Source organism: Lactuca serriola, chromosome 3 (assembly GCF_051521515.1).
Source record: "Lactuca serriola cultivar US96UC23 chromosome 3, Lser_US96UC23_V15, whole genome shotgun sequence".
NCBI lineage: Eukaryota > Viridiplantae > Streptophyta > Magnoliopsida > Asterales > Asteraceae > Lactuca > Lactuca serriola.
This window is the reverse complement of record NC_136410.1, coordinates 1,812,403-1,884,491: the sequence shown is the minus strand read 5'-3', so window position 1 is coordinate 1,884,491 and position 72,089 is coordinate 1,812,403. Positions and strand designations below refer to the sequence as shown.

General features: G+C 35.3%; 4 protein-coding genes and 2 long non-coding RNA genes across 9 annotated transcripts; 4 read left to right on the top strand and 2 right to left on the bottom strand.

The window, feature by feature from the left end:
* Positions 1–5,657: 5,657 nt before the first annotated feature.
* Positions 5,658–8,538, top strand: LOC145091322 (scarecrow-like protein 6). Its single transcript, XM_079029020.1, has 2 exons — positions 5,658–5,905; positions 6,649–8,538. The coding sequence occupies exon 2, from the start codon at positions 6,658–6,660 to the stop codon at positions 8,416–8,418; it is 1,761 nt and encodes a 586-aa protein (XP_078885146.1). The 5' UTR covers positions 5,658–5,905; positions 6,649–6,657; the 3' UTR covers positions 8,419–8,538.
* Positions 8,539–43,884: 35,346 nt separating this feature from the next.
* On the bottom strand, positions 43,885–48,368 carry EMB976 (Tetratricopeptide repeat (TPR)-like superfamily protein). Its single transcript, XM_079029019.1, has 9 exons — positions 48,186–48,368; positions 47,382–48,024; positions 45,905–47,315; positions 45,530–45,820; positions 45,335–45,439; positions 45,170–45,257; positions 44,962–45,083; positions 44,810–44,874; positions 43,885–44,724 (listed from the first exon to the last, which is right to left on the bottom strand). The coding sequence occupies exons 2-9, from the start codon at positions 47,907–47,909 to the stop codon at positions 44,134–44,136; spliced, it is 3,201 nt and encodes a 1,066-aa protein (XP_078885145.1). The 5' UTR covers positions 47,910–48,024; positions 48,186–48,368; the 3' UTR covers positions 43,885–44,133.
* Positions 48,369–51,250: 2,882 nt separating this feature from the next.
* LOC145094232 (uncharacterized) lies at positions 51,251–51,841 on the bottom strand. Its single transcript, XR_013703230.1, has 3 exons — positions 51,767–51,841; positions 51,492–51,682; positions 51,251–51,393 (listed from the first exon to the last, which is right to left on the bottom strand). It is a non-coding gene; the product is annotated as an uncharacterized LOC145094232 (long non-coding RNA).
* Positions 51,842–56,094: 4,253 nt separating this feature from the next.
* Positions 56,095–62,717, top strand: LOC145091320 (uncharacterized). Of its 4 annotated transcripts, none has more exons than XM_079029016.1 (17): positions 56,095–56,395; positions 56,542–56,593; positions 59,585–59,729; positions 59,821–60,004; positions 60,097–60,144; positions 60,220–60,266; positions 60,508–60,570; positions 60,665–60,780; positions 60,873–60,938; positions 61,026–61,159; positions 61,311–61,398; positions 61,486–61,529; positions 61,698–61,802; positions 61,955–62,030; positions 62,121–62,233; positions 62,324–62,383; positions 62,465–62,717. In XM_079029016.1, exons 3-17 carry the CDS (start codon positions 59,642–59,644, stop codon positions 62,577–62,579), a joined length of 1,347 nt encoding a protein of 448 aa, XP_078885142.1. In that variant the 5' UTR covers positions 56,095–56,395; positions 56,542–56,593; positions 59,585–59,641; the 3' UTR covers positions 62,580–62,717. The 4 variants fall into 4 exon arrangements, with proteins under 4 accessions (XP_078885142.1, XP_078885143.1, XP_078885141.1 ...); XM_079029017.1 differs by having other exon boundaries at positions 60,097–60,148; positions 60,220–60,274; positions 62,440–62,575; XM_079029015.1 differs by having other exon boundaries at positions 56,096–56,395; positions 60,097–60,142; positions 60,220–60,274.
* A 1,494-nt stretch (positions 62,718–64,211) lies between these two features.
* LOC145094231 (uncharacterized) lies at positions 64,212–65,214 on the top strand. Its single transcript, XR_013703229.1, has 4 exons — positions 64,212–64,262; positions 64,435–64,495; positions 64,577–65,076; positions 65,194–65,214. It is a non-coding gene; the product is annotated as an uncharacterized LOC145094231 (long non-coding RNA).
* Positions 65,215–68,618: 3,404 nt separating this feature from the next.
* LOC145091318 (leukocyte receptor cluster-like protein) lies at positions 68,619–69,955 on the top strand. The gene is made up of 2 exons (XM_079029013.1): positions 68,619–68,748; positions 69,038–69,955. Exon 2 carries the CDS (start codon positions 69,039–69,041, stop codon positions 69,726–69,728), a length of 690 nt encoding a protein of 229 aa, XP_078885139.1. The 5' UTR covers positions 68,619–68,748; position 69,038; the 3' UTR covers positions 69,729–69,955.
* Positions 69,956–72,089: the final 2,134 nt, after the last annotated feature.

Here is a 72,089-nt window from a genome sequence, read left to right as displayed (position 1 = left end):
TGGCTCCCAAGGAATCACCAACTGACTCCCACCAGTCTTTAGCTTTGTCTCTCAAACATCCCACCGCAAAGCGGACCTTTGACCCCTACGGGCAGAAGCTCGTCAGCTGCGCAGACTCGATGTCTGCAATCCATCTCCTAGCAGCAATGGGTTTCTTCACCCCATGAAAATCCGGCGCACCACTCCCTTTGAAGTCCTTGAAGTACAATGTACGCATACTCGCCTGGCCAGACGCCAAATCACTCCTGAAAGCTCGGAGGCGATCCTCCATCAGCTCAATGATCCCCTCCTTGATCGACCCGAAAATGACCGGGGTCGCCTCAAGGATGCCTCTCGTAATCTCAGACGCGATGAACTCGCGTAACCCGTCATCCGCATGCTCGGACCCTACACCCGAGCCCAATCTTGACCCAGATCCTGAACCTCCTGCTCCATGCCGCGTGGTCACCATACTGGAATAAACACATAAATGTCCGGATCAAAACATACCCCGAGAGGTCTCACACACTATCCAAGCTTCCTGGTTCCATATCGGCCCTCCTTGACTTGAGTACGGATCCTCTGCTTCCAGTAGTACGGGCCCATACTACCTTCCACTTCTATCCGTACTTTCCTCAAGGGTTGCTTCAACTTCACCAAGTCCCTTTCACTACTACTAACGCTACTCCCAGCACTACTCTCATCCTAGGCTTGCCCTAGGGTAACCTCCAACCCACAACCAGTCCTCAGCTACCGAAGGCCTCCTTGTAATGCCAATTAGCCATTACCTGAATACCATCACATGTGATAAGGCTCAGATAATCCTTCGAGTAACAGACTCGTCCCTACAACGGTTAGACTTAGACGAGAGCTGCGCAATAGGGCCAAATCCAACACTCTCAGATTATTCCACCATGATCACGTGTGACTTGGAGTTTTCACTTAATGGCTAACTCTCATCACTCAGAGTCCCACAAAGCACAAAGCAGGTAGCATTTAGACAAAAGGGAAATCTAACCAGAACATAATCAATCAATTCTATCCACACAACAAGAGTCTGTACTAGCATGCGATGCTAAGCTCATATAACCAGGCATAACCTAAACAGGCTATCCTATTACTATCTACTTAATACTAGCATGCAATCCTCATAAGCTGAAGCACATAAATCAGGCACATAAGGCATCATTCCTAGATCCTTAGTCATATTCTAACATGTTGTTCTACTGAAACTGATAACATAATAATAACTTGTATGGGTATCCTGGGGTAAACTTACTCGAGCTCGGCTGATTGCACGCATCACACACTTTGTTCTTCTCAAAGTCCTTTTCTCTTTTTCAGATTCTTTTCAAACTAATTTAAAAAATGGTTTTCCTCTTGAAAACTTTCATACCAAGCCCTTAGTTGAGTTCAGACACACCTAAGGGTATGTCCGAATCCCTCAAACCAAGGCTCTGATACCAACTTGTAACATACCAAAATTCAAGGCTAAAAATTTCATTTTTAAATAAGTTATTACATAAAACCATCCGTATAAAAACATTCATTATAATATCTCATGACAAACCAAAGTGCCGGTACTCAAAACATATTATCATAAAAGCATATCAGAGTGTAATCCCAAAGATCTCATCTGTGGAAAACATAGTGTGATGCGCTGCGATCAAGCCGACTCCTTCCCTTGAAAACAAAATACCTGAAACCAAAACTGAAAACTGTAAGCACGGAGCTTAGTGAGTTCCCCAGATACCACATACCATACAAACCAATTGATCCATACATGCCATACATAGCCAAGAGCCATACATAACCAACATATCCATAATCAAGTAAGGTGCTATGTGCCAAACATAGTCTTGCCAAGGTGCTATGTGCCAAACATAGTCTTGTGGTTATGCCACGGGCCGCACGTGGTCTTACTGGTCAAGCCTGGGGCCACTCCCTGGGTCTTACACACAAGTGCCAAGGGCCACCCCCGGTCTTTCATGCAAGTATCATAGAGACAACTATACATATTACTCTACTAGGCTACTCTGCATATAGTGTGCCAGGAGCCACCTCCTGGTCTTCCATACACAATAGCATATAGTGCGCCAGGAGCCACCTCCTGGTCTTCCTATCATATTGCCTAGGGCTAACCCCCAGGTCTTCCTTATCATACATTATAACATACTGTGTGCCAGGAGCCGCCTCCGGGTCTTTCATGCATAATGCCTAGGGCTAACCCCCGGGTCTTCCTATCATGCAAAACTACATGGGCCGACATTATGGTCGTAGACCCATACAACCAGTGAGGAGACTCACCTCGCACTGTTGAACTTTGCTGATAAACCTCTGGCTGCTGACTAACAACTCTCTAAACCGCTGCCCCACTAGCTCCTCAAGCTACTAATATCAATGTAACACTTAGTTTCAAACTGAACTCTAGAAGTCAAAATAAGTCAACTCTGGTCAAAGTCAAAGTCCTGGTCAAGGTCAACCTTCCAGGTCAACCCTACTCGCCGAGTCTACCTACTGACTCGCCGAGTTCATACGCTCAGAATCCTTTTCTTCGCGACTCGACTCGCCGAGTCAGCCCCTGACTCGCCGAGTCTACCGATTTTCGAGTCCTGTCCTGTCCAACTCACTGAGTCCCCACTCAACTCACTGATCCGAGTCTTAACTCGAAGGGTTTGGGGTTTCGCGACTTGACTCGCCGAGTCCAAGGCAATCTTCAACAGAGTCACCGAGTTGTTCATCCAACTCGTCGAGTTCAACCCCATCTTCATACTACTCGCCGAGTCCACTCGAAGGACTCGCCGAGTCGCTTCAGTTCTTAATCCGTATAGTGGCTTTTCGAGCCATGCTGGGGCTCCAAACCTTAGATCCACTCTTCCCAAGCCTATTCCTCATGTAAAGTTGCAAACTTTATGTGGAACCAAAGAGATATGGGCTTACAACACTCTAGGGCTAGGGCTTGGGGCAAAGTTGCTTTACCAACACACCAAAAACTGATACTTTATGGGTCTTTAGGCCAAGACACACCTAGAGATGAAGGGATCCATCTTGAGGACGTCCAAATCCCGAAATGCATCATACTTGATCCAAAATCTCATAAAGAGGGGCATGAAGAGATCTAACAAATAACAAGACAAGGAGGAAACTTGGTTACCAAAATGAGCAGCAAAAGAGATGAATCTTCTGGATCCACAACCTTCCTCTTGAACCCTCAACTCCTTCTTCCCCTTTTAGGCTTCAAGAACACTCAAAATCCTTCAATATTGGCTCACACACTCAAAGAGAGCACTAGGGTTTCATGGGATAACTTCTGGACAATGGGGCTACAAATGAGGCTGATAGAAGAGGAATGAGATGCTTAAATAGGGTACAAGTCCTGGAACTAGGGTTTTCCCAACTCAGACCAGACTCGCCGAGTCGGTCACTTAAGCCGGGACACGGATCACGCTCCGACTCGTCGAGTTCCTCCTTGGACTCGACGAGTTAACCCCTTGACTTAGGGTTTTCCTTCCTTTCTTGGTCTTTCTGATTATGGGTGTTACAATGGCCAAAGGCTCCATACCAGTGCCCAAGTGATGCTTATGTCATATACTTCGTGGTCAAAGGAATAGCTCCTTATCATAATAACATGGGAAAGCACATTGAACATATAACACATAACATACAATTGTCCATATATTGAACTCATCGTGAAATAACCGAAGGAATAAATAATAATTTGGGCAACACTTCGGCTCTAAATATGACTTTCTGTGATGAAACTGGGGATTTTAGTTAAAAATCGGCCTTACTCGGGCAGAGTTTCGACTTGAAAATATAATTTCCTCGGGAACTTCGGGGCTTCGGGACTTGCTTCCGGCGTCGGGTATGATACCGGGACTTCGGGGGTGTTAGAGGGGCTTGAGAGAGGCTAGAAAGTGACAGAGAGTGAGAATTTGTAACCTAAAACACGACAGCCTCGCATCCCTTTTATAGTTGGCCGAAGCCTCAAAGTACACTGAGCGTACGCGGCATGGCAGCTGCTCGGTTCCCGGGTCTCGGACGTGTCACCTTGTGTGATATATGGCATTACGCGAAGGAAGGGTCGACGTGGCTGGCTCCGGGTCACATACGTGCGAAGTACGATGGGCGGACCCTTCGGATAAGGCTTCGAATTTTCATTTATTTTTATTTAAAAACTTCAAATATTCATATATTTTGCATACGAACTTCGTTTTTGACGTTCTTTATATCCACGCATAGGTGAGATGATACTCTACAACTTTCGTTTAGACTCTATCGGCTAACTTTGACTTTATTTTTAAAGTTATATTTTTAACGGGTTGGGACAGGAAAAGTCCGTTAAAAATTCATAACTTCTTCATCCGAAGTCCGTTTTCGTCTGTCTTTTTACCGTGGTACTACTATTGACAAGACCTTTGATTATCGTTTAGGTTGTGTCGGCTAAAAATCACTCGATCTTTATTTTGAGTTTTTAGATGTCTACTGCTATTCCGAAACTTAGAAAAATCATAACTTCTTCATACGAAGTCAGATTTGGACGTTCTTTTAATGAAAATTATCGGTTTAACGAATACTACGACTTTCATATAAATCATAAGGGCTAAAAAGTCGTTTATCGGAAACTTACTTTTTATGTCATACGACGTCGTGCCGGTTCTGTCGCGAAACTTCAATTAGTCATAACTTCTTCGTTATAACTCGGATTTCGATGAGGTTTTCACCTAAATGTTTCTAACGAGATTATTTAAAACTTTCAATAATAAAATCTTAATTATTTCAAATTTTATATTTTCGTTAAATTTCAATATTTGACATTAGATTGGAATCTTATAAGACTTCCAATATTTTCCGAGTGATTCTAAACATAGTTTTACTTCAATTCTAATAAAAACTATCTGTTAGAACTCAACACTCAAAATTACATAATATTTCATAATATTATTCTCTTTTAAATTTTACATAACATGATAACTAGACGTGTATGTTATACAAGGGCTGCAATCTCTTCTCAATTTCTCTTTTTCCGGTAAACCTAACCCCACCACTACCATCCCTCAATTCCGACAAACACAACAATCACTTATAAGTAAACCACTAACACCATCACTTCCATCCCTTTTGTTCTTCCTCCCTATTGACATCCAACCCTAACTCTCGATTTTCTTGTTGGGTTTCATGACAATGATTTTGTGGTCTATATAACACCATCACTACCATCGTAGGCATATATAAGAAATGATTGATTTTCTAGAAACAGAACAATTATTAAGCTTCCTCAAGCAAAGGAAGAGAAATGTCATCAACAAAAACGAGTTGGGGTCAGAGAAGAAGGTCGAGTTAAGGGGGGAAAGAGGTGGGGTCATAGTACGTAGGGGAGATAGATAGATAGAGATAGATAGAGAGAGAGAGGTTGGGCATATTTTTTGTCTTTTAAAAGAAAATAAAAGAAATCGAAAAAATATCCATAATAGTATTATAGTCTTTTTATGTATAATAGGGACGAAAATGCAACAAAATTAAGCTATAGGGACTATCCGAATGTAAAACAAAAGTTAGGCGCCAAACATATAATTTTGACAAACTATAAGGAGTATTTTATTAATTTGTTGTATTTAAAAAACAAAGAGATAATAAGACGGAGAATTACAGGATACATAATTGGTAGGGAGCATTCGATATTTACTATGAAAGCGAAGGAGTGAGAGAGACCGGAGAGTGAAAGAAGGGCAAGCAACGAGCAAGGAAAGAACTTTATATTTCGCTTTTTATTTATTTATTTATTTATGATGTACGCATCCATCCATGGCTCAACACTGAAACCCCACCACATTCACGGCTCACCCCCAAAATCAAATAAACATTCCCATGGAGATGGAGGTCAAATGACAAATGCTGATGTATAATAATAGATCAACATAAAAAGGTTTGCTTTGTCTCCTCTTATTTCTTCATCGATTCAAATTATTGTGCTCATTTAATTTCCGCTTCAAATCTCAACTTATGAACAAGATTTCTTCATGCTTAATTTTCTTTCTCATATGGTTTTACTTTTCTGTTTTTTCCACAAATTCCAAGTTTTCTTGAATATCTGTTCTTGTTATGTTGTTAATTTTCCTTTTTTTTTTGGTTTGTTTTTATGTTTAATCATCTGAATACTTAATAACTTGAAGAACCCACTAAAAATGTTCATTTCTGGATTAGCAAAACCCAAGATGTCTTGAAACTGGTTCTTCTAATTTTGTTATTATTATTATTTTTTTTAATTAACCCGTACTTTAGATCTTAAAGAACCCACACAAAATGTTCATATCTGGATAAAAGAAAACACTAAAAATGTTCATATCTGGGTAATTAACTCGTTTTTATTTACTTGATTTTTTGTGGTGATTAACTTGCTTTTCTGTTTTAATCGATCATTAATTTTTTAATCCACCAAATAATTTTGAACTTTGTGGAGCAAAAAAGACCCAATATTTCTTGAAGACTTGGTATTATTATGATTTTTTTTTTTGTTTTTAGTGCTTCAAAAAACAAATAATTTTTTGACAAAAAAGACCAAGATTTGTTGATATATTTTTAGTTTTTTTTTTTTTTTTTTTTTTTTTTTTTTTTTTTTTTTTTTTTTTCAGTTTTGGTGGTTGATAAAATATAAATGATAATTGATAGGTGAGAGGAATGGTAGATGAAGAAGTTGCACTTGTTATACAATCAAGCAATTTGAATTCGAATTCGAAAGAAGGCAGCAATAATAGTAATGGAGGACCAATCTCTGTTCTTGACACACGCCGGAGCTCTAGCCCTTCCACCTCTACCTCCTCTTTCACCACCAACGTAAACAACATACACCAAAAATGGCCGGAGGAAATGGGTTTTCGTATTTCTGAGTCTGTGGCAAATCTTGCCGGCTGGTCGGCGCTACAGCCCATTGCACCGGAATTCTGCCTACAGCACAAAAGATTTGGGGTTGGAGTTGAATTAGACGACATGTTATCCGGTGGTTCTCATGAGCAAGACCACGATCTTCTCCGGTGGATCTCCGGTGACGTTGATGTTACCCTGTTGCAAATTGACGAAAATGCCCCTCCCAGCCCCTTAAATCTCCCCCCTCAAAACCCACATAAAAATTACAATTCACAACATCCGGGTCATCGAAAACCTCCTGCTTTCGATCAGAGTCATGAGTTTCTACTTAAGAAACAGAATCAGCAACTATCACTCCACCAACAGAAATCAATGATAGCAGCAATGGCAGTGGCAAAGCAAGAACCACCATCGCCACCGCAGAAACAGCTTATCTGTGACCAGCTATTTGCTGCAGCTGAGCTAATGCTATCTGGAAATTTCTCTCATGCGCAAGGGATATTGGCGCGGCTCAATCACCAGCTACCTTCAGCAATGTCATCATGTAATTATAACCCCATTCAGAGGTCGGGTTTTTATTTCAAACAAGCTCTGCAAACGCAAATGGCGTTTCTAACACCAATTCCAATTCCAAATCCAAATCCAAATCCGACACTCTCCAATGGCATGTTCAAGATGTGTGCTTATAAACTTCTTTCTGAGGTCTCTCCAATCATACAGTTTATCAACTTTACTTCAAATCAAACACTTCTTGAAGTCCTTGGTGATTCCGATTACATTCACATCATTGATTTCGATATTGGAATCGGTGCTCAATGGGCTTCCTTCATACAAGAGCTTCCTAGGAAAAACAACAATGGTTGTTACTTGAAGATTACTGCATTTGCCTCACCATCAACACACCACCCGGTGGAACTCGGCCTCATGCACGAAAATCTATCACAATTCGCTCACCAAATCGGGATTTCATTCCAACTTGAAGTTGTAAACTTCGATTCTTTCGATCCTAATTCGATTTCAGTTTCCGGGAACTATGCAATTGCTGTGAATTTCCCAATCTGGTCAACTTCCACCCGTTTACCCGCCATTCCCTCCCTTTTACACTTCATAAAACAGGTTTCACCAAGGATAGTGGTGGCCCTCGATCGTGGGAATGAAAGGACAGATCTACCCTTTCCACAGTATCTCCTCCAGGGTCTCCAGTACTATGAAGTTCTATTGGACTCCATTGATGCCGCCAACGTGCCGCCATACACCGCCAACAAGATCGAAATGTTTCTATTGGAGCCACAAATCAATAGCATGGTGACCGGAAAACTTCAGTCGCCGGAGCCAATGCCACATTGGAAGACGCTCTTCACAGCCGGTGGTTATTTTCCGGTGACTATGAGTAGTTTTGCAGAAGCTCAGGCGGATTGTGTGGTGAAGAGGAGTCAAGCTCAAGGGTCGGGGTTTCATGTAGAGAGGAGGCACTCCTCACTAGTGCTTTGCTGGCAAAACCACCAGCTCATGGCGGTTTCAGCGTGGAGGTGTGATGAAATTCCGAAAGTAACCTTGACAACTGTTTTTAATTAATTTATTACCAATTTCATATTAAATATTTGAATTGTCGTAAAATCTAATTGCTTGGAACTTGTTTATTGTCTTATTGTTTTCTATCTATTCTGGAGTTATATATAGGGTTATTTTCTAAAAGACCTTATATTTGATTTTTTTTCTTTTCCGAAAAAATACCTAATTTTTACCTGTTACTTCTTATTTTAGACCCTAGCAAGTCATCAATAGCTAAATTAAGTATTTTTGTTTCATCAAAGACCCTATATTTTGTAGTTTTTTCCATTTCAGACCCAAAATATATTTTTTTAATTCAATTTTAAAATTGGTTATAGTCTTTAAGACCAAATATATAAGGTACTTTTTGACTACACCGAAAAAGAAAATATACATATATAAATTAAAAAATTGATGGGATGTCAAGTCCACCAAACAAATTACGCCATTTGATTGCTAAATAAACGTAATATAATGGTAAAAAGGGGTATCGATCCTCGGGGAAATGATTGTATTTAATTACCAATGCAATTCAATAGAACTAGTGAAATTAATCTAACTAACTACAACTAAACTAAAAAGGGGGGGTGTTTGATTACTTGAAAACTAAAATGATTGAATAACTAAAAACCTTGCAATTAAGCAAGTTGATGAGATGCTCAAAGGTTGGAAATAATTGGTTAACTAAGGCAATTCAACACAATGAACATTTGTGTGTTTATCATTAGGATCTAATACAAAGCTTATCCTTCATCCCAAATTGGTTATAGCAATCATGAAGCATGATATGCCAAGATTCCTCATAGGTAGTATGGAGGTTGGGGAAGCCCACAACACACCTTCTTAATTAAGATCAAGGGTCAATTGAAGCAATTAATCCCAAGAAATCAATTAGCCTTAAGAATGAAGGAATCCCCAATTCCTAGAGGATGTAAAATGCTTACACATCCATAAAGGAGATATGATTCATAAGCTAGAGATGATTTCTACCATCATAAAGCCTTTGTTCTAGATAAATTCAATGATCCAATACAAAATCAATGAAATAAATCAACCATTTCTCAATCAAATACTAAGCTCATGATCAAAGCATCAAATAAGCATAAGAATTGCAAACTAGAATCATAAACATGGAATAAATTGATAATCAACATAAATCCTTCAAAACCCACAAACATTCATTGGTTTTCAGCCAAAGTCAACCAAATAAGAGTATTAGCCAATCATGGCAACAAAGTAACAAGAACAATAATCTAATTGCATAAAGAAACTACCTAAGATTTGGAAAGATGAAAGGAAATGATTTCTAGCTCCCAAAATCGCCTCTTGCAGGTCTCCAATGGTGGAAAATCGTGAATGAGCCTCTAGATTTGATCCCCAAAGGTTATGGCAAGCCAAATGACCAAAATGCCCAAACTGGGCAGTTGCGCGGGTACCTGCGCGACGAAAATTCTACTCGCACAAATGTTGCTGTAATACTATTGGTCCACCAAGCCACTCCACCCTTCCACTACCAAAGATTCCTTTGGTCCCCCTCCTTGTCCATGTAATTTGAAATACATCAATCATCATTTAGCCACCAAATGGATGCTCCAAGCCCAAAATTTGAATTTTATGATCCATCTTCACAAGCCCAAATGATTCAAGCCAATAACTTTCAAAGCCCAATTCTTCCTCTTTGATTCCGCCAAGCCCAATAATGCCTCGGAAGCCCACTAAGCCCGTCTCCAATCAATCCGCAACCGCAACAAGCACCGAAAAACCTACAAAATATCTCATGCAACATAACAAGCACCCGGTATGATCCATACTAAAGAAAAATAAATAAATTACAATGCATTAATGATAAAAAGATCTAAAAATCTAAAAATAAACTAATAAAATAAGGAAATAAAATAAGCTATCAAAAATGTTATCTAATCTATTATCTTTTGAACAAATATAACCTAGAAGAACTGCAAAATTTTATTTTTGTCTAAAATATATAATTGTACTTTATCTTGGATATATATTATATCATTAAACTTGATATATTGTTTATAAAAAATGTTATTATTACCGCTAATAAAAAGTTTGATGTTATTTGATATTTTTTGGTAATAAAATAAACTTTTTTAGTTTGTCTATTATACTTATTTCGTGAGTTTGGACATATTTCCCTCTCACTTTTCTATATTATTTTTTTGGTCGAATTTTTTAGGGAAAATGACACTTAACACATTAAAGTTTCGTCATTTGTCCGATTTGGTCACTAAAGTTATTTTCTGCGCAATAAACCATTAAACTCATATTTAACCTATCAATTAAGTCATTTTAAGAAAAATTAACAGGTTATCCGGTAACAAAATCTGACGTGACATTAGTAATTAATTTTTCTTTATTGTTTGGTACTGTGACGTGTGTGATGTGTATGCGAAGCTTCCAGCTCATCTCCATCTCTATCATCTTGCCTGAAGATGTTACCCGTATCCCTCTGTTATCTTTTTCTCTTCCCAAGAGAACTGTTCCTTTTTCTTCTTTCTTCCGACTGTGTTCATCGGAAATTCTCCCCACCAAAGAACCGCCACCGATCTCTTACTATCTAACTTCCAAAATCCAAGTCTGCTACAGTAACTATTTACTCATAACTCCTCTCAATTTCTTTTCAGATTTAACTAAATCCTAATCATTTATGTGTTCCAAGCCTCCCACATTGAAGCAGTCTTCATGTTTTGAATCATCTTGTTCGAATGAACCTAGCTACACAACCCCAATCGGAATCTATGAGAATATTTGAACTTTTCACATCACAATGAGTAGAGGTTTGATTTAAGTATGGAGAAATGCAAGAGCTTTTACAACTTCCATCGCGATTTTTAACCGAAGCGGTCAGTTCAACGGTCTGAAGCCACCTGAAGATGGTCGTTTGGTGTCTTTGAGCTTTGAAAGTCGAAAAACTTGAGCGAGAACTGTACATGGTGTGACGAAGACCTACAATGGCATGATATCGGTGCGTTGGTTTCTTTCTCTCCTGAAAATTTCTTCTTTTGTTTACCCTTTTGGGGAGGAAATAGAGAAGTATATATAAGTGGATTAAAATTAACTAGAATCCAAAAATGGATGAACCGATTATGATTATCAATTTCCCGTAACTGATGTAACTGGTGATCTTAATGTTGTTGAGGCTTCAGGTTACAAATTTCCCAACAAGAACTATTTTGACGAAGAGAACATGAAGTGCAGACTCTATCGTTGTTTTGAGTACATGAACTCGAGGTGAACAAGCCATTTGAGTAGTTGAATCCACATGGAGAGCAAATAATTAAACTGTTAAATCTAGTTCATGAAGAAGACTCGTGTTGAAAGTGAAGTTCTTTGGGCCACAAGATCCGGGAGTGCATAAATTTGGACTCATAACTATAATGGATTATTGATGTTAGATGGAGAAGAAGCATTTGCAACCAACAATACATACAGAACAATATCATCTTCTCGAATCCCAGACATTATTGAATCAGATGAGGAGTTTACATCCCCCCCCCCCAAAAAAAAAAACTCAATCGCATGATTATCGTTTTTGATTCCTCAAAATTTTTCAACACTGATTGATAATGAGACGAATGTGGATTGAGTTACCGACGATGGAGATGGGAAGGGCTTGAGGCTTAGCAAATATATAAGTTTATTAGAAAGGGTAGAGATAAGGTGGAATATTTTTCTCTCTAAAATAAATATTAAATGACATGTAATTGAAATGACCGGTAAACCATTTAAAATCGGGAAAAATAGCTTAATTTATAGGTCAAATACAAGTTTAATGGTTTATTGCGCAAAAAAATAACTTTAGTGACCAAATCGGACAAATGACGAAACTTTAATGTGCTACAATGTCATTTTTCCAATTTTTTAATCAATTTTTTTAGAACAGTTAATAAACGCATTCACTATCATACCCCTAAACCAAAGCCATAAAATATTTTATAGCATTAGCCCATTATTGAATAATATGTCACAATTATATAAAATACATACACAATATTAATCCTAAACATTCGTAATAGTTTTGTTTAGATATATTAGATTTAAGTTTAAGACATTCTTAAAAATATTAACATCACATATAAATACATAAAACTATATTATGGGAATGAAACATTTAAACATACGTTGAAAATCCAAATAACAAAAATGATACTGCACACTTAAATATCCAAATAAAAGGTGTTTGTATATCGCGGTTATTGATTCTTAAGTATAATCATAATACTTACCAAAATAAAATTTAGGATTTCATTTTAATTTAAAAAAGCTTGAAGGAGTTTGGTACTCAATTGGTTATTGAATTTATGATCTTAAGATTATATAAAATCTCTTTTGTGCTGTTAGGAAATTTGATATTCAACTCCTAGCTTTTGGTGATTATTTTATGTAACTGGAATTGAAAAACTAATTAAACCAATAATATAAAATAAAGGTTTTGGAGCTAGAAACTGTAAATTTTCCCAAATGTGGACAAACCATTTTGTTATTATTTATATTACACTCGTGAAAAAAAATACTATACAATTTTATTGTGAGTGTAATGGTTTAAAAACAATGTTTCATGCGTAAATCAATACGATGCCAAAAGATGTGAAAGTTAAATCGTTGTCTATTATTTAAACTAAAAGAATATAAGTATGTTGTTTATGCCTTGGCGAAATTAAGCTACATGAACTTGGTGTAGTGAAAAAATAACTTTTAAAACTACTTTTTTTATTATTATTTATAAATATACATGGACAAAGAATTGTCCAATCATAAATAAATGTAAGCATAATAATTACATGGTTTAAATAGATGTCTATGTTTAAACTAAAAGAATATAATCATGTTTTTTATACAACTAGTCTTGAAATAAAAAACATTTTAGGTATAAACTGGAAAAAAGTACTAAATGTAGGGTCTTTTATGAAATAAAAATACTTAATTTCCCTTTTGCGACCTGTTAGAGTCTAAAATAACAAGTAATAGGTAAAAATTGAGTTTTTTTCGGAAAAGAAAAAATTTTTAGGTCTAAAAAGAAAAAAAGTCAAAATATAAGGTCCTTTATGAAAATAACCTAATATTAAAACAAATTTATGTCTACCTTAATAATAAGTGATTAAATACTTATACTTACATGTGATTAAATATATGAGAAATATTATTGAAACGAAAAATCAAAAATGAATATTGTTCATGTAAATCATATGTGATTAGATACATATAAGCACATGTGATTATATGTATCTAATCACATATGATTAAAGTTGACAAAAAATAATATATTAAATCGGGAACACAGTAATAACATATGTTATTAAATATATCTAATCACATTTGATTAAATATATCTAATCACATGTGATTATATGTATCTAACCACATGATTTATATGGACAAAAAAGAATATTATCCATATAAATCATATGTGATTTAATACAAATAATCACATGTGATTATATACACATAATCACAGGTAGTGGTGATGGGTGGTGGTGGTGTGTAGTGATGTTTGGTGGTGGTAGATGGTAGGTTGTGGTAGGTGATAGGTGGTGGTGGTGGTGAAGGGTAGTAGGGGTGACATGTAGGGTGGTGATTATAGTGGGTGGCAGGTGACGGTGGCAAGTAGTGGTGATGGGTGGTGGAGACGGGTGAAAGTGATAGGTGGTGGTGGTGGGTGGGTGGCGGTTGGTGGTAAGGGTGGTGATGGTGTATGGTGGTTTTGGTGGGTGGTGGGTGGGGTGGTGGTGATGGGTGGTGAAGGTGGGTGGTAAGTGGAGGTGATGGTGGTGGGTGGTGGTGATAGGTGGTGGTTGTGGGGGTGGTGGAGGTGGGTGGTGGGTGGTGTTTGGTGGTAATGGTGGTCGGTGGTGATGGGTGGTGGTGGTGGGAGGTGAGTGGTGGTGATGGGTGGTAGAAACGAGTGGTGGTGATAGGTGATGGTGGTCGGTGGTGATGGGTTGTGGTGGTATGTGGTCGTGAAGGTAGGTGGTGGTGATTGATGGTGGAGGCGGGTGGTGGTGATAGGTGATAATGGCAGGTGGTGGTCATAATGGTGGGTAGTGGGTGGTGGTTTTGATGGGTAGTGGGTGAGGGTGATGAGGGCAAGTGGTGGTGGCGGGTAATGGTGATGGGTGGTGGTGGTCGGTGGTGATGGATGGTGGTGGTGGGTGGTGGTGATAGGTGGTGGGTGGTAATGGTGGTGGCGGGTGTTGGTTTTGGTGGGTGGTGGTTAGAGGTGGTGGTAACGAACGATGGTGATGGGTGGTGGTGGTGGGTGGTGATAGGTGGTGATGTTGGTAGGTGGTAGGTGGTTGTGGATGGTGGTGGTTGATGGTAATGGGTGATTAAGGTGGGTGGGGATAGTGGTGATAGGTGGTGGAGGTAGGTAGTAAAGGTGGTAGCAGGTGGTGGTTTTTGTGGGTGATGGGTAGGGGTGGTGGTGGTGGTGGGTGGTGGTGATGAGTGATGGTGGTCGGTAGTGATGAGTGGTGGTAGGTGGGTGGAAATGGGTGTGGTGGTGGTGGCGGTGGTGGAGGTGGTGGTGGGTGGTAGGTATTGGTGGTGGTGGTAGGTGTTAATGGTGGTGATGGTGGTGGGTGTTGGTTGTGGTGAGTGGTTGTTTTGGTAGGTGGTGGGTGGTGGCGGATAGTGGTGATGGGTGGTGGTAGTGGTAGGTGGTGGGTGTTGATAGGTGGTGGTGGTTGTGGTTGGTGGTGGTGGCGGGTGGTGATGATGGGTGGTGGAGGTAGGTGGTGATGGTGGTGGCGGGTGGTGGTTTTGGTGGGTGATTGGTGGGGGTGGTGTTAGCGGGTGGTGATGGTGGTGGGTGGTGATGGTGGTGGGTGGTGATGGTGGTGGTGGGTGCTAGTCGTGGCGGGTGGTGGTTTTGGTGGGTGGTGATAGGTGTTGTTGGTGGTGGGTAGTGATAGGTGGTGTTGGTGGTGGTGATGGGTGATTGAGGTGGATGGGGGTGGTGGAGGTAGGTGGTGATGTTTGTGTCAGGTGGTGGTTTTAGTGGGTGATGGGTGGGGTGGTGGTGGAAGTAGTTGGTTGTGATGAGTGGTGGTAGTTGGTAGTGATGAGTGGTGGTGGGTGGTGGTGGTGGAGGTGGTGGGTGGTGATGGCGGGTGGTGGTGGGTGGTAGGTAGTGGTGATGGGTAGTGTTGGTTGGGTGGTGAGTGGTTTTGGTTAGTGGGTTTTTTAATTGTTTGTAACAATTGATTGATTTTTATGAATATTATTTTATAGTTTTAGTTCAAAAAAAAAATAAGTGGTCCAAATTTGTTCTCAAATATTCTCACAATAAAAAATGTTCTCGATTCAACACTCCCCTATATATATTCATGCCACGTATCTTTTTATGGGTCCATCCCCAGCTTATTTTCCCCCAATTTTATCAAAGTGGTTTTATGAAATTGTCATTCTTCTATTTTTTACACCTTGGTCATTTAATATGTCATCTATATTCCTTATTTTTTGCAATCTAACATTACAAAATTTAAATTCTTCCCATTAAATAAAGAGAATATAATGTGGGTTATTTAAAATTTAAGAAGATATTTGAACTTTAATAGATTATTTACCTCTATATATCGCGCCTATTAATTATTATTAATTTTGCTCCTTATTTTTATCATTTTACATTACAAACAATCCAATTATCTCCACTAAATCCGAAAGTAACACAATCGCAATTATATCATCTTATATTCCTCCTATAATAAGAGATTACCATTCAATTGCTTGAAAATCGGTAATCTTTATTATTTGCAGCAACATCTTTCAATAAAAATCTCTTAAAATAATAACCTGCAACATGAAATATCATATATCCTATTTTTAATAAACTTTGAAACATAATATCTCCTATTTTCAACATTGCATTCACACGTTTGATCTCTCATAAATCGTCTACATAAATTGAAGGAAAAAACATCAACTCAAATCCGTGTATGTTCTTTTTAGTGTTTGCCTTTTACTTTGTTTGTATGTGTATATACCAATAATTCTTTATCATGATTAGTATGATTGTTATTACACTATTCTAACTCTTTTGTTTCCTACCATTTTCTACGATGACATCAAAGTCTGTCTCCAAAATTGAAGGATCAATTTTCATGCGTTACACTTATTGCAAAGGAGTTAGAAGAGTGTATTATTATTATTATTATTATTATTATTATTATTATTATTATTAAACACCGTTTCGACTTAGCAACAAAACAAGTTTCAAGTCGGCTCCAATATCAGCTATTTGCAGCGAATATGCTTCTATGTTCATTGATTGGTTTTGTATGACTCTGCTATTTGCAGCGAATATGCTTCTATCAATTTTACTTTGAGTACAAACACCAACTAACTAGTAGATATAACATTTTCTTCATAAGATTTTTTATGGAAAGGCTCCATCTATATCTTATTAAATGTTTTATGGATTTAAAGTATATGTTGGGCTAAAGCTTTTAAACCCAAAATCTAATAAATACATATTTGTATAATACTCTAAATATGGCTTAGATTATTATATACAAACCCACCAAGAATAAGTTCTCTTATTCCTCTGATAGCTGAGTTAGCAGAAAGCAAGCTTCTAATGACAAAGAAAGTGGGAGGTACATGGAACTTGAAGCAGCTCGAGAACCATTACCTAATAGGGTAATAAATGGCACTAGTTTTAACAAGGGATTGTTAGAATTGAATAATATCTATTCACAAACACAAATTGTACGCTTTAGTGGTAGAACTCATTTATGACTTTAGAAATGTGAAATCTCTCATTGATGAGCTATCATTGATGGTTTCTAGCAAATCTATCAAATACCAAGATGTTATGTCAGATCTCGAATCTAATTAATGATTTATAGTCATAAACTTGATATGTAATTCATGTATGATAATCAAGTATGGTCTTGATTGAGCTTTCTCTCTATATCAAGGCTAGAAGGAGAAAGTGATTCTTCTAGAATTTATACATTACATGGTTAACGATACACATTTAAAGCAAGACTTGTTATACAAGGATTTTCTCATACTCACGTCATCGACTATGGTCTTTATCATACTCATGACATTGACTATGATCAAACCTTTTTCACAAGTAGTGTAACGTCCCAAAAATCCGTACCAAAAAATTTTCTTTAAATCATTACTAAAACCATATTTATAAAAATATATCATAAAGCATAACATAATTCAGAGTATTAATTCCAAAACATAATTTCATTATCAGAGTAAAACATCCCAGGTTGACTAATCAATGGTGTGTGCCATGCGTTCACCCCAAGCTCTTCCCTCCACTACCGGAAGTACCTGAAACCAAAACTGAAAACCGTAAGCACGAAGCTTAGTGAGTTCCCCAACCTACCACATACCCTGCATAAACACATACAGCACATACTGGGCCACGCCCGCTATTTAGGGCCTCACCCCTACCTCGGCCCCCACCCGCTACAACGGCCTCGCCGCTCCAGGCCCCGCCTGGCTTCGAGCCCCGCTCGGAATACAGATCTGTTTCACTTCTGGGCCTCGCCCGCTAACATATACTAACACATAAACATATCTCAACACATAAGCTAAACATATACTAATGAATCTTGTCTTAAGGCCTCGCCTATCTTGGGCCTCACCCTTGTCCTGTTACTGATGAGTCATGAAACCTCGTCCACGCTCCTACTGATAGTGAGATACGGGCCCAGCCCACACTCACTCCTTCCCTAGCTTGGGCATCGCCCCTGTTCTACTACTAATGAGATGTGGAACACCGTCCACACTCTGCTATTAGTGAGATACGGGACCTCGCTCACACTCACCTCCCTACCAGGCACATACAAGTATCACACAGACAACAAGTATACTCTATCATGCAAACCATTCCTTGGGCACTCGCCACTATCAATGGACCTTGGTCCTAAATATCATACTGGCATACAGTGCCTAGGGCTAACCCCTGGGTCTTCCTACTCATATCTATATGGGCCGACATTGTGGCCTTAGACGCATTCACACAAAGGGAAACTCACCTGCACTGCTGAACTTGCTAATAACTCTCTTGCTGCTGACCGACAAATTCTCCGAACCGCTGCTCCACTAGCTCCCCAAGCTACCAATATCAATATACATATCACTTAGATCCAAACTGAACTCTAGAAACCAAACTAAGTCAACTTTGGTCAAAGTCAATCTTTCTGGCTGACTCTACTCGCCGAGTCAGTCCTTTGACTCGGTGAGTACATATACTCAGAAATCTCATAATGCGACCCAACTCGCCGAGTCACCCCAAGACTCGTCGAGTTCAACGATCTCTGAATCCCATCCTGTCCAACTCACTAGGTCACCATTCAACTCACTGATCTGAACCTTAACCAGAAAAGGTTGAGGTTCTGCGATCCGACTCGTCGAGTCCAAGAACAGACTCGTCAAGTCCATGGCAATATTCAACAGACTCACCGAGTTGTTCTTCCAACTCGTTGAGTTCCTTCCTATTTTCATCCAACTCTCCGAGTCCACCCATGTGACTCGCCGAGTAGCTTCAGTTCTTAATCCATACAGTGGCTTTTCGAGCCATGCAGGGGTTCCAACTCATAGATCCACCCTTCCGAAGTCTATTCCTCACGTAAAGTTGCATACTTTACGTGAAACCAAAGAGATATGGGCTTAAAACACTCTAGGGCTAGGTTTTGTGACCAAGGGGCTTCACCCAACTTATTGGCATAGACTTTATGGCTTTCTGGCTCCTTAATAGCCTAGATCTAAGGTAGCAACCTCAGATCTACTCCAAACTCGAAATAAACCTCCTCCATACCCAAAAACGCCCAAATCTCAACCGTAAGATAGATCTAGATGCAATAAGGTCAGCTGATTACCTCAAGGGATCTAAAAGGTCACACCAACTCTAGATCTAAAGCCAATCCTTGAATCACCAAAGGCTCCCTTCCTCCTTCTTCCTTCAAATCACCCAAAATGGCAAAAAAGCTTGAATGTGCTAAAATGGAGGCTTAGGGTTTCGTGTTTTGGATAAGAGAGGCTATAGAGAACCCTAAGGGAGAGAATGAGATGTTTATATAGTGCACAAAGTCCCGGATTTAGGGTTTTCCTCTTCAGACCGGACTCGCCGAGTCCTCTTGTCGACTCGTCGAGTCGGTTACTTACTCTTCGACCCGGATCCCGCTCGGACTCGTCGAGTTCTACCCTGGACTCGACGAGTTGACCCCCTTGACTTAGGTTTTTCCTTTCCTTTCTTGGTCTTTCTGATTATGGGTGTTACAACTTTCCCCCACTTAAACTAAACTTCGTCCTCGAAGTTTCTCTACGGCCAATTGCCCTGCAATCTGCTTCCAACACTCTGCTTGGTAGACATAACACTCGCTGACCACCTTCGCTGGCCTGCCGCCCAGTCATTCTGACTAACATTAATCCTTACGGATAATATTCTCGGGTTTACCCTAACCCTGACCATCCTGGAAACACAACTTACTCAACTGCCAATCCTTCTGGCACTCCCCGAGGCAACGTTCCATAACCAACTACCTCCTTTGTCACTGTGAAGGTCCTATCCTTCACCAAATCCATTACTCCCACTACTTCTAGTACGGGTCATTACTGCCAGTATACACTGGACACTTCTCACCACTATAACTTAGTGTTGAGCACCCTTCTCAGCAAATGGTGCGGATAATCCTTCGAGTAAAAGATTCATCCATGCAACGATTAGACTCAGACGAGAGTTGCGCAACAGGGTCAAACCCTTCCCTCTGAGACTATCCAACCTGTTGTGATGTGCATAGCACCCTTCGATCAACTAACTGTATTCCACCATGGTCCGCTTACCATCACTGCCACTGCCTGAAAATTTATGTTGTCCCTTATCCGCCTTCCGGATGAACTGAGACCACCCTGGCCCCTACTGATCTATAAATATCTGGATTACCAGCTCTCACCGGTCGCTAGCCCCAACACAAACTTCTAGTCTCTTCCAGCGACTTCCGAGGAAACTTAGGCTACCTAATACTACCCCCTCTACTCTCTCCACTCTGGCGCTACAAGTCCTGGGATCCTCGATTCCCCCTAACTAGACCTTAAGGTCCTTACCAGGTCCTATTTGTGCTACTAAAACTCATGGGCGTCGCCCACGGGTCTCACCGACCATACTATTGAGCAACCCTGCTCTCAGGTCTCACCTATACTGCTACTCACATACGGGCCTCTCCCATGGGTCTCACCCGGCTATGCAAGCTAGCTCCATACTATTCTCATCTGCTACCCATTCCTGATCCCCACCTTGATCACTTAGGAGATAAGGGCCTCGCCCAAAATCCGCTAACTAGGAGATACGGGCCTCCTCCCACACTCCGCTAACTAAGCTGCTAGGGAATGCTACGGCTTATCCGTAGTCTTACAACACTTTCCATACTTACCGACTCCTGACGAAACATGTTGCGGCCCTCCCGCCGCTCTACCATGATCTACCTATTGTCTCTGCCACTGACTACTAACACAAAAGCATCCCATGCTAACCATTATCAAAATCCTCCTTCCACTTTCTCGAGTCCTACAAGCGACCCTCCAACCCGAATTCCCAACCAGCTACTAACCATCTCGGTTACTTGAACTAACTTTTGGGAAGTTTCTCAAACTCCCAACGCTGAACTCCTCAATCCATCAATCGTTGTGCTACTTCTTTTCCTTCTCAGAGGTCGTGTACTCCTCCTGGGTTCGCGTGCTCGTACCCTTGTACACTCGGAGGGTTCTCCCCCACTTTGATCTTGCTTATACCTCACTGCTCAATGCCTGAGAAGAATTCCCCATCTTCTCTGCTATACCGCAATCAATCTGCTGAAGAACCAAGCTTGCCATAGCAAGGGATCTAACCGATCCATTACCCAATAACACCTTTTTGAATCCAGCGGGTCACTACTGAGTTCCACACAAGCATGCTATAGTTACTGCATCCTAAGTAACCTGCTTCCATAAGGCATGACCCCTAAATACCATTTTGATATCCAAGGTATGCAGATGGCATATAGCTAAATCACAAGCAAGTCGCTCAATTCTAAAATACTTATACCACCAACGATGCAGAACCATAACAATATAACCATGAATGAAGTAAACAGAAGGCGACAGTCGCGTACCTGCTACGTCCGGCGTTGCTCGCGCCTCCAAGGTAGTCATTTGAAAAGCCCTGTCTCCTACCACGGGTGCCTCCGCTTGGCCCTGACGGCCATCTGTGATCCTCAGAGTTGCAGGGGCAGGTGCTATCATCCGTCCTGCCGAAAACAAACTGGGGCACTGGGCCTTCTTGTGGCCCCGCTGACTGCAGTGGAAACATATTAGGTATGATCCCTGTGTGGTGGTAGCAGTACAATACCTGCTAAGATGACCAATCTAGCCGCACTTGAAGCAGCCTTAATCTCCACCACTACCACTCCTACACACACCCTCGTGCGTCCTGCCGCACCTCCCGCATCGGCCGCGGCTCTAGTACTCCCTCGATCTCAAATCTGACCCCTTGGGCCTTTTGCCCGAACCTGTGGCTACCTGAACCTCATCCAACTTCCTCTTCCGGATCTGTTCCAAATCAATCTCCCTTTCTCTAGCCCGAGAAATCATATCTTCCAGAGTCTTACAGCCGGACCTGCTCACGAACTCCCTTATGTCAGCCCTCAACATCTCATGATATCGGGCCTGTTGGGTTTTGAGCATTCTAACACTCCTAAGTGTACATGCAACCCTAAATACCTTGGATCTATGTTTTCTCTATTATACATGCAAATATGAACATCCAAGTGCATGATGCCATGCAACCCAAATGGACCATGCCGGGTCGGGTCAAGTCTTACCAATTATAGTTATGGACTTAGACATTAATCCAACAGTCTCCCACTTGGATAAGTCTAAAACTATTATTACGTATGACTTCAGGAACTAACTGGCAATCGTAGCTCTCAAAAGCTTCTGTCGAACTCTGACCTTGTAGATGAACTCTGACCTTTGTCAGTGACTTGTCCATTAGATAAGGGATCATATATTCCTCCATTCTAGATATCATATGGACTGAGACATGGATTATAATCATTCTCTCTGTCCATTTGTTGTTTCCCGATTTCCAATTTATGACGACTGACTAATTGAACAAATCAAATCAGTCCTGGCCCGGCCGAGCACTTCCATTTGTCATCATCAAATCATCGAGGGGCCCACAGATATCGCCTTTATCCCGAAGGTAAAAGGAATGGATAAACTTCGACTCATATGGCTTGTTCTACTACTTGTTGAATCATACACAAAGGCACGTTTTATAGCACCGAGTTACCAAATGCATTTTCGTGCAATCAATGTACAACCAACTCATAGTAACAACTCATATCTCTAGGTTTGAAGAATATAAGATATTATCGTCTCATGATCACTCGTGATAAAATCCATGAAGTGATTCCAATGAGCGCGGGTTTAATCCAATACTCAGAACTTATGAGCACTCATGAGTGTTGTAGCCCTTTGTCCAACACCTTAGACCTCTACAAGCCAACCCATGACAGTCTTAATTCATATCTACTTCCAACATATGACCGGCTGTGGATGGTTTGAATAACTTAGTCATTCCAGAAGAATAACCTAGTTTATTCTGGAAGTCAAAACATGCAAAATGAAACACAAGAATAATTGAATCCAATATGGTATCAAAACCTATGAACATAAATAAAACACCTTTTATTTATCACCATATGATTACACATTATTCATTGTATACTGTTTTAGCTATCAACTTTATTCTTGAATTTAAAACAATAGTTGTCCCATGCTCTAAGCATGTACACTATGTTTTCTAAACACTAGTCATGCCATACACCAAGTATGCATACTATGTTTGTCTATGATCTTTACTTTGTGAACTAGATCCATTGAACATAACTTTAATGATTCTCTTTTCACACTCCCAAATCCTTACTGCAAATACAAGAATTCCAAATTCATGTCATTTACTGAAATCTGTTGGATTCTAAACTTATATGCATTGATCCTCTTGTAATGATTATGCACAAAGTCAGAAAGACTTGACAACAATCATTACAGAGTATTCCAAAGGAGAGCAGCTCCTTGGAAACATCCTTCTTGCATTAAGTTTCCTAATCTTAAACAGATTGAAGATTCTAACTTTGAAACATTTCCAGATTCCATTTTGACTATCACTTCTGAACAAGAGTTGCCTCCTTCCATATTATGTCAATATGGTCCTTCCAGAATTATCACTATACTTCCAACTGTCCTTGAGCAACCAATCTTTGGTAAACCTTAGATTGTCCTCGACAGTTGTTTAATCCTTTTAGTCATATCCAATTCTAAACCTTTTCCCTTCTTAATGCCCCAGACATCTGGAAAATTTTAGAATGGATGAATATAGCACATGTAATCGATCCTATATCCGAAGCATATGGGACACAATTCATGATGTTTCAAATAAAGACTAAACCAGTCTTTTGCTATAATATTCCCATTTCTATTTGCCAAGTTCTCATATTTCAGATTATGAAAAGGGATGTCGTAATCATAATCGAATTTTAGAACGCAAATAATGGAATCATATACAAAATTTCCTTATGTTGAGCCATTCCAACATGAAATCCATATATATCCTTGACTAAATGATTAAAACCTCACGATCTAAGCTTATAGATTTGAGATGAAGTGTAATTTCCTCTCCCTTAATTATAGCAAAACAACTCTTTCCCAATTGAAAATTTTGTTTTCTATAATTAACATTGCTAGCTTGCAATACTTATCATAATTATCATGCTCCCACTAACATGATGATTATTAGCATAACACTTATGCTCCCACTAGCTTTGACATGTACTCAGAAAACAGCTGACTTTCTTACCAAAGTTCAGATTTCTGATACTAGATTGTTTTGATAAGACTTTATCAAAATCATACACCTTCCCTTAGATAGCACACTTGTGTGTCTAAACAATTATGAAGAGGGATGCCGAAATCATAATGGTTAGACCTTTTTGCCACTTCTCACAAGTCCAGTTTAGTGTGCCGGTAAACCACACACGCTCCACTAACGACTTTGAGAATGCAAATATCACAATTGCTATCTAGCTAAAATCTACTTAGTGAAAGTGTTTCCTCACCATCATTTTCATGAATCGGAGAGAAACCTTATGACACTTAGAATTTTATGGTGTATGTGTTCTTATCCATGTGAATTGTTAAAACCATAGTCACAAGACAAGGATAATGACAAATCCAAACTCATATGGATTGAACTCAATCTTAATTTCTTGCCACCTGGCAGCTCAAGGGCCTGCCATTGCTTCCAAGTTGTTGTGCAACAAATTGAGAACTCTAAGAACTCATATGCAAAGCCAACTTTAACTGGAATGGGCACAGAATATGTCAACACGATAGGCTATAAACCTCAAGTCGTGTGCTAGTGAAGAACTTCAGGTTTTATTCTTGATTAGTTCTTGAGACTTTCAAGACCTTTAAGACTCCCACTGTCCTCTTGACCTATAAGACTCCCTTGTCAAACATCCAAGAGATAGTGTGGATTCTAACTAAGACAAACACTTCACACAATTGGCCTAAGTTGGTCTTTGTTTTATCCAAAACATCACAACTTACCAATTTCAAATGTACATGAGTAGAAAACTTTTACTCTTACATTTGACAAGTGTTTTAAACCTTCTTTAAGACATCTCACTCAAGTTACAATCTTGGAGTATGACTCTAAGACTTGTATTGGAACGAAGTATGACTCATCTTCTTGATTTAACCATTTCAACAATTCAAGTTCCTCTTCTTAGTCATAAGAATACACTAAGATTTCCTTAGAGAACTAACTTTGATATGGTTTCTTAATCGTTAAGATGATCACAAAAACTGATACTAAAGTACTCTCCCATCTTTTCAGATTTGAGAAACTTTTATCCTTCTGCCTAAGTTGATTCTTCTTATTCGCTCTACCTTACATTGAAACTTTTCTAATGTCTCAGAATTATACTTTAGCCTGTAAGTATAACCATATTTACTAAGCTTTAGTAAATTATGACGAATAATCTTATCGATCTTTTGTGGTGGACTTAATCAGTGCACAAGAATGTGTACTCGATCCCTTAGTCCGTTACTTGACTCACACATCCATGTGAACAAGTAGTTAGTCTTAATTTTCCAATACTTGAAAGTTCTCATTCATTATGCTATACAACTTGCATGATTCCAAGTTCCGGTCCAATTGAAACTTGGGTGATGAGAATCTTTCCTTATTTGGTAAATTTAGACATTACCACAAATGAAAGAATCAATTTCATATTTCCACTCTTGCTATTAATGGAATCATATAAGCAACAATTTTTTCCTCAAATGCCATTGTAAGGATATTTTAAAATAAATAAAATCAAAAAATTTTCTTTTATTTTAAAACTTTGCGGAAAAACTTATCCTTACAATCCATATGAAAACTTGTTGTTATCTATTCCTAAGCAATATCTCATAACTCCTAAGAAGTAGCTCAAGAATCCGATATTCAAACTACGCGATAGAAATCCATCTATGCGATTAGATTCAACATATTCTTTCTTTAAGTTTCTTCACTTTTCTTTGATTCTTAAAACATCACCATGTGACCCAGTCACATCATGTATCAAGAATCTCATAATAGAAACTTAACAGCTTTAGATAGTGGACTTTACCTGAAGTAGAGTCAAACTTATTGACTTTAACATCCTTAGGTAAATTTGGCAGCTTCGCAACCAATGCCCCTTTCTTTGGAAATATAAACATATGGACCCTTTGATAATGGTACACGGGACTATCACAGACTTAGCTTTTCTCTTTACCATTTGGTCAACCGAGTTGACTATGGCCGATCCCTTTCCATTGGGAAGAGAATGCTTTTCTGGATTTCCTGTGTAACTATTGTCAATGTCCATCAAGTTTTAAGGAATTTGATCTTAACAAATAGATAAGATCATTAAGGGTCTTGTCATAGTATGTTTCATAGGTGTCCTAAAGGAACTCACTATGTGACTTAGAAAGTGATTGAACCACCAACTTTCTCAAGACTTTGACACCCAACTCTCCCGGCTTGTCAATATGTGACTACATCTCCAAGATGTGATCACACCTAGACCTTGCCTTGCCAATAGGGCTTGAGTGACTTTGAACTTGTGGGTTAGGGAGAATAATTAGAGGAGGTGAAAGAAGTATGATTTCCATGGGACATCATCTTCATTTAGGAAAGCTTGTTTCAAGAGATTTGGGAAGATCATCAATGTCTAAACCAAACATCTTTTGGGAGATATTCAAGATAGTTGATCTTAAGTCCTTAATGTGACACCCAATATGAAATATTAAGGCTAGGACCCAACAAACTATTTTATAACTTAGAAGAGGTATGATGTAATCCAAGCTATAAAATATTTGAAGGTAGGTGAATGACGATTCACCAATTTCCACCAAGATAAACGAAATGTATTATTAGGTTTTAATTGGTTTTGAAACTCCTAGATCTTTGAGATTCATTGAACTGTTTAATGGCATGTTTCAATCTCGAGTGTGCCCTTCAGGTTTTGTGATTGGGATGCCGAGGATCACAAAACAAGGTGTGAAGTAACCATGCAAATTACTTGGTACCCTTAAGTGTTTACCCCTCAATTGATGTGTCGGTTAACCACACACGCTCCATCGATACTATGATAAACATTAAGTTACCCTTTGCCTACCTTGTTAAATACGAGTTAGTGTGCCGGTTAACCACACACGCTCCACTAACCGACTTAAACAAAGTGCAAAGTTTAATTTCATGAATTAGCACCTTATTCACATTTTCCTAAGTAACTAAGATTGGGCATTATTAAGAGTTTAGTTACTTAGTATTTATCATTAATACTTTTAATGAAGGGAGAATTATAGTCCTGTCAAACCCGTTCGGCTAACGACCCTCCACCAGTCAAGCAAGCGGCTGGTGAGAGTGGACACCCATTAAGTTGCCATTTTATAGCCAACAACCTTATACACACCTTATAGACCGGCTTCGTGAATCAGGCGTACTAGCGGTAAGACTGACTTTACTCTTATACATATATATATTATTAACTTATAATATTATAAAGTATAAGGGTTGAATTTTAACTCTTTAAAATTCTAAGGGCTAACTTGGAATTAAAGTATTCATAAGTGAAAACTTTTCAAATTCCAAAACTTGAGGGCAAGTTTTGAAACTATTCATAACTAATTAATTCCATAACTTATGTGTTTAAAGTAGTTTTAATCCAAAAACTCTTCAAGTTCCATAACTTGAGGACAAGTTATGGAAGACTTTAAACTAATAAAAGAATTAACTTTTCTTTATTTTATAACTTATGGAATTAATTAAGGTTACACTTTTTTTTTAATTTATTATTTAATGAAGAGACTCTTGGTCCTCCATAACTTGAGGACAAATTATGGAGTCATAACACCATTTAATTAGAACTAGACTCTTCATTTTGTAACCTTTGCCAACTTTTATGAGTTTTATGAAACTTAAATGTGACTTTTCATACAACTTGAGGACAAGTTACAAAAACACATTTTAGAATCAACTCTTAGATTAATTTGGATTGAAAACACCTATTTCACTCAACTTTTCTATTAATCTAAGCAACTCATAAGAACAAGATAATTCAAATCAAACTTTTTCATGTAATTAGTCTAAACCTTAAACTAATACAAAACATGAATCTATTGACAATTATCTTTGAAATTGGATTAGCATGAACATTACCACATCAAAAACAGGTTTATAAGCTCAAAAACATCTTAGGATAATGTTCCTAGTCCAATTCCAGCCAAAAACGTCGAATTTATGCTGTCTGGGGGTCCAACTCGTCGATTGCACGAACCAACTCGGCGAGTTGGATGCTTTTTGCCTTGGACTCGGCGAGTCTGCTGGGCAGACAGCATCAAAACTCGATTTTCCAGCTTCTTTTGCAAGTATAACAAGAAAACAAGCCTAGGCTCTGATACCACTATTGGGTTTTGAGCATTCTAACACTCCTAAGTGTACATGCAACCCTAAATACCTTGGATCTATGTTTTCTCTATTATACATGCAAATATGAACATCCAAGGTATTATCCTAATCTAGCATACAAAACAATGGATATAACAAGATAGAATACATACCTTTTTCATGTAGAAAGTTTTCATGAAGCTTGAGTGCCTAGTGCCCCAAGTGTGACACCTCAAATGGTTCACACAACACCAAATACACTTGGAATAACTTGAGAGAATTCTCCACTTCATGAAATCGGCTAGCCCTCTCTAGAATCATACTAGTGGCCGATTTTGTCAAGAATAAGATCTTTATATAGTGTTACAATTAGGGTAAACCCTAATTGTCATGACTTTCCATTTCCTTGGATCCATGGGTTCAAATACACCATGGAGCATCCATGGACCATCCTATGGGTTTTAGCCCAACTTGATTATCCATGGAGCATTAGCCCACTATACAAGTATGGATGATTTACACAATCAACTCATATATTTAATTAGTCTTCTTTTGATCACTTAATTAATCCTAGATTAATTCTTGATCAATACTAATTAAATAATCTTATTATTATTATTATTAATATACTAGAACTTATAATATATTAATAACCATAAGTGTCTTATTTCTCTCATTATAGTATATCCAAGTGCATGATGCCATGCAACCCAAATGGACCATGCCGGGTCGGGTCAAGTCTTACCAATTATAGTTATGGACTTAGACATTAATCCAACAGGGCCTTCTTCATCTCCTCGTCCGTGACATACTGCGGAACAAGAAGGGCCCTCTCCCTGAACTTGGCGGTGATCTCCGCCACAGTCTCAGTAGTCTGCGTCAAATCCAAAAACTCCCGTGCCAGCTGCTGCACCTCAATAATCGGAGAAAACTCAGCCCTGAACTTGGCTGAGAAATCGCTCCAGGTCATTGCGTCCAATGCGGCATCATCACCAATGGCGTGACCAACCTCCTCCCATCAATCCCTCGCTCTGTCCTTCAGAAGACAGGAGGCGAGTCTGACCTTGTCCCCCTCGGGACATCGACTCGTACAGAATGCGTTGGCAACATCAGCCAACCACCTGCTGCTAGCGATGGGGTCCCTATCCCTGTGATAATCTGGTGCTCCGCAAGCTCTAAACTCTCGGAATGTCATAGTATGCGCTCCCATCAAAACCATTATATCGGTACGAAAGGCTCCCAGCCTCTCATCCAAGATCTCCAGTATACCTTCCTTGACCGTGCCAAAGATCACAGGAGTCTGATCTAAGATACTACACGTAACCTCAGCTGATATCAACTCCCTCATCCACTCCTCAAGCTGCTCGGCCCCTGAACCCGAGCCTGATCCCTCTCCAGTGCCTGATCCGCCTACTGGTCTCTCTCGCAACGCCACCATGCTGAAAAGCATAACACATAACTATCGGGATACTCATCACTGCTGAGGGATCATACATATACACTACAACTTTCCCGGTTTCATCTCGGCCTTTCTTGAATCGAGCACGGATCCTCTGCTTTCAGTAGTACGGGCCCATACTACCTTCCACATCTATTCGTACTTTCCTCAAGAACTGCTTCGACTCCACCAGGTCCCTTTTTCTACTACTACAGCTCTCATCACTATCCCCTCCTAGGCTTACCCTAGGGAAACCTCTGACTCAACTCAAACCAATCCTCAACTGCTTAAGGCCTCCTTGTGATGCCAAGTGGCCATCACCTGAATACCATCACATGTGACGAGGCTCAGATAATCCTTCGATTAAAAGACTCGTCCCTACAACGGTTAGACTCAAACGAGAGCTGCGCAATAGGGCCAAATCCAACACTTTGAGATTATTCAACCCTAACCACATGTGACGTGACATATTCACCTAGTGACTAACTCCCATCACTCAGAATCCCACAATGCACAAAGAAAGCAACATTCAGACAAGGCAAAATCTAACCATAACGTACTCAATCAATCATAATCTCATATCAAGAATCTGTTCTAGCATGCGACATAAGCTCATAAACTCAGGCATAACCTAAACAGGCTATCCTACTACTGTCTAACCAGCACTATCATGCAGCTCAAAGCACATATAACAGGCACATAAGGCATCCTCCCTAGATCCTTAGACCTAATCTAGCATGCTGTTCTACTAACTGATAATCATAACATAAACTTGTATGGGTATTTTGGGGCACTTACTTGAGCTTAGCTGATTGCATGCACCACACCCTTTTTTCTTATCAAAATTCTTTTCTTTCTGAATTCTTTTTTTTTGCTTTACTAAAACTATTTTCTTTCTCAAAACTCTTTTTACAAAACTGTCTTTTCCTTTTGAAAACCTTTATACCAATCCCTTAGTTTAAGTTCAGACACGCCCGAGGGTATGTCCGAATCCCTCAAACCAAGGCTCTGATACCAACTTGTAACGTCCCAAAAATCCATACCAAAAATTTTTCTTTAAATCATTACTAAAACCATATTTATAAAAACATATCATAAGCATAACATAATTCAAAGTATTAATTCCAAAACATAATTTCATTATCAGAGTAAAACATCCCAGGCTAACTAATCAATGGTGTGTGCCATGCGATCACCCCGAGCTCTTCCCTCAACAAGGATACTGTTTACTATAAATTCATATTCTTAAGATGAAATATATCAAATAGATTTCAAGAAAGATCGTTTTTCTAAATAGACATCTACTAGAAGATATCTATATAGATTAGCCTGAAGGTTTTCTTAATCCATGTTATCCTAACAAAATGTGTAGAGCTTGAGATCCACTTGTAGATATAAAGCAAACATCTCGATGTTGCAATCATCATTTTAATGTAAAACCACAACGTATGCTTTTATATCAAAATGAATAGAACATGTGTGTTTACTAAGAACTACTGGGAGCATAGTGACATTCCTAATCTTGTATGAATGGGACATAGTAAATCATAAGAAATTACATTCTAACCATGCCATGCCTTTTCACCTTGACTCGGAATGTATTTTTAAAATGAAAGACTTAGCAAGTACAAGATACATTCTTGGAATGTAAAATCCATAGAGATAGATAAAAATGAATGTTAAAAGTTTTATATAATTATGCATATATTGACAATATCTTGAAAGAGATCAAGATAGAAGATTCCTTTGGAGGAAACTTAGCATTGTCACATGGCACTAAGTTTGAACCAACCTTAAAAGGATATAGCTCATAGGTTTGAACTAGCTGAAATGGTTTATATTCGATTTTCTTGGCAAATGAATCCATCATTTATGCCATATTATGCATAACACCTAGTATATATCACATTATGAGCATATCATAATATACCAACTGAATATATGGTTAAGTCACCGGATGACTATAGAAACATTCTAAGAGTACTTTGTAAGAACTAAGAGAATGTATATGAGACAATTAGTTTAGACTAAAATCTTCATGTAAAGAGCTACATAAGATTCTGATTCTAAACAAATGTATATAAGTATGAATTATAATTGGATTATGACTTCATTATGAGATGAAGAGTAAGTTTAGTTGGAATGAGGTCCAAGCAAAATAAAATGACACAATATACTACAAAACAAAAGTACACTACTTTAGAAGTTGAAATTTAATATGATTTGATGAATGAGTTCATTGAAAACTATGTTGATCTCTGTCATTCAAGGATCACATAGAAATCTTTGTGACTTCGAGAGTATACTTAATCGAGCTAAGAGACTCTATGCTACGAAAGAACACCAATCATATACTCCAAGGTATTTAACTATATACCTAGAGTGAAGTCAAATATGGAGATGATAGTATTCGCAAAATTCACACAAATTAAGCTTAGTCGAACCCATTAATAAAGTCCTTCTTTTAAGCTAAGTATGAATGATCACACTTCAGCTATAAGACTTTATTATTCTAGAAATGGGATTTTTATTTGGATATTGGAACATTGTAACAACAAATATTATATAATGTTTGATATAATTAGATATGATCATAACATCAATACTTGTTGTGTTCTATATTAACATGTTTAATCCATGAGTAATCTTATTATTCAAAAAGTTCATAGTCGGTTATAATTTTGGGATCAATTATGAAGCAAGACTAATATGCATTGGATTGGTTGACTTTCACCGAATGAAGGAAGGCAATGGGTTGTAACCAAGTTTCACAGGTACTTTTCAGAGAACTGATATTGAACTGACCCACATCAAGATCATCTCATGGATCGCTATCATGAATGATACTTGATTAAAAGGTACTTTTTTGTATCCTTAAAACCTGAGATACATAGTGGGACTTAAGTGTAGGGAATGTTATGCTTAGATATGGTCAAATGTTGGTCCTTAACCAAGCAGTTATAAAAGCCATTTTCAGGTATGCTATGAACTATGCAAGAGGTTTATTTAGTCAAGATGGGATTTGTTCATCTTATGTGTTGAGAGTTAGACATTTAAGGCGCCATACCAAAAGTTGAACACCATATAAGATTGATTGTGATTTGTATCTCATGTTTAACATGATGTCTGTGACAAAGGGACAACTGATAAACTTACCTTATATACACTAACTGTAGCTTGGAGCGTTCTGGGAATTGGGCATTGATGGAATGGCACAAATTTGTATGTTGATGGGGGCAGTAAAATGTTGTTAGATGTTCACCACTGTCTATATCAGTCTAATATGAATCTTAAGCAAGTGGGAGATTGAAGGATCTTGCGTGCTCAAGAATCATATTAAAGTGATATTGTTAATTAACATATGATACTAAAGGGTAACACTATTTGTATAATTGATTATTTATTAGAAATTGATTTTAATAAATATTGAATAAACTCTTATAATTAAAATTGAAAATTATTTATTTCTAGAAAATAATAATTTTAATTAGCAAGTAACATTATATATAATTCATATGGTATGAATTAATAAGTCATGCACAACATTTTTGGACTAGATAAATGTTTTTGTCTTTTACCAAAAAGTTAAAGTTTATATTTTATAAACTAGCTTATAAAATTTATAAACTTTGTCTTCTTCTTTGTCCTTATTTTCAAAATTAAGCAAGACAAAAGAAGGTATGGCCTTTTAATTATCTTAATGAAAAGCATGGCTAGTCTTACAAGCATGGGGGACATGTTTGTTTAAAGTGATAAAGTTCTATATGGTTAAAGACTTGTGGACTTTGTTTACTTTAAATACTGGCATCAAAGGCTTTCATTTTGTTCTTCTTAGAGTATACCAAAACTGTAACATATAAGAGTGAAGTGAGTTCTCTCTATTTTGTTCATTCCTTGAAGATTACCTGCATATTTATTTTGCTCTCTTGAAGTTTATATTAGTTATAAACTTCAAGCTTAAGAGTTAAGAATTTTAGACTAGCATCTACATCAAGTTGGCTTCTTGTTGTTGTCTCTAAAGTTTATCATTCTTCATCAACTTCCAAGCCTCCCAAGAGGATCCAACGAACTACAACGACTTTTATTTGTTGTTCTTGTTCTTCTTTGGTTGTGTTTGTTTTCATTCTAAACTTTGCAAGAAGATCCTTGGTGGGTTATAAACTTACTTGTAACATCCCAAAAATATAGTCCAAAAATTTCGTTTTAATCATTTAAGAAAAACCATAGTTCATAAAACAACATAATAAAATCACATGTCATGTATCTCAAACATCATATCAAAACTATGTATCAAAATATCAGAGTCTAAAAGATCCCAGGCTGAAAATTGTGGTGTGTGCCATGCAGTCATCCCGAGCTCTTCCCCTTGCTACCGGAAGTACCTGAAACCAAAACTGAAAACTATAAGCACGAAGCTTAGTGAGTCTCCCCAAACTACCACATACCATACACATAATAACATACATTGGGCCTTGCCCACTACATCGGGCCGTGCCCGACATCGGACGAATCTGGCATCGGGCCCCGCCCGACATCGGACTGAAGTCCGGTATACATATAACATATCAACAAACATGTAATATAACACATAACATAAAACTAAACCTTCCTCGAGCTTGCCCTCGCATCGGACGATGTCCGCAACACATAACAATACATGCAAGAATCACAAAGATATCAAGCATAGAGACCTTCCTCGGGCTTGCCCTGGCATCGGACCGCAGTCCGGAACACATAAACATATAAACTACATCAAGCTAACCCCGACATCGGACCTAAGTCCGGAACACATAAACATATAAACTACATCGGGCTGACCCCGACATCGAACCTAGGTCCGGAACACATAAACATATAAACTACATCGGGCTAACCCCGACATTGGACTTAAGTCCGGAGTATGCTAACATACATAAACGGGTCGGCATTGGTGCCTTCGACCCGCTCCAACTGGAGGAAAACTCATTTCTCAAGCTGGCTGCTGAAATCTCAAGTGAGGAATCTCTGATGGCTGCTCCAACGACTCCTCGACTATAAATTCACAAGGAACACTTAGTTAAAAACCGAAAATCCTTCTAAGGGTAAAATGACCATTTTACCCCTGGTCAAAGTCAACGCTCTGGTCAAAGTCAAAGTCAAGGTCAACTTCCAGTTGACCCAACTGGTCGAGTTACCTCCTAACTCGTCGAGTTCCTATGCTATTCAGACTCGTGATAAACCGAGTCAACTTGTCGAGTTCACCTGGTCAGGAATCGGGACAAATCGACTCAACTCGTCGAGTCCCCCCTCTAGACTCGCCGAGTCCCCTTGTCTGTTTGGCTATCTTGATGGATTCAGCCCCTACACTTTAGATCCAAGTTTTCATACTTCACATAAACCCCGAAAATGCCCTTTTAAGGGTAAAGTTTTCAACTTTACACGTTAATTCCTCTCCTTAATGGGTTTAGCTCAAACCCTAACTCCTTGGGACCTAAAGCTTGGTCCTTAAGCCATCCATGCACCAAACTAAAGCTTATAACCACATATCTAAACCCCTAACACTACTTGGACACGTAAAGCTCCCACCTTTCTCTTCATGCATGACCTTTTTGGGCTAAAAAGGCCAAAATGACACTCTATGGCTTGCATGGGGGCTCTAATGGCGTAAAGTTTGCAACTTTATGCCCTACCAACCCTTCAAGATCTTAGATCTAGAAGAATACCCACTTGGGTCGTCCATTCTCCAAAAGTTTTCATTCTTGGGCCAAAATCCTTATAAAAGAGGAAGGAAGAGTTCTAATGAACTAGTGGTCAAGATAGAAAGTTGATTACCAGAAAATGTTGCCAGAGAAGTGTAGTTTCTGGATCTACTCTCTTCCTCTTGAGTCTTCTAACTCCTTCTTCTTCAAGCTTCAAGAACACACACGATTACTCACAAATGGCTCACACACTCAAAAAATGCTCTAGGGTTTTGTGCATTAGGGTTTGGGACTTGGAGGCTGGAAATGAGGCCACAAGGTGGGGTTTAAGTTGCTTAAATAGGGTGCAAAACCCTGAAATTAAGGTTTCATTCTGGCAGGCCTTCTCGCCGAGTTGAGGGCTCTTAACTCGTGGAGTAGATGGCTTTAAACCCACGTCCAATCCTGCTTCTACTCGATGAGTCTAGGGCTCCCAACTCGTTGAGTAGCTCCACAAAAATAGACAAATTACAATTAAATACGTACCAGGAATGAGGCGTTACATTGTTTTATGTTATTCAAATCATTAAGTCTTCCATTGCTAAATATTATGTTTTTGAAACTATTTTTTGAATAAAAACTAAACATATGATTCTTTATGGTTCTCTTTTATAAAGTCTATTCATAATATTAAACCTATTCATGGAATACCTTTAGCAAAAAAAATCTATAAAAGGTGTTTGGATAAATATATCTCAAATTGGCATATTTGTTTAAAAGAATGGTTAGTGTTGGGGGTAAGACTTTTTTTGGAAGGACACATGGTGCGGTGATGTTGTTTTGAAGGACTTGTGTCATAATTTATAGGCTTTAGAAAAAATAAAAATTGTCTTGTCATGAAGAAAGTAAAAAAAATGATGCCAATACGTATTTAATATGGAATTGGGGTTGGTCCCGACAACTTAGAAGAGGAAGAGAAATTGTTTGGATCTCCATTTTAATTACTGTTTGAAATGATTTTCAATTTGCTAATGGTTGTGACAGATGGCTCTGGAATGGTGATTGCAAAGATTTCTTCTCGGTTAAGGCTGTTAGGCTCCTCATTGAAGTCTCAAATGATACAATGTTATTACGCTCAAATGGGTCAAGTGGGTTCCACTAAAGGTAGATTATTTTATGTGGTATTTGATCAGAAATAGAATTCCTCTTTCATCAAACTTATTGAAACGTGGGATTGTTGTTTCTTTGAATCTTTGTCCTTTCTGTCGGGACAACGAGGAGAGTATTGTTTTCTTCTCCTGTTGGGTAATAACCAAACTGTGGAAATGGTTGGTAGATTGGTCATGTGTTCTGAAAAAACAACATGTCATGTGATCGGATTTAATGGCAATGATAGACACGGGTGTTGGATGTGAAAAAACTCGAAAGTTGCAATTGTCTCTTATTTGTGTCACTTAATGGATGATTTTGGAAAGAAATAAATGCAATTGTCTTTAGATCCAAAAGGCATGCTACAATGTTTTTGGCGGATGACATTAGCCTTAACATTTTTAATCGGATTAAGAATAAGTCAAATTTTATAAGCTTGATTGAGCTACTTAGTGTACGTCTTCTATTTTAACTTTATTTTGTAATATGGATTGAGCTTCTCGCTTAATGTGTTCAATTTCTAGTGATAATAATACTTAATCGTTGTTAAAATAAAAGTTAATGGGTCCTTCGAAAAGCGTAATACATGGTATGTTTTTAGTAAATGTTTTTGCTTTTTCTCAAGAGTCATTTTTTATTCTTTTTTAATCGTCATTCACCAATTATTATCTTTTAAAATATTATTGTTTTCGTATGGGTTTTTTTTATATGTATCCCCAAATTCCCTCATCTACACTCCCTTTTTTTGCATATTATTATTATTATTATTATTATTATTATTATTATTAATTAATTAATTAATTAACTAACTAAATAATAATAATAATAATAATAATAACAATCGAGCCTGATACAACCTAAACATACAATGTTATTATTAAACAAATTAAAATTTACATCTCATTAATTATCTGATACATTAACTCTTTCGGTACTGACGGTTATTGAATTGTCTATATGGTCGAACGTAAGCAGACAATCAAGCGTGATACAATGTTTTCCATCCAGTAGAACGTGCTGATTTGTGCATGTTCCACAACCAAGAAACAATAGTCAGTGGATGACCCTCTTGTAAATCAACTTTAATATAATGACAACCGTTAATGAGAGCGATATTTATAATTAGATGATTTGGGAAATCTTGTGGACCACTCCAAAGTGGGAAAGACGTTGAAGATTCGTCTTTGCTTAAGAAATGAGCAATAACACCATACTTATTAGCAATTAAAATACCAATGTTAGGCATGATTATCCAATATTTTCGAATCGCAGCGTTTCATAGAAATTCAACCGGTTGGATGCAGGGAATACATTTGCACATGCATTCATTAAAGCTAATTCTCTATTTGTGACGATTACATATGGCCCATCATATCCATCTAATGTGGTCCTCAGACAATTTAATGCCCAAGTATAATTTGCCTATTTCTCTTCGTCCATAAGCATGAAAGTTATGGAAAATGTGTTGTTTGTTGAAGTGACACCAACAATTTCAAGAAGAGACATGTTATACTTGTTTGTCTTATACATGACATCCATCATTAACCCTTGTGGAAATGCACTGTCATATATTCAATGATGTCTTATTAACAAAAAACAAGTCTTCCAACTCATTTGTTATGATACCCATATATATATATATATATATATATATATATATATATATATATATATATATATATATATATATATCCTTTTAACTGCAAAATTTCAAATACAACTTGCATTTCGCTTCGACATGCACGCATCTATGATCGATATTTTTCTCATACATTGTAAATGGTGTCTATTGTACTTACATTGTGTTTATTTTGACTCTTCAAGGTCGAAAGAATATTACGTGGACGGACATCATTATCTGTCATGTCTTCCACCATACGACGTTCATTTGTAGTCAGCCGTTTTGCAAATGCATGACCCTCCATATACATTTTAGGGTCATGATTATGTTCACCATTTATAACTTTCAAGGTCCAAAAATCATCCGTCTTATAATAAATTTCGACCAATTCAAAGGGACAATTTGTTTGTCTGTGTATTTATGACTAATGTATTTGTACGTTTATAGACACCACTCTGATCACAAACTAAAATGATTTTTGAAACATAGCCACCACTTGTTTTCGTTTTTTATCTTTTTGTAATGACAACATATCCGAGAATTCGTGCCACATTGTCAACCCACTACTTCATATTTTCACGAGTGCTAAACACATGACAAATAAAATACATACATGCTCAGTTTGACAATTGTGTCAACGTATTAGTATACGAAAACTATCTAAAAACAAACAAACCTTATTAGTCTGAAAATCCGTTATATGATTCAGTTGTTGTAGATATGTTGACTTAGACAAAGATATGAGATATGATTTTTTTTTGAATGATTTCAATCGATCGATTGATCGTATTATATATACGTAATAATAAAAAAAAACATAACATCAAATCAATTTCTTTATTATTAAAGATAAAGTTAAAGTGACATCAAATCAACTATTTAGGAAATAATATGATAGACAATAACCGGAGAGGAACATAACCAAACTAAACGAGATATACAGTGAAGGAATATTTAATTATTGTACACATCGCGAAACTAAACGAGGTATACGGTGAAGGAATATTTAATTACTGTAGTAGGTAAAATAACAATTGAAAAAAATGAACTTTTTTTTATTATTAAATTACTATAATAATAATAATAATAATAATAATAATAATAATAATAATAAAAGACAAAAAAAAAAAAACAAAATAACAAAATAACAAAAAAAGGGTAGATAGAGGAATTTCATAAATCATGGAGTACATACAATACTCTTTCTTATATATTCAACTAACTAGGTTAAAACCCGTGAAAACCACGGTTGTGAAAGAAAAACATTATTTATAATTTAAATTATAATGATTAATCAAATATTTGCAAAAAAAAAAAAAGAATTATTAGCTTACAGAAGTTGAAGTTTTTTAGTAACTATAAATACTTTTGTTTTAAAATAAATATAAATACCGTTATTAATTTCCAATTTACGTTTTGTAGGTTCAGATATTTGATGAAATCATTAATTTGTACAATGTAATATATATTTGAGGAATGGAAAAAAAAATTCGTTCTTTTCATTTTAATAAATTTATGAAATAACTCAAGATAAAAAACGTTTTTTTCATGATATATATCTTATCTTAGAATCTCATTTACAAAAGGAACTCACTTAAAATTCACATTTCTTATTGGATTTTAAAATAAATAAATTTGACTGCATTTTAAAGGCATGCACGAACAAAAACATCATATTAAATTGAATATTTAAATAAAAAACATAAAACGTAATTATTAAATGTTTTTAAACCAGCAGTACACTCATTTCTTTTCAAAAAATAACCTAAAAAATAAAATATTATCCTATCAACATAAAATCAAACAAAATGTAATATTAGCTTAAAATGCAACAAAAATGTTAAATCAAAATTTTTTAATCTAGTGTTAATTTATTTTATTTATTTTCCATATAAATAACTTGTGAAAAGAGGATAGAAGAATTAATCTTCTAATGTTGCCAATGGATTGATAACAGTTCTTTCCACATTTATTCTGCAAATTGCTTATATAATTATGGAATAAGATTGATGTCAAAAGTTGTCTCTATTTGTTTAAATATGTTAATGCAAAGCGATTTTTGCGTGAAGGCCTCATTAGGTATCTTAATATTAATTAAATGAATTCCCAGCATGACGTAATTATTATTACCCTATTTGTAACCTAATATCTCGCAAATGACCACTTATACTAAGTATATATACTTCCACTTTAAAGTTTGAGCCTTTTTCTATTAATTCAAAAAGAAACACCCAAAAGTTACTATTCACCCATTCTAAATTCTTAGTAATCAATGACATATGAGTGTGTGTCTTAGTAAAATGGAGTTAGAGAAAGGGGTTTCTAAACAATGCCACCATTCTTATCCCTAGTCAGCTTCCTTATGTCAGAGAGGCTATACCTATGACAACATTGATGTCATGGGCCTCCTCATCTCATGTGTTAAGGTACAAAACCAGCCAAAAAAAGCTCAAAGACAACTCAACATAAACCCAATTTGACATAATTTAAGATGAGAGATTGACTGACATCACAGAAAACAATTTTATACAAAAAGAACTAAACCATCAATCAAATTCAAGGTATTGTAACTCTTTAACTACGATTATTAGTACTTAGTATTTACAACTATTATGGAAGAATTAATGTTTGCAAATTTTTGGTGTAAACTGAAATTGAAATCAAGCAGAAGAAGTATGCCCTCATATCTTAAAAACTTAAAGATGAGGAGTTTAGCAGTCAAATGAGTCATTTTGCAAGGCAGGATATAAGTTCATTATCCATGGACTTCTTAAAAAACAATTGTTGTTAGGCTTTTAATAGAGAATTTATGCCTAAAATAAAGAAATTCCCTTCGCTATTCTGCTTCTCCGTAGTCGGTTGTTGGCCGTGTATCTGGAAATCAGATCATGGATCTGACCAGTTTTTTAGATTTTTTTTAGTAGAAGTCTGCAATTCAGTGCATGCAAATTGCATTTCTATTAAACATCAATGATAAACATATCTTTAACCTTGTCTGTCAACCAATACCTTTTACCACAACAAGAGGAAGACCAAGTGATTCCAGTACGTTCAATTTGAACCTACACCTTAATAACAACAATAATTGAAAATCATAAATCATAAATGCCCAAAATGCTTTTAACATCTAAGCTTTATAATCTGATGCAGGAACCATTCTGACACATGTTTTTTGGGCTACAAAATTGGAATGCCATTTTGGGTTTAATGATTTATTGTGTGAAGCCAAAAAAAACCTGGCTTAATTTTTTCTATTTCCTCTTCTTCTATTATCCTCCCGACTCCTCTCATGTCAAAAACTGATGAACATTGTGAAAATAGTTTGTCAAAATTGAAGGATAAAATAGTCATTTACTTTTATTCAGAAGGTTTATTCAGTCTAGAAAATAATTTATCCCTCATTAAATACGAACCCTTTTTTCATTACCTTGTTTATTCCAATCCTTCATAATTCCATTCCATCCAATCAAGGATTGGAATTGTTTTTTTTTTTTTCAAAAAGAATATGAAAGAATGAGATAGATTACCTTGTTCATGGGTTTGCTGACAAGGGGAACCAGTCTCAGGTGTTAGAGAAATGATTTCATCAGTAATTAGTGGAGGGCAAAGGAGAATACAACAGATTCTATTATGCTTCCATACAAAAATTCTCATTTATTTTGAAAAAGTCATGAAGATGTCTCTTGGAGAGAAATTAGGTTAAATCAGAGTTTGTCCCTAAACTTTACCCAAGAATTCAAACAAATAAGGAGCAAATTTTCAGTAGAAAGACCTTATAATGATCAGAAAGATAGAATAGAAAAAATAAAATTGAATACCATGAATTAAGAACCTCAATAAGAAGAATTCGTGAACCAAAAATTCTGAAAGTGAATCCATCATCGTTAACATTCGTACCTTGTTAAACCAATTGATGATACCATAATCCCAAGATGACAATATAACCGAACCGCTGCCTACCTCCTGCAATTTAACGTGGAGAAGAAATCAGAATTTGAGAAAGAGGGAGATAGGGCTGCGATAAGGTAGCGAGAATGAAGGAAAAATTGTGACCTTGAAATTTGTTTGTTTCAATGACGATTTGATGTCATCGGGACCAAACTCTTCAAATTACTTAGAAACCTGCAATAATAAATCAAATCAAATTAGGAGCAACAGAACACAGACCAAGAACTCCGGGTCCAGGTGTTCGAGAGAGAAAAAGGAAGAAGATGTGTGTGATCTTTCGATTCCGTCCCTGATTTGCACGATCAATGTTTTGAAAAATTAAGAAGATATATTGGGATTAAGTTTCACCTGCAGAGAAAATTTAAGCGTACATAAAGGAGTCAATAGGTTAAACCGATGAGCAAATAAGATTGTGTGATTTGATTTTCAAAATACGAAAGCAAAATTAGGTATCTTTATGCAGATGATAGTTAGTCAATCAATTTGTTGCAAATTTAACGGGATTCGTTATGAATATCTTTATGCAGATTATAAGGTTGACTAATTTGAAGCCATAAAAGGGTAGTATAGTAATTGCAGTTGAAAGGAAATGAGAGGGAAATAAGTTTTGGAGGTGCTGAGCAAATGTCACGTGGCGTAAATGGTACTCTTTTATTAGAGTAGGGGAAGGGGACTAGTGTTTATTTGTTGGTGAAATTAATAGAATAAGTTCACTTATCTAACTCCTAAAATATGATACGATTTAATTAAAATACATAAACACATGTCGGTTTAGGTTATTTATATTTATAATAGAGTAATATATTAAATATCTTCTCAAAATGTATTAAAATGTTTATAGACTTCTAAACTCGTTTTAATTATATTACTATTTACAAAATTCAAAGTATAGATTTTATGGTCATATTTAAAATATTAATTATTTATAATTTAAAATAAGCAAACAACATGCATATTGATATTTATATAATTTAAAATACGATACAAACATATTGATAAGTCGATTTAAACGTGGTTTATTTTAAAGACGATTAAAAATTACTTATTTTGATAGCAAATGAGTTCGAAATTACTCAATTCATCGAATTTAATACTTCTTACTATATATAACACCCATCTAAATCTAAATTAAAATATAAAGAAATCAAATATCCTTCTGTCTTTTATTTAAATACTCAAGGCTCAAAAACCTACTTTGAGAATAAAAAGCTTTTAACTTTGGTGAATGTGGGGGTTTGCTTTGGTGACCGAGAAGACTCCTCACTCCTTGAATGCGGGGTGTGGTTTTTGGACATCATTAATGATCTTGCCACACTAGGGCTAATTTGCTACTTTTTACCAACCCATAATTTCTCCATAATGAATTCGTTATAAACCTTCTACTTTTTTTTTTCTTTTGTTAACATATTTAACTGATCAACATTGCTCAAGGGTCATTCGTTTCGAATTGATCTAATCATGATCCCAACAAACGCCTTCAAACACTCTCATCTTGAGCACCCATACCCTAATACTCTATACATATGAGACATTAAATAGGTAAAACATGTTGGGATTAGATAGTAGAAGAAAAGGCAATAATTTCTTATCAAACACTTGTACTTTTTATTAATCACAGAATCAACAACATTACGTGAAGGAGACACACACACACACACAAACATGAAGCAAGTCCGGAACCTAATTCGATCAATCTGATTTTGACCAAAATCTCAAAATTCAAACCTTTTGAACAACCCTGTTACAATACACCATTTTAACAACAAATAATAACTAGGATATAAGAAAATCATGCTACTTTCTAATTCTATCTATATATCTTCTTCTTGATGATGCTTATTAACGAGCCGTACAGTTTTACAAAAAAAAAAAAAAAACACGTGAAGAAACTGCATTACAATTTACATTTTACATTTTACAATTACAAATTCAAATCAATCAATGAATCTGTCTTGGATCCAATTTGAAGATTGTTGAGAAAAGGGATGCCCAAACTATTGATGCGACTCAAAACAGCTTGAGCCTTTACTACCAAGCCTGCTGACCTGTAGAAATGCACAGCTGCACTCATGATGAACCTGTCTTGTTTTACACCAGCAGTAGCAGTAATGGTTTCAAACAAAGAAATGCCTTTTTCCACATATCCATAGTCCAAGTACAATCTAAACATGGTTCCATAACACCCAACATCAGGTTGAGATCCTGTGACGAGTAGCAGCTGATCAAAAAGCCTCTCCGCTTCCCCCACCAATCCTGCTTTTGCATATGCAGAGAGTAATACGTTATAATGAGGAGCACATGATGATGATGTTTGTTTGTCCATGAAAGTAGCAATGGCTTCCTCTGCTTCCATATACTTGTGGGCAGCTGCATAAGCTCGAACAAGGGCAAGATACGTATATGAGTCGGGCGACCACCCGTCTCTTTGCATCTCCCTAAATAACTCTTCCGCTTCTTTGTAGAATTCCCCACCCCCACTCCCATACACATTCATCATAATATTGTAGCTCACCTACAAGTTTAGATATATTCATTCAATAATCAATACAAATTATATTTATATATATTCTGATTCCATTTTAATTATATAATTGTACCTTCCCGGGTTTTATTCCCTCTTTCTGCATTTGTTTAAACAGGATAGATGCTTCACCAGTTCTACCTACAAAATGGCAACTCACTTAGAAGAGAAGGAAATGGTTTGTTTTTTACTTTGAAAATCCAGAAGCAGTGTGAGTGTATTTTATACCAGCCTTCCCATAGTAACATATCAAGTTGGTGTAGGCTTTCTCATCCAGAGCCACACCCTCTCTTCCAGCACTGTTGAACATCTCTATAGCTTTATCCAGATCACGACTACGCCCATGCACACTGTCAAATAAATACTCTGTTTATTAATACCACTCTTTTTATTCCTAATTCTCATAAATGTTGACAACTCCATATAATATACGTACGTAATCATGGTGTTGATTGTTTGAATCGATGGTGCAACACCATTTGCACGCATTCTCTCATAGATGCTGCTAGCAAATTTCAATCTACCTGCACAGTTAAGAAAATGTCATCACTTTTATTCAAAAGACAAAAAAAATAAATAAATAAAAGGAAGCAAACCAAACCAGCATCTAGCATGGCTTTTATGAAGGTATTGTATGCCACTGTATCAAGCTCCATCTTCTTAAACAAACAATCATTAATCACATTCCCTGCCTCACGATGCTTTCCTGAATCATCATCATCATCATCATCATCATCATCATCATGTATAGTTAGTAAATCCTGAAATTAATTGGGTAACATTTTCTGATTCTTACCACAACTTGCCAAAGCATTCACAAGCATGCTGATTGCAACATCACCAATATCATCACCTTTTTTATTTTCCTCTTGGTAAAACAAGTATGCCTCATCCACTTTTCCAGATTTGGCGTACACATCAATCATACAACTGTACAAACGTTTTTCTGCTGCAACTACTGCTTTGGCTCTCTCCATTTGATTTTGCTTCCCATATAAATATATCATAGATGAGCACGTAGAAATCTCTGGCTTGCAACCCAGCTTCAGTAACAGCTCAAATACAGTTTCTGCTTTCCACGTCAGACCTACATCTCAGAAACAAACACACATGTCAAGCTCAAACTTACTAATTTTTAGTAATTATTAATTAAAACATATATATATGTCACCTTCTCTGATGAGATTGTTAACCAGTTGACTGGCTGCGAACAAGCCATTACCAGTTTTCAACAGCAGCTTGAGTAGTGTTTCTTCCTTCTTACTTGCAGTTTCACAAAGAGTCAGCAACAGCTCAAACACCATTGGGTCTAAGGAATCTGAATCAGCTTCTTCAAGTCTTGTAAACTCTCCACATATAGCCATTGAAATGGTTTGAATGAACCTGTCATCATCATCTTCAAACAAACCGTTTTTGGTAAGCTCTTGTATCATTTGCTCAGCATCACTTGCCATGTTTTCTTTGCAATATACCTTCACAACTGCTTTAAGAAGCACCTTATCAAATTTTACTTGTCTTTGTCGTATCTGGGTGATGAAGTCTTTCGCCTTCTCAGTAAGTCCAAGTTTCATATACAAAGTCAGCATGCTGTTGCAAGAAGAACAATCCGGAAAACCTGTCTCTGAAAGAGACTGTAATGTAACTTCAGCAGCTTCTACATCCTTCTTCATAATGTAGCATTGCAACAAAACAATATTGGCAAACCTCGAAAAATTCACCTTTTTAGATCTCATCTGTTCCATTACATCCAGTGCTTTTTCACAATTCCCAGCATTCAGATGGACTTGTGCCATTGTTATATATGTTTTATCCTCACTTAACAGACCCAACTTCTCAATCTCTTCAAATGTTTTCATGGCATCCTCATAAAGACCAAGCTTACCATATATCCTAATAAGCAAACCATATATCACTTCATCTGCTACCACTTTATATCTTTCCATTTCTGAGAAGAGAGATAGAGCTTTAGAGTAATTTCCACTTCTGTAATACAGGGATAGAAGCGAAGCACACGTGAAGTTACTAGGGACTAATTTCTGCTGTCTCATGTCTTGATAGAGTCTTAAAGCTTCATCTTGGATACCCTTTTCCTTTTCCTTCTCCTTTTTAGAAGTTAATGTAATAAGAAGGCTATAAGTAGCCTCCTCAGGTACAAATCCCATAGCCTTCATCTCCTTAAAACTCCTGAAAGCTTCATCAGTGAGACCGATTTTCACCAAGGAGTTGATAACAACTGTATATGTAAAATGATTGGGGGAAACACCAGTTGCTATCATCTGTCCCCAAATCTGTGAGACACTTTGGTGAAAAGATTTCTTCTGCAAAGACGAAAGCATGAAATTGTAAACTGCAACAGAGAGGAGGATACCCCTTTCTTGAACAGCAGAGTAGAATGACAACATGGCCTTGTGGCGTCCCCATTTAGCATATGCACACAACATAGTTCCACAAGCAACCTCATCTGGCTCACACCCACTTTCAAGCATTTCCAAGAATGTTTCTTCCGCAAGCTTTATTTTTCCAGCTTGTCCATAAGCTCGAAGCACAAGCGTATACACAATAACACTAGGTCGGTAAGTTAACTGCAAATTAATGCAACATTATCATCATATAAAAAACAGAAAACATAAGAGTCCTTTATATAATACCTGTAATTTCATCCAAGCAAGAAAGTCTCTGACTTGTCTCCAGCTCCTTTGCTCTTTCAACACAGTACACATCTCTCTAAAAGTGAGCTTAGTAACAAAAGAAGCCATGACTTGCCTCATGTCGTAAGAGCCATCTGGCAATCCTGAAAGGCTGCGCACACGTTGAATGGCTGCCACCACATGCCGACCATAGAGATGGCCGTTCCTATCGTCTTCCAGATATTGAATCATCTGCTCAGGGGACCTCTTGATCCATTTGGGTGTGAGGGCTTTTGAACCCTGGTTGCGCCTCAACGCGCTTAAATAACGGGCTTTCCCTTTGATAATGCGTCGGGCATTGTCGTCTGAAAGAGGGTTTTTAGGGTTTTTTGATTTGGGTTTGGGTTTGTTGTTTCCATCGCTCAGAGACCATGGGTCTAGTGAGACCGAGCATGAGATAATGGATGAGGAATTAAGCTGCACGGGATAATTTGAAGGCTGAGGATTTAACTGTATTGGGTTTAGGAACGAAGACTTTAAAGCTTCCATGGATGATGTTCAACAGCACCTCAGGCGCATGGGTATGGGTGTTTCAACATCTAGTAATGAAACTAGCATCTAAACGATTCAGCGATATTACGCAGTTTAACACAAGGCGGACCACCTAATTAGAGATTGTCAAAACAAACTTGTATAAATGAAATTGTTGCAGAACAATTAACGATTAAAGCACTAGCCCTTAAATCAAGCTTACAACAAGAAGAATACTGATTAGAAGGTTAGGCCTCGTATAGAGAAACTATAAGAAAGGAAAAATCAATATACCTAGTTGCGATTGCGACCGAAGAAAAGCAGATTCTGGAGTCGTCGGTGGTGGAGGTGCCGATGAGAACTTGGAAGGCGAGGGCAGCCGGTGTACGAATGGTGCAAATGGTCCCTCTATCCGATTAAGAAAGCGAAACTAAAATCAATCAAAAGCTTTGAATCTAACGGTATCCTCTTAATGAAATCATTAGAGGAAACAACTAACAAGAGTTTTTGATCTACCAATTGTTTTTTAAAATTCTATTTATCGGTAGTTTTTATTAGATGTAGTTTCAAATTTTCATATTTTTCTAAAACTATCTATTTTTATTTTTATTTTTAATAATTTTTTTAAATATACATTTTTACTCTTTTTTTATTTTATTTATTTATTTTTTTTTTACTTTTTGCTATTAATACAGTTTGTGATAACTAAATTGCAAGTGTTCCATTTACAAGCTTGTATAATGATTTTTTTTTCACATAACAAGTGCTATATGACATTGAATCAATTCTCACTTCTTAAATTAGTTAAAGGGCGTGTTTGACATTGATAAAATGTACTTAAAATCTTGAAAAATAATACATGAAGTATGTACACATGCAATCAAACATAGGTTTCTCAAATCTTATGCTTTGACAAAATACTAACTGATTTTAAAATCAACAAAATCAAAAAAAATTTCAAATGATGAGGAGGGCATTTTCGTCTTTTACTCAGACAGAAAGATCAAGAGTCAGTTCTCATCCGACCTTCCACCTTTTTGGTTGGGATATAAAATAGAAATTTGTTTTCATCATTGGATGTATGTATACTTCATCTCATGAACATCCACACACTTTACTTCTAAAATAAGAGGAATAGCATACATCAATATTGGTTTAAATGCAAGAAACATCAATCTACTTTTACTGATTTGTGTATAACAGCATCCTATTATATAGCATTAAACTTGAAAAAATCTGCATAGAATTTTCATACTGTAATGCCCTTATACGTAAAAATTTGAAATTACATTGTTGTCACAGAATGAAATGGAAGCACGATGCTATAATGAACAAACTATAAAAACTAACTATAGAGAGAGAGAGAGAGAGGACCTGAAGATTTATTCTAGGGTTTACACCAAGCAATGAACTTTTAGTGATTTCTTATTATATATAGAATCCTACTTTCCTTTACTCTTATTACAACATTCTACACTCAAAATATAATGTCACAATAAGAAAAAAAAAATTGGAAGTACAGTGCTATAATTGGGAGTAGTTTTCAAAGATGAAAGTAAAATGCTATAGTCATCTAAAAGTATAAGGACCTGATAAGAAAATAGCTAAAAGTACTAGGCTATAAATGGGTAAATTTTTTGACATACATTTTCTTGATAAGAAAAGGTTGAAAGTACAACACTAAACAAGCTTCTCTTTTTCTCTCATACTGCAATAATCACACACCTAATTGAGCATCAATGCAGCATTAAACAAGCTTCTCTTTTTAAATACAATATTATCATAATGTGTGTGTGTATATATATATATAACTAAAATAAGCATGGATTGGGCAGTATTAGAACAAAATAATAGTGAAACAATTGGCATTTTAACAAATTTGAGACCTTAGAGTTTTTTACACACTTTAGGGAAAGAACATAATTTCAAGAAGACTTCCACCAACAACATTTGTAGGAAAAGGAATAAGTTCCACATAAGATAAGAAAATATTTAATTTTGGTAGAGTTGAAAAAAAAAAGCACAAGTTGGAATTTTCTTCCTTCTTCAAGATGCATCTAGTCATTCTTGTTTCAAGTCTTGAGGACAATATTTTTTTATGGCATGACTAATGATACTAATTGAGAATTGATTGATTGACCCAAATACCATTAAAGAAAGAGTCCAATATGTTTTGTCTAGAAGACCCAATAAAGGGTAAAACAGGAAAATAGCTTAAGTCAGTCAGGATAGAAGGAAGAATAAGTAAAGGATTTGATAGTGTTAAGATTTTAATCAATTCCTTGTTCTTTATTTCTTTAAATCCTAATTTATGTTTCTCATCAATATTGTAGCAACAAACATCATCTGGTTTTGGTAGAAGAAAAGGGTGATGGTTAGAAAATAAAAGAACCATGTTGAGACAAAATCTGGCTATAGGGGCAAATAAATAAATAATTTTAAAATGATAAAATTTAAACTCTTACAACTGTGTGTAACTTTCATACAATATACTAATGAAGTAAAATAAAAACTTACAGATTATTAATCTATACCTTAACATTTGGTTGTCGAAACATTCTTTTGGGGCTAAATGCAATACAACTTCATCTTTTTCTGAAGATAACAAATAAACACAAGTTTTAGGAACAGAGGGGTATTTCTGGAAATACACAAACAGGGTCATAGACTCGTAACTATAGATACCTGTACACCTGCGTATCGTTTCTATGAAGGCAAATAACCCAACAACCTTCTTTGAGATTCAATGGAACTAAAGTTGTACCTTTTAACAATAACCATAACAAAAAAAAATGAGGGGATTTATAGAGTTAGGGTAAAAGCATGCTCGGGGGCCTCTTTTTTTTTACTTTTCTCTATCATAAGTTCTTTATTTAGTTTCTAAAACCTTTTCTTGTTGCAGAGTAATGAATAGAATTTGTCAAAGGAATTGAAATCCATCATGAGTATGGTTGAAAGAAAATGGAAAGGAATTCATAACCATTTAGAACAAGTAATGACATTAAAAATGACTTATGGGAGGGTCGATGGAGCTGTTTCTATTTGTTGAATGTGAAGAGGCTGAGGGTAAAATTGGAATTTGTTGCCTTTCTTTACCTCCCAATCAGCCCAATTTTGGGAGAATCATTTTTAGGGGAAAGGGTGATGGCCAAGTTTGTCCCACATATGAGATGCATTATTGCATGAAAGATAATATCACACAAATTACATTTATTACAGTATGGAAGAAACAATTGGCATTTACTTATGGACCAAAAATATAATAATATTATTCTTAAAAGAATGAAATCATTCATAGATTGTTACAGAATCACTGATATTCGATAATGAGAATTATCTATTAAGTACTAACCGTAAAACCAAATTACCTATTAAAGTAATGTCATTTCTTGTACAGATCACAAGAAAGAATGAGATGAAATCCATACTTTCTTACAATACAACTATTTTACCTAAAAGGTAACAACAATAAGATGCTTGTTCAAGCTGAATGAAGTGGTTCCTACAAAAAAAAAATAAAAAAAATGAAGTTTTTTTTCACAAAATTCTCAAATAAAATATTTTTGTTCAAAAAAGAGAATTGATTATTAATCCACTCACCATGTGGCACTTCCCTTCCTTGATGTCCCAACTTGCTGAATAAAAAGTACATGTTTTAAACAAATAAAACAACTGACAAAATAACATTATTAACCCACCAAGGGCCCCACCATGGTGTTTTCCATGCAATATTCAGTGTCTTTTTAATAAATAAGCACAGGTTTTAGGAACAGAAGGATATTTCTGTACACCTGCATATTGTTTCCAGGCTTTGTCAGCTTGTAATCAGTGGATAAAGCAAGGTATTTGACATACAATGGAAATAAAAAATGTACCCTAACACTTTTGACTCTCCACCAAAAGTTTTTTATTTGGTTTTCAGAACCTTTTCTTGTTGCAGACTAATGAATGGAACTTGTCAAAGGAAGTGCAAAAAAGAATAGCAATTAATCTCAGAGTAATGTAAGGGAACATGTGGTTCAAATAATATTTTTGAAATGAATGGAATTTGTCAAAGGAATTGGAATCTGTCATGTGTATGCTTGACGAGGAAATGGAAAGGATTCTGATTCCGTTCATTTGATGTTTTGTGTTATTTTGCAAATCTATTTAAAGAATCGAAGTGAAAGTTATTTTAAATGACCGAAACATCCTTTAGAGATTTTCTTATAAAGCAATAGAAATGTTATTTATGATATTAAATACTAATTATACAAGCATCAAACATACAAACTCTGATCTTATAAAAAAAAGTAATATGACACTAAAAATGACTTATGAAGAAAAATAAAATAACTAATAATATAATATATGATTATAAATATCTATATTTATAGAGTTGTATATTAGGATAAACCAGGGGTGGGAAAAAGAAAAAAAATTTGCAACCAAATATGTCATTTAAAGAAACAACCAAAAGGCCTTCACGTTCTTTATATGTAAAGCCAAGTAACTTTAAAAACTTACATGTAACAGGATGATCAATCAAAGGCTTCATGGTCTGAAAAGGAAACAAGTTCTTTATTGAAAAATTGATACAAAATCAGGTTGAGAACTGTATGTATAATTAGGTGAAAAACATACAGTTGGGCATAGTTTCTATATGTAGTGATTGCTTTATGTATCAATAATAACTTGTTTTAACAGCTTCTTTGTCACCTACTTGAACGAAAAAATAAAAAATCTCAGAAAAAAAACTACATGCCCAACATTGATTTTTATCTGTAGATTTTCATTCTAGATAAAGGATCTCGTATGCAAACTTTCACAAGCTTTACTTCTGAAACAGGAATATTATATATCAATATTGGTTTAAAAGCAAGTAATACCAATGTACTTTCATTTATTCCTATTACTATAGTTGAAAAAATCTACCCAATTATAGTGATGTCATCAAGATATAAAAGCAAAGTAGACTGGATAGATTTTTTGAAAGTTTGTTGTCCTAAAAAAAGATTAAAAGTATAACGCTATAAATGCATAGAATTTTCATGATGCAGTGTCCTTATAAGGAAAAGTTGAAATTACAATGTTGTAACAAAAAGAAATAGTATTTATTTGTACTCAACATCCACTTCAATAGCTCCATCAAATATATGTAGCCTCGGAAGGTTTCAGATACATATGTATGTATAGTGGAAATATGTAAAGCAATGTAATGTTTGATGATGGATGAACCAACAAGTACTACATGTAAACACAAAAGCATCTTAAAGCGTCATAAGTCACTAATTTGTGAAATGATACCAAGACAAAGTAGAACATGTGTATCATTTTAGAGATGCAGTTATTATGTTTTACCTGATGGCCAAACAGTAAAACACTAGCAACAATAATCTAGCGTTTAATAGAACAAAAAAATTATCGAAATAGAAGATTATGGCTTCATAAAACTTCTTTGACTGGGTGTTGCGTTTAACCCTACAAATGCAACAAATTCTTGCATTGGCTTCGCTTTGATTGATGACAATACGCCACAATTTCCAACAACAGGGAACACTGCTGCGTTGAACTGATCAATTCTGCCATGTCATCCAATAACTTCAACTTGTCATACACAAATACAAATGAAAATACAGTAATTAAGTCCAAAAGAAATACTAGTAGCAGTTTTGTCATGATGTGATTTTTCGAAAACCATTGGGAGTAATCTAAGCGATGTGCAGATTATAGTAATCCATATCTGTCATCAAGAAGTCAAATTTCGGCAATCGTAACCCCTGATTTAAAGAAAACCGGTATACACCAACAAAATCTCCTGGAGTGTCAACAATGGCATCCCCAGTCTTGGGAAAACGCAGATTGAAATCAGGATCAATATGATATTTTTCATGATATCAGAGAGGTTCTTAGGACTAAGTTTGAATTTCATGGTGTGAATACTTGAAATTTGTTTGCTAGCCGTGAGGGAGTGAAAGGAAGAAGCAAAAACGAAGAAGGGAGAGCAAAGAGTAATTTGAAAATGATCATAGCCAGTGACGAAAAATAACCAAACAAGAAGGGTATTTATAGGGGATCAATGAACGCTACATTTATGAAACAGACAAGGTGGTAGTTATTCACTGTAGACCCTTAAATGGAAAAGAATTGAGGAGAAAGTTATAGGCAATGATGAATGCTAGAGGACGCCGAACCGTCACGTCAGAATTTAATTTAGGTGTCTATTCTTATCTGGCTAACGACTACTTAGCAAGGCTTTTAAGTTTGAATTCTTACTTCTAGAAGACCAAAATAAATATGTACTGAACCAGATATCTATTGGACCAGGCATACACCGAATCTTGTGCATACCGAACTATGCACAAGTACCAGACGACATAAAATAACGACTTAGATACGAGATAATGTCACAACAATATCATAGTACATTGGGAATCAAAGAAAACAACTCGTATTATGATGCATGATTGATGGATCCTTTGACCAACAATAAACAAATGCTAAACTACTAGTAACTACATAAAAGTGTACCTTTGGGGCATATGACCATTAATACGATAAGATGGCAAACTTGCTCGGTACATGAAGAGGTCACAACTTCCTAACATTCACTATAATTAGGTGACGAGAATCACTCTACAAGGTATGTAACTATATACACATCATATTAAATCTCATTTCGACTCGTAGTATAGATTCTTAAGATCGTTTATGATTTTATCATCGAAGCGTTGGTCCGGGACCCCCTCCTGGCCGATTGGCTTACGAGTTGTTTGTTGTCTCCAGGTTGAATAAGCTGAGAAGGAATTGTAAACTCTCACAACTAATGGAAGGTGACCTGAGGTCACAACATTACCCATCGGGTGTACAATTTCTTTTAACTCGAACGCATCATCATCATTTAAATCTAACCCGACACGAACATCGGAAAAAGTTGTGTATCCACCTGACGTCGTTTTTGTTCTTTTTCCTCATCCTCTAAGTAGTTTGGCTTTGAATTCTTTCCATTTAGACTATGCGATAACACTAATTTCCAATAGTCATTAAACGTGAATGGTTTTCCAGTGTCCTCGCAATACAAATGATAGGCCTCTTAAAGATTTTTTCCATCACTTTGACCGCTTCTCCTTTGAGTTTTTAGGTTGTTGTACACCTCGTTCATATTCGAAACATTATTCGCAGATTCTTAAAACTTTGAAGTTAGTTGGTGTTTAGTAGGGTAGTTATCCCAACCCCTATTTCTCTACGAAATCTTCAGTAATGCGTAACAAGAAATTATCAATCGAATGTGCATTTCTTTGATTTGCATCCTCCGACCGGATTTTGGGGTTGTTGGCATTCATTTTTGCTGTTTAAATGAATATAACAGAGAGGAAAAAGATAGAAGACCGTGTGATTTTATAGTAAGAACAGATGAGTATTTATATGGTTGTGAATTGGTAAAAATAAATATTATATATAGTTAAAATTTTGACTGTTAGGTTTTGGGAATTCAGATGAAAGCTTCGGTCCTTGAATGAATGACTTAGCCCCTTGCACACTAAAATAATAATGTCTTATTTCGTTTGAATTAAAAAAAAAATTTGGTCGTTGGCCAATCATCGGAGGAGAGAAGGTGCAGAGAGTTCCTCGCTCAGGAAGAAACCGCACACAAACGACATCAAAAATGTAGCGTTCTTGGTGCGGTTCTTGCCTATTTGATAAATATTTTTAAATTTGGGGGCTTGTTTGTTGTTTTCAATTACAGTGGGGACTAAATTTAAAAAATTTCAAAGTCAAAATGAAAGTAAAAGATATATCCTCTATAATAAAAGTCTTTTTTGCGGAGGCGGCATCTTTTTAGCCCAAAAAATTACAAAGTTAACTTTCGAATTTACCCTTCTAACTTTTACACCTTGCTCCCGAGTTCAACTTAAAGAGAGAAAAGAAAGGAAATGGATGAAAATGAGAGGAAAGTAAGAGAGATTGATGCTCGCGAGCTTCATTAAAGGAAGGAATTGAAAAGAAATAGAAGTATCACTTTCCCTCCTAACTTTCCTTCCGATTTGGGAGGATTTGAAAAAAAAAGAATAAAATATTTAACTTTCCTTCCATTTCTCTCCGACTCGGGAGTAGAAAAGACAATAATATTTAACTTTCCTTCCATTTCTCTCCGACTCGGAGTAGAGGCAATTTTGTTTTTCTTTCTTGCTTTCTTTTGTGTTCTCTTCTTTTCTTTTCTTCGATGGGAGCGGGGTGTTAAAATCAGCGTTTACAGCTTATTTGAGTTTCTAAAAACTAATTTTCGTCTTTCTCGCCAAACTACTCTTTGTAAAACCTAACACTTCCCATTATCGTCGGAACCATCGTCGGCCTCCCTCGCCATTCATCACCGAACCATCCTGCATCATTGCCATTGCACACCTCCCTTAAGAAACCCTAGATCTGTACTTATCTATCGGTCCACCTGTTGTTGCAGACTCGTCCAATCTTTGACAAACCCGTTTTGATTTTGCATCTTCAAATGAAGAAGAGCCAGCAAACTGGTAAGCATCTTTGTGTTGTTTTTTATTTTATTTTGTTTTGATTTCTCATATATTTTTTCCTGGATTTCTAAGTTCAAGCTTTTGTATTTCGATTACCTAGAAACTATCCCCCCTCTATAAGTGTGTATATGTGTTTGTTTTTACAGGCCCTGAATTTGGTTGCTGATTTCATCTTCATCATTGGAGATATGGTTACAGGTATATCATAAGTTTCATTGTTCTTTTTTCATTGATTTTTATCTTGATTTTGTTTTGAAATATAACATCAATTTATTACAGTTACATTTAATAAAGAACAGGTTGTTTCTTAACTCTAAATCTACATGAATTGTCATGTTTTGGTTTTAGAAACACGAAATTGCATTTGAATCAATCTATGGTCGTTGTTTATCACGGGTAACTCTGATATAAATATATATATATATATATATATATATATATATATATATATATATATATATATATATATATATATATATATATATAGTTTTCATGCAAATCTTACATCAACTAGATGAACCCTGTTAATTTTATCTTTGTTTTTGTGTGTTTGATCTTACCCATTGCTTTTAAAATTTCTGATTGTGCTAACTCCTCTAGGATTTTGCTTTTGATGTTCCTCTTAAATGCTTCTATTTTTGATGGGGTTTCTATATACATTGTTGATTGTTCTAATATGTCATAATTATGTAGTTTTTCACATTTCGTATGTGCAGCCCATCATCTAATCATAAATGTTATTGTGGAGCTTATGAAAAAAATGTTTGTCATTGAATCTGACCTCATTTTTTGTACATTTTAGTAGAAAAAAAAGTTAAAATAGTTCTTAAATCCTATCTTTCATCTTTTAAATTTTGTTCACGTATAAAGATTTTGAACATCAATCCTTATTATGAAGATGAACGAACGGGTTATTTGGGAGCATGTTGGTGGAAGACATCTTAAATATTCTCAATGTTGTCCTTACGTTCCATTTATGTTGCATATATGATATATGGTCCCAGATCTGTAACAAAAAATAGATAGGAACATAATAGTCATTTTATAGGGGATATTTACAACATATATTAATATATAGATGATTTTTAATAAAAAAAATAGATAGGAACATAATAGTCATTTTATATGGGTCATGGGCCAAATCCGTAACAAAAATAAAACTTAAGTACGGAAAGATTTAAAAAATGGACCAAACTTATGGTTTCATGTAAAGCACATGGGCTGTTCTTGTAATTTAGTAAATTTAATTATTTAAGCTTCTTGATTCAAAAAACACATTTTTTATTTTATTGAAGGGATTTTCAAATATGTGTCCTAAGGGCACATATAAGAAGTTAATTAATCACAATTATTACCATAATTAAATGTGAAATGCATTAATTATGGAGATTATTAATGAATTTTATATTTAATTATGGTAATATTTTTTATAATTAATGTGTTTAATATTTAAATGTAGTAATAATTGTGATTAATTAATACTTCTTATATGTGCCCTTAGGACACATATTAGAAAATCCCTTTATTGAAATATGCACGGCTAATTGCTTCACAACTTCTATGGCCTGCATAATTGGTCTTCAATATGGTAATATTTTGATAGAATTATAGGTAAACTTCATTTCCTTTTAATCAATATTTATTTGTATTGGTCAAATCTTGGTTGACTGAATTTGTTACAGGGGCATAAAGATAGACTTTAAAACAGGTCCTTCATGTCAATTTTGTTTCAACTTCTTGAATCCATACTTGCTCTCATATGTATGTTTTTAGTTTTTGACTATATTTTTATTTTCCAAATAATATTTTTAAAATATTATTAATTATTTACTTTTTGTCAAGTATTCCTTTGATACATGTGTCTATGACTATTTGACGATATAACTACTTTTGTATTTGTAATTTGCCTGTATGTTACACAACAACTATTTTTGTAATATTGAAAAGGCTTCTTAATTATAGCATTGTAGTTTAAAACTATAATGACGTATTTGGAAAGCAATGGTCGGTGTGTGTGTGTTTCTTGGTGTTTGTGTGCAGATGAATTGTCCTCCCATTTATAGCAATGTACTTTCAAAGTACAATGCTATAATTAGGAATCCATCATGTGATTATATAAGATGCTATTCTTTTAATTTGAGCCATAAATATATTTTTAATATTTATTTAACAAAAAATCCTTCTAAATATAAATATTAATTTTAAAACATTAGTATGATTCATCAATCATCACTGTCCAGATAAAAACAATGCAAATCTTAAATAGCTAACTACTTATAATTAGTAATAAACTAATTGATAGTTATTGATGTGTTGGTTGTGTAACTTATTTGGTTTGTTCATATATGTCTTTTAAATGTCATATATAGTTACATGAAAACCAAAATAAAATTATTTAGTTAATTTCTTAACCAAATAAATATAAGAATTTATGTATGGCCTTATGGATCTTTCACGTATTACACATGTTTCAAACATGAATGATAAAGGTGATACTTTTAATTTATTTTTTATGTCTTAAAAAAATTTTAAAATTTTATATTGGTTATTTAAAATTTTGATTATGGTTACTTATAACATTTAACCTACCCAACTATATTATTATTGTTTGATAGAACCAAAGGAGTAAATGTGCTATATTAACGCTAGATAGAGAAGAAACATTAGAAAATTATAAATTGGATAATAAAAAATCCAAAAAAACTCTACCACATGCCCAAATCTATAGTTCAAAGTCTAACTACTTCGCATATTTTTAACATGAACGAGAACGGTAACTGTATGCGTATGTCTTGAGACATAAAATTGTCATTCAAATTCAATAGACAGCAATTTCTCATTGTTGTTTGTTTTGCTATGACTATAAATAAAAGTCAGTGTCAATCATTAAATGTTGATTTGTTTTTGTGAGAACCTATGTTCACCTATGACCAATTACACAATGTTTTATCTAGAGTAAAAATAAGAGAATGATTGAAATTGATTTTAGATAAAGATGATAATTTAACCAATAAAACTTTCAATATATACAAAAAGTATTTCGGAATTTATGTTAAATTATTATAGTTAAATAATTAATATAAAAGTCTAAAAAAAATTTATATCTTATTAATTTAATAAATCTTTGATTTTTCATTACCAATTTTATTTATCAATATTGTTTTTTTTTTCCTTACCGGTTTAATCTAGTACGTTTACAAGACAATTCCTGGCTATCGGACTGATTTCGGATTATTGCGAGAGGAAATGGGAACGAGAACAAACTTCTACAAGAACCCTTCTTTTACATATAACAAAGATTTCGACCTCAACTCAGTTCTTCAAAATCTAAAAGGTAACAAAAATCCCAATTTTATGTCTTCAATTGCACACAACACGCCATCTTTCTGCTGGGTTTGAGGATTTTTATTATTTCAATCTCACAGCTTATAATGCTGCCACTGGAAATCCAACTCCGCCGGATGATGAATCGGCCTCCAGCAAGGGAAAAGGCCCCTTACAATCTAACCGCTGCAAGCGGCGGAGGATTTCACCTTCCATGGCTAAAAGACACGAAATTGAAGAAAGCGATGGACCCATGTCTCACCATGATTATATTCAGAAAATTAGGTGAATTTAATTCTTATGTTGTAATTTAGAAAATAATATTAAAAACGTTATGTGGTGAAGTTTAGGGCTATTATTTGTTTGTGTCGACACAGGAAAGAAGCTAATTCGATTGAAGCCTTTGAGGAATTAACTAATAAAGTGTTGGTACACTCCACTCCATATCACATTTTTCATAATAAAATAATTCCTTGATCTGATTTTCAATTTGATTGCAGGCGGGTGAGGGTGAGGGTTTGGCCTCTGGTGGACGATTGGTGTTGGGGTATGACAGTAAGTTTTTTTCATGACCAAAAATACAATTTCAATATGATTATCACATTAAGTATTATGGGTTCTTAAACAATTATAGGAAACACTTGTATTTCTCAATGTGTGTTTGTCTTGCTTCTTTGTCTTGTACAAAACACAAGGGAACACAAATATTGAAGTTGTATAACTTTGTTAATGGCTTACAAGTCTGTTATATAACTTTGTTAATGGATATATATATATATATATTATAGGTGATGCAAGTAGTGATTTCTCAGAAAGAGAAGAAACCAAGGATCCTCTTCCTGAAAGTGCTGGTTGGTTCTTGTCTCTTTGTTTTAGCAATCAATTAAGCTATTATGCTTATTGTTTTGAAATCTGAACTAAGATTGGTCTTTTTTTTATTTTTAGGAAATATAAACAGTGGCAATGACGTAATAAAAGAAAGAAGGTCACAGCGGTTTCCTATTCCTGGAGAGCCTGTATGTGTGGTGTGTGGCAAATATGGGGAATATATATGTGATGAGGTGGCTTGTAATTTCTTATTATATTAGTATGTTACAGCTAAGCTAACTAACAAGTAAGAAGGTCTTCTCTCTTTTGATCCTATTCCTACCAGACTGATGATGATATCTGCAGCATGGATTGCAAAGCTGAGCTTTTGGACAATCTAAAAAATTCTCAGGTTCACAGATTTTATACAATAAAACATCAAATCCAATCCAATCCACTACTTTTTCAAATTCAAAACCAATAATTGTGACATTTGTAGGGGCCTCCAACTCCAAGCAACCAAATATTAGTTAAGGGACCTAAATTTCAATTGCAAGTTTCTGAAACTGACACTTGGGATTTTAACCGTCATCGCTGGTCAACAAAGAGATCTATTCTATCTTCATATCAATGGTAATTGCTTCCATTCATACAAATACAAAACCTTATATATATATATATATATATATATATATATATATATATATATATATACATATACAAACATGTGTTGTTAAATCTTAACTAAAGTAGTAAAATATATGTTTATTGTTATTATTTCTAGTTGGAAATGTAAAAAAGCCGGTCATCTTGCTGAAGATTGTTTAGTCATCATGGAATCAAATCCTCAATCTTTATCCTCTGCTCATCAGGTACTTTTTTCATTATAAATCTTGAATCTGATAAGGTGTATGCTAACGTTTGAGCTCATTAAATTAAACTGCTTGTTTTCTAAGCAGGCATCAAGTGTTATACCTAAGGATCTTCTTGAACTATATAAAAGGTTGTGTGTGTGTGTGTTTTTCTTTTGTTGTTGCTTCAAGATATTTACGTAATGAAGTGGTAAAATAATAAATATTTCATTTGATTCACCACCATTCTTGTTGTGAAGTTAAGCTTATTTTGACCATATATAAATATAATACTTACATATGTGTTTCTTTATGTGCAGATGCCACGAAATGGGGAAGAAATACACAGGGGCCGGATGTAATGCCTGCAATAGTTTGTCTAGTTTGGGGGCGTGCCTTGATTGTAGAATAACATTATGTGATAGGTAACCAGCTTTCCTTTTTAGACCATTTTTCCTAATGCATATATATATATATATATATATATATATATATATATATATATATATATATATATATAGATATTATTATGATTTAGTGTTTAAAAGTAATTCTTCCTTCACATGTTGAATTCCAGTGGAGGGCACGTGGTGGAGCATATCCAAACACACCCTTCCCATACCAAGTACTACTCTTTCAAGCTCAACCGTCTTGTGAGTATTCTTAATAATAATAATAATATTTTGAGAATATTATTACATCATGCATCTTTTTGGCTAATAATATATATATGTATGTATAAGGTTAAATGCTGTAAATCAAGTTGTAAGGTGACTGATATAAAGGATCTTCTTGCTTGTCACTTTTGCTTCGATAAAGCATTCGACAAGTTTTATGACATGTACAACGCAACCTGGTATGTACATTTTTTATTTTTTGTTTTGCTTTAAAAATGTTGTATAATCTTGAATATGATAATGAATTTTTTTTAATCTTTGAATTATAGGAAAGCAGCAGGAATTTCTATCATCGCTGGCTCCATTTGTTGTGAAGATCACTTTGCTTGGTATGGTTATGGTTTCATACAACATTTTGCACAATAATTAATGTTTTTTTTAAAAGAAATTTTGCATTAATGTTACAACAGGCATCGGATGAATTGCTTGAATGCGGGTGTGGAAGATAGTGCCTATATTTTTAAAAAGCACAACATGCACATGGGGAGTCAGAAGCGATCTCAGTTGAGTGATTTCATATTCTAAAACCATGCATTCATGTTCAGGAATGAAATGGTATGGATGTTGTAATATTTTAGAGAAAGAATTAATTGAAAAAAAGAATTTTGATACTCTTATTATTTTGGATCCAAATCAGATATTGAACACCTAGCTAGTCCTTAATTTTGAGTGTTGATTTATTCTCTTTTATATATATATATATATATATATATATATATATATATATATATATATATATATATATATATATATATATATATAGGGAAAAGTGAATATACCCTTAAGGGTATATAAGTTTAGGTACCCAAATTCACCATACTACGTCGTTTTGTAACATATATATATATACATTGTAATTGTCCAATATTTTTATAATTCAACTTCTAACATGATTTACTTCCAAGATTTTTATAAATTTCACATTTATCTTCCTTTTATATAATTTTCATTTTCAACTATAATATATATAGTCTAGTAGGTGTTTGACAAAAAGATGTAATGTAAGAGAAAGATAATAGTGAAAATTTGAAAATCTTGAAAATAAATCAAGTTAGAGATTGAAGTTTAAAAAAAATATAATAAATATATCAAACAAAACAACGTATTGTGGTGGGTTTGGGTACCTAAGCTTATATACCCTTAAGGGTATATTCATTTTTCCCATATATATATATATATATATATATATATATATATATATATATATATATATATATATATATATATATATATATATATATAAAAGAAATCCAATCAGTTTGATTTTCATTCATTTTAGTGTATCTATGTGTTATACACTTTATGAATCTTTACTATATTATTAAACACATTGCATGTTTCTTGAAAATTAAGAGGTACAATACCTATTACCTCATGTACAATTATATTAAGCTTATAATAACATCGTTGTATACGGACACGGTATTACCTTATCTTCGATGTTACCCTAATCTTCTCCACACACAACACTAGACACAACAACCGCCATCAGAAGGAAATCGAACCCCTCTTATTTGCGTCTCCTTCATAATCGCTTCAGATGCGATCGATACTCACCAAAAAATCACAGCGTCTCCTTTTCTCAATCGACGCCCTAGAAGTCCACCAACCATTCACAGCCTAAACACCTACATGTATTTTACAGTATTACACGCAGTTACCCTAATCTCCTCTACACAACAATCGCCATCAAACCAAATCTCTACCATCGCTCTCTTGGCGTCGTTGTTGAATGTCTCAGCGCCTCCACCATTGCCACCTGACTCCAGCAACATCACACACCAACATCACGTTCAACCACCATTTGGTCGTCGTTGCTACAACCTATTAGTGGGTCACCGTCCACCATTTCGTTCGATTCTTCGCAAACCACAACGATCGGATGGGATCAACAAAAAGTTGGCTTATCCTCAAATTACAACATCAAACAATCTCCGCTCCAATTTGTAACTATCTTTCTATTCTCCTTTCTTATACCGTAATTTATGTCCTAAAACCCTAATTTTTTCTAAACCGCTAGTCAAATAAGGGTTATTCTTCTTCCAAATGTTAATTTGTGTAAATCGCCCTTTTGGGTGTTGATGAGTTGTTGCTTAAGTTTATTGTTAAGTTTTGTAGGTTGGTACTTTTTAAATCGCATGTGGTTACTCTCCGACATCACAACCCACCTCTGCCTCTGTCGTAGCTCGCCATTAGGTGCTCCCAAAAGTAATTTCTATTTGTAAACATTTTTTGTGGATGTTTGGTTTCTCTAATGAATATTCTGTGTGGGTTTGTGGGAAGAGCATCACGATCTAAACGCACACACACCCCTAATTTGATTTTACTTCCACTCACTGCTAAAAATCATTTTCATGTTTGGTTTATACAAATCTTGTAGGAAATAAAGAAAATGTTGATTCGATTCAAAGGGAAAGGATACGATGAAGGCATATTTCGCTGTACTCTTTCTCTCTCTCTCTCTCTCTAACTCTGTGTATGTGTGTGAACCTATACGCTAATCATTCGTCCCTTGGTTGCAGACTGAAGTTATTGGCTGGTCAGTTCTGAAAATCCCAAAACCTTGGTCAGATGCTATTGAGATGAGAGAATCTCTTTCTAAATGCAACAACATCCATGTGTACCTTTATAGTTTTCTGAACCTAGCAAGAGATGTTTCTGGGGAGAGTTCAGATCTGATATCAAAAACGGTGGTTTCTTTATCGAATGGTATAAAAGAGAGGTTCAATTTATGCTTTACTCATGACTTTGTAAGTTACTAAAGTATACCTCATATATTATGACAAAAGTGGGGTTATTAGAGATTTTTCAGTTTTGGATTTAACCCTCTTGCTTATGCTTGGTTTTTATTGTTAAGCAGATCTGTCAGCCTTGAGTGCGTACCTATATATTCGTTGATTTTTAGTGTTCATCTAAGTTGTAAAATCCTTGCTGCTACCATCCATGTTACAGAGTGAAATCATATATACTGTAAAATCCTTGCTGCTACCATCGACCTAATCACTTCTATACATGTAATCAGGTATGGAGAGCTTGTAGGTGCAAGTTTGTTGACTCTTATGTGCAAAAGGAATTGATAGATGTTTTTTTTTTTTTTTTTTTTTTTTTTTTTTTTTTTTTAATTATTTTTTTATTTTAGATCTAACTATGGCTACCCCTCTCTCTCTTACACACATAAATGGATATAATCAGGTAGGCTTTACCATTCGGTTCTTTCCAAACAAACCAATTATTACAAAGAAAATTTGATTTTGGAAGACTGATTAATTGAAAAGGTTAATTATTTCTTTTGGTTAATAATTTAAAGAACTTGCGATTTATTGATGTCTTAATGGGTTTACCAAAGTTGCTTGGTAATTATTGATTTCTTTTGTGCTAAATCTTCAAGCTCATATATCATACAATGAGGGTTTTATTATATTGGATGGTGATTGAAATAAGTAGATGCTACTTTTTGAAGTTTTATGGTGCTGCTTATGGTTCTTTTTTGATGACATAGAGGTTTTATTATCCGGCTGTCCTTTGAATTTCTTGATTTGTTATCATATTTGTTTGGTAATGTATTGTGATTAGGTTGTCATAAATGTTGTTGCACTCTCTATCTACTCGATAAAATGTCTGAGAGAGTGTTTAATTGTCATTCTTAACTTTAATTAGCTCAAGTTATCATCGGAAATGGACTAATCTATGTAATATGTCCAGTAAAACACGTTCACTCAACAAAATTACCAATCTTTACAAACTCAACTAAATTATGGAGTTTACAAGTGTGTAAAATTGAAAAATTTATGGATCATGCAAGTATGTAAATTTGATTACTTATTGGGGGGTTTATATTGGCATCACTGAACATGGAATCCTTAACTGCAGGAATTATTTAACTTCTGAAACATACATCAATTTATTTAGTAAGATAGTCTATGAAAATCAACAATAAAGTTTCTAAAGGATACATCAATTTATCCTTTGTGATGGTAGATGCTAACTAATCATGTAACTTTGTCTGCTTAACTTTTCATTGCAGTTGTGCCTGATGAATTGTAATCTCAAACTTCCAATATTTTCTTACTTGAGGTAAATTAAATAGTAATCTTTATTTGATTTAAATTTCACACGTTGGCGTCCCCTAACATTTTTTGAAGAAAGATATTTCAACATAATGGAATTGTTGAGCTATCATTGGCAATACTTTGGTGATTTGGCAATGCAAATTGAGGGATAAGTTACTTTGGGAGAGTTAGGGTGTCACTTGAACTGTATTTGCAAAAATTTATATGGGTATGGGCTAGCTATTAAGGTTTTGTCGTACATACTGGTGTTGGTATTCAGTTTTCCCAAGTAACCATTCAATAAGAGATTTACTGCACTTTAGAGTCCCATTTCTATGGTGATGTTGTTGTATAGACTTTCTAGAAGTGATGCAGTTTGCATATCAAAGAAGATTTGTTTGATTTGGAAAATATATTTCACGAGGGTTTTAAGGCTTGGGCATATGTATCTTCCTGGTTGTAATATGGTTCAAAGTCTTATGTAATTTATCTCTTTGGGTTGTAAAATAGCAAAAGTTTGCACATATATGTTGGACTACGTTCTATTTGTTTAAGTCAAAATTTACTTTATTACTACTTATTTGTATATAAGTAAGGACGTGAGTTAATTTTTACTTAGGTACCGTTTATTTGTATTCCATTTTGACATGTGAGTATATGTTGTATACAGGTAAGACTGTAAGTCAAATTTTACATTATTACATGTGAGTCGAGTGAAGTTTTTTTTTTTTTTTTTTTTTTTTTTTTTTTTTTTACAAATCAAGACTTAGGTCATATAGAAACAAACTACATGTCAAAAGGATAAAGCTTTAAAACTTTGCACATATTAGCATATTACAAGATTAATAGAAACCAACTACTTTTTGTCAACTTACTATCATTTTGTATCTATAAAATGTAGATAACGTCTTTCGTCAATAAGGGTGTTTGAAGAAAACCAAATCCGAATAAACCGACCGGACCAGATAAGGTTTGTTTTAATCGGTTGATTTTATTCAGATTTCAGTTAAACCGAAATTTTAAAACCTTATTTTATTCGGTTTTCGGTTAACATTTTGTCTATTTAGGTTAATAGAATAAACCGGTCAAGAGTTTAAAATTATAAATCTTTTTATTTTTTATTTTTTGATTATACATATCTATTCCATAATAAATTAAACTATTAGTTGGAAACTCTTAATGAAAGTAATCGATTCTGCTTTATATGGGTTGTGTATGGTTACGCTGTTATTTCTAAATCTTTAATTTTCGTACTTTTTAGCTTAAAATAACATATTTTTCCTCCTAACACAAAACAATAATATAATTATTTTTAACCCAAAAAACAACGTACTTTTATTTTTCACCAAAAATAATAACAAATTTATATTTTTAAACCAAAATCGTGGATATTTTTACTTTTTAATCTAAAACAACAATATACTTATATTTTTAAACCAATACATGAAAATATTTCAGTTTTTACAGACTACAATGTGTTTTCTTTGAAATATGAAAATTTTCACTACAAAGAAATAAAAACCACCCGCCGAGAGAAAACCAATCGCCTCTAGGAAACTATTCACCAAAATGAATATGTCACATATGCCGTAACTAGAAGGAAATCATCTAATGACACCGAAAGGAAACCAATCGTTGAAATGAACCAATCTCCACTGCTGCATCGCGCGGGTACGCTACTAGTATATACTAGGGAGAATACTATGTCTTGTGAAAGACATCTAGAGATTATAAATAAGTCGGGTGTAGTATGGTTCATAAAATTATGTGATGTCAGGTTCGGATCATTGTAATTTATTTCTTTGATGTGATCATGTTGATAAATACTTGTTCTGGATGATTAATACAAGTGTACACCAACGTGATTTGTTAATTTAAAAAGTGAAAATTTTGAGTGTGTCGTACATTCTTACGTTAAAAAGCTGGGTGTTATACCACTTAACTAAAATACTTGTAAAAATAACGACAAGATAAACATGGTCATATGACAATAATAGAATAACAAAACAAAAGGCTAACATGTTTACTACAATTGCAAAATTTTTACTAGATTTATAATTAAAAAATTGCTAAACAACAATGAATATTTGAAGATCAAGAGAAGCCTAAAACAACAAACACGGTTAACATTAGGATTCTAAAAGTCTAGAATTATCATTAAATAAATTTTTAATTTTTTAAAATATACATGAATAATAGATAAAGTAGACATCTTTATAATGGAAACATATTGAGAGATTATTATGAAAAAAAATACTAAAATTAAAAGTAAAAAAAACATATAATTTAATTATTCACTTTAGTTGGTTAATAAAAGTTCAAATTTTGAAATAAAAGACCGAACCAAATATGATTTCAGAAAATCACTTTAACCGAAAACCAAATAAGATTAGCCATATAAACCAAAATTTATTTGTTTGGGATGACTTATTGGATTTTTTTTTTTTTTTTTTTTTTTTTTTTTTTTTTTTTTTTAACACATCTACTCTTCCCCAGGAAGATTGAGATGATTGTAGGGGAAAAAGAGAAAATGACGACCGTACCCTTGAAACTTTCTCAATAATCGTATGCGACTGCTCCTCTTCACAAATAATCTTCTTCCGATTTTTTGTTCCTGCGTCTGCGATTCTTCTCAGCATCACCAGGTAACTCGATTTCCTTTTTTAGCAACCATTTTCTCCTTCCTGCATCTTACCTTGTATGCGTCATCGACCCTTGCGGGAATCTTGGCTGCAAGTGGTGAACCACCTGATCTAGAATTGTAAATATTTGATTTTTGGCTGTGAACCTGATGAATAATCGTCTATGATTTCCTTTTGACCCGATGAAGAATTTTTTTAACGAGCCTTGATGAAAAATTGATTAATGAGGATTGTGAATATTGTATGACCTAATTTGGAATTTAACCTAAGATTCGCTTCTTTGTTTGGAAAGCATGGGAGGACACGGAGGTCTGAATATTCTCCCTCAGAAACGTTGGAATGTGTACAATTTTGACAACCGAGAAAAAGTTCGCCAAGACGAAGAAGCCGCGGCCAAAGAAGAGCAACTCAAGCGCGAACAATCTCGCAAGCGCGACACCGACTTCCGCGTCGAACAGCTACGCCAAGCCCGCGGATTGGCTTCGAATTCGGCTTCCTCACACCAATCCACCGCTGTCTCAGCAGCCGATCCAGCACCCACACCCGAAGCGGAGCCAAAGTCAAAGCATATTAACTTGTTTGAAGGAATCAGGATATTTGATCCAGTTGATGTTGATAAGAAGAGGATTGAACCATTTGGGGATGAGAAAAGGAAAGGGGGATTCAAGAGGATGAAGAAGGAGCCGGAGCCTCCAAAGGTGGTTTTGCCAGAGGATGAGAAGTATAGGTTAGGGTATGGAGTGGCTGGAAAAGGCGTAAAGCTACCATGGTACTTGGAAAAACGCCCAAATGGTGATGATGATGATGTAGATAACAATGATTCTGAGGAGACAGTAGTAACTAATAGCAGTAAAAAGAAGAGTGTTGAGGAATTACGGGAAGAAAGGTTGAAGAGAGAAGCAAGAGAAAAGGAAAGGGAACGAGCTTTGATGCAGAAACACAAGCACAAGAATGGTAGAGGAGGATATTATTCAACAAGGTAAGCTAAGCTAAGCTAAGCTAAGAGACAATTACTGCTGTGTCTGTGTGTGCTTTTTAATATGTTTATTTCAGCTTCTTATCAACATGAATGAACGGTATGCGATAGATAGATAGATAATAGCCTATGAGGTAATAACAGACTTTTTTGAATTGCTCAAAATTGTAAAGTAACTTGCAAATTCAGTATCTTTATGAAAACTAGTGAATAAAAAAAAGTATTGTAGATTGACTGGGTGGTTCTTATGTTAAAGTTAAAAGCATTTTGTTTGAGGGAAAAGGAATCAATTCCACCAAGTTCTGAATTGGAATCCTAAATGGGAGAAAATACTTTCCTTCAAATGGGAAGAAGCTGATGGAATTAAATGGAAAATGAAAGATTATCATTACGCCCTTTTTATTTTTTGACAAAACGTTTGTTTAATCGCTGAACGATTGAGTGTCGTTTTTCTTGAATCGATTTCTGTGAGAATTTATTGGTTACTGCTGATTGAGAATTGATTTCTGTGTTCTCCAAAAGATCCAAAGCTGAATGTCCATGAACAATAATGTCAAAAATAAAGTTTACCAAAAACAAAGAATCAATTTTTTTTTGTAAGATGGATCTTCATGTGCTGTTGAAAGCTAAGCAATATCAATATCAGAAACAAATTTGACCTGCAATTTACCATTGGCAACATAAAGTTGAAGTTTCCTGAAGCTCTTTGGTTGGTTCATGAAACTGCACAGTATCAACACTTTTACATAGTAATTAATAATATATATCATCTCATTGATTAACATTTGACTTTCGGTTACAATTCCAATTCGTGGTGTTCATAATCTTTTCCATGACTAATTATTCCTGCTCTCGTTGTGATTTTGGTATTCAGAAACCTTCCATTAGGTGAAGATATGTGAGGTTGTTTATATATAACCAAGTTTAGTGCATAAGAGGTCACTTGGAATACAATGTAAACTAAACTAAAAATTTCAACTTAATTATAAAAACCTATCAACTTATAAAGAGATAATCAGTAGTAGTTGTAGCCAATGGAGCATAGGCTGGCTGATAGTTATGGAAAGATGCATTGCCTTGGTTCCATTCATGTTGACTTCTTTCTGCACATGAAGATAGGGGATGAATGCATAAAAATTTAACTTAAATGGCATGAAAGACTATCATCACATCAATCTTAAATTTGAATATGAATTCTAGTACCTCTGTCACATGTCACATGTGCCTCTTGGTCGTGAAGCATGCAAGTTATTAAGAAAGACAAACTATAAAAATATAGGATGATAACATATACAAGTTAAAACTTGCAGCAGGGAGTGAAAATGCTACAGCCATCCATGTGTTGAAGGTTGTTTTATCAAGCCCAAAGTGAAGAAGAAAAATCAAGAATCACAAATGTTGAAGATAAAACCTTGAATGAAAGGTAATAAAGAAAGGTTAAGGAGGATCTGGGGAACAATTCGTCCAAATTGAGTCTCTCCTTTTGATTTCTTAAATTGCAAGTGAAGTTTATATAAGGGGTGGAATTGGAATTAAAAAAAGTGAAGTTTATATATAAGTGAGTTCAAGTGTGATAAAAAGTGCTTCTATTTGTTGAACAAAAGTGGTAGTGAGCTATGTGTTTCTGGCAAACAATGGAGATTTTGGACCTGTATATACGTGTGTGATCAAATGTAGGGTTAACCTAATCAAATAAATGGTTAGGGGAATTTGGTCAATTCACTGTATGTCAAAGGGGTTTTGATATATAGGCGCAATATACTCGATCTATTTTTCCTTTTCAAATTATAATGATTCTAATTGATTATAAATTGTTAAAAATGTGTAAAAATATTATTTGGACAAATACAATATTTTAAAGGTTATAAGTGATAAATATGATATTTTGATTTTTAGTTGGACAAATATGATATTTTATTGTTAACAAAGATATATATATATATATATATATATATATATATATATATATATATATATATATATATATATATATATATATATATATATATATATATATATACTAGCCGTAGACCCGCGCAAAGCGGCGACGAAAAATAGTTTTTCATTCGGCAATAAGTTCTATACGGAAACATGTTAGATTTCAAGTAGTACAAAACATATGCATATTGTCATCGATCGGTTTTACGGCAACAAATAAATGTAACCCTCGCAATACAAAAGAAAATAAATATTTTGGTGTGTAGTGTACGTTTATAGTCCTTCATTTTAGAAATTAGGACATATCCATACGAAGTGACTTGCTTATACCTTTATTGGTATTGATAAAGTTAATAAAAAGGAGAATCAAAGTTAATTTTAACAACCCGGTTTGCTTGATACAGATAAGTCTAAACGGATATATCCTATT

Excerpts from the sequence above, each read along its gene's own strand:
- LOC145091322 (XM_079029020.1), top strand. The coding sequence starts at position 6,658 with ATGGTAGATGAAGAAGTTGCACTTGTTATACAATCAAGCAATTTGAAT.
- EMB976 (XM_079029019.1), bottom strand. The coding sequence starts at position 47,909 with ATGGAAGCTTTAAAGTCTTCGTTCCTAAACCCAATACAGTTAAATCCT. Across the intron at positions 45,084-45,169 it reads ACAATCAACACCATGATTAC|TGTGCATGGGCGTAGTCGTG; the intron begins GTACGTATATTA and ends TTTATTTGACAG. Across the intron at positions 44,725-44,809 it reads AGGGAATAAAACCCGGGAAG|GTGAGCTACAATATTATGAT; the intron begins GTACAATTATAT and ends CTAAACTTGTAG.
- LOC145091320 (XM_079029014.1), top strand. The coding sequence starts at position 59,642 with ATGGGAACGAGAACAAACTTCTACAAGAACCCTTCTTTTACATATAAC. Across the intron at positions 60,005-60,096 it reads GATTATATTCAGAAAATTAG|GAAAGAAGCTAATTCGATTG; the intron begins GTGAATTTAATT and ends GTGTCGACACAG. Across the intron at positions 60,781-60,872 it reads GGGAATATATATGTGATGAG|ACTGATGATGATATCTGCAG; the intron begins GTGGCTTGTAAT and ends TATTCCTACCAG.
- LOC145091318 (XM_079029013.1), top strand. The coding sequence starts at position 69,039 with ATGGGAGGACACGGAGGTCTGAATATTCTCCCTCAGAAACGTTGGAAT.